Below are 72,089 nucleotides of genomic sequence, written 5' to 3'. Positions count from 1 at the left end.
GAGAGAAATTTATTCTACTAGTGCAGACAATTTTGTAATGAATACTGACCTTGATAAAATCTCTAACTCAGAAAAACAAATTTCGGAATTAATTGTTCACAGACTGTCTAGAATTAAATATCGATACTCTAGTTTTAATCGAAGCAAGAGCCATTCAAGGAAAAAATATAATCCCAATAGATACTACTGCTACTATCACTTTAAATTGGTGATATCCTAAAAAATTTAAAAGCCCATGTAGCTGGAAGGCGTCGGAAAATTCCGATCATCAGTAGATTCGATGGCAGGTTCTGATGCACATGAATTAAAAGATTGCCGTAAATATCCATTATTCGGTCGGTTTATGCTTTCTTATGGACACTGGTGCAGATTTATCCATCACTCCGACAACATCAAACCATAAAATACGTAATTCTTTCAAATTGTATGCTGCAAATGGAACAATAAGACCCATTTTCGGTTTAAAAATTTTAACTCTAGGTTTAGGCCTGCATCCTGTCATTCCAATTTCCTTTAGTAATCGCTAAAGTGGATCGAGCTATTTTAAGCGCAGATCCTTTTAATCAAATTGAAATTAGCCGATGCTCCATTTAATTTTTAATATTGTTCCATGTACTGATAGTGCGTAGCGATAATCATAACGCTCTCAAGTGTTCTACCGCAGTTATATTTCCTGCGCGCGGTTTGTACCTCCTTCATTTTTGATAGCCGAATACAAACCGTCGTCTTTATCCGAATTTAGATGTTGTGTTTCTAGCCTTAGTTTTCCTACCTCTTATACTACAACCCAAACATCGTGATTCAAGATAGTGAAAATCCATGATTTATGGTTGCTGCAATAGAAACATTAATATACAGAAAAAATATAAATTTTTGCTTCTACTGCTATTTTTACGTCATTCGATATGGCGGCGTTTCGGGAACTTCACTTCCAAAGACCACGTGATGGCAGAACTTTTGATTCCGAGATGTCATTTGAATTGGAAGATGTAAAAAGGGACTATATGGCAAAAGTCTCATTTTGCAGAAAAAAAAAAAAAAAAAAAAAAAAAAAAAAAAAAAAAAAAAAACTATCTCGTTTTTTACAAGAATATCAGAAGACGTTTGAAAAATGGTGATTAGATTACATGGACCCTAGTTACATCGATCTCATAATTTCGTGTTGTTGACTTCTGACATTGTTGTGAAGCATTTTTGCTGCTCCTGTAGAATTTAAAGTTTGTCAAATAGCCCCTTTTTACATCTTCCAATTAATTTCCATGTGGATTATTTTTCCATGTGGATTATTATTATTAGTCTTATTTTTGCTACATAAATCTATGGATGCCTAATAATTAATTTTTAAATTTTTTCAGGGATGATAAATGCATACCTATTGGAGGCGAATGCGCATTTTGGTCAGGACCCAACTGCTGTGGATTGAGGACTCGATGCCATGTCATGGGCAAAAAAGTGAGCCCGATGTCTAAACATAAACCCGCCGTATATCGAAATATATGCGACGAATACAGGTTGGGTGTGTGGCTTGACGATGCAGGCAAATGGTTTAAAAACACTTTCGGCTAAGCACATGATAAAAGCAGGCAGTTGATGAGTTTGTTTTGCATTAAATAAAAACTTTAAAATTGTTATAAGTGCTTATTTTCTTTATTGTTGCTTCTAATTCAATCTCAAATGATGCTGTTTAGATTATGTGTAAAATAAAACATATGTAGATTGTGTGACATCTTGTTTAAAAGAATTTTTAAAATGCAAGATACAATTCAGATGCTGCTTTTAATTGATATTACTATAATAGTTAGGCTTTGATTTATTCCAAATAATAAGCAAAAAGGATGAAAATTTCATATCATATTCTGCTAGAATTTCAAAAGTATCATACATTATTTCATTTTTATCACTATTTCATTTCATCATACGAATGTTCAAAGTCTAAATGGATGGGAGCCCACCAGCGGCCGAGCGGTAAAGTCGCTGAACACTGGTAGTTCGGTCCGAGGTTCGAATCCCGCGAACGGGCTGGTTGCATGGGTGTTTTCGTGGTTTTCCCCATGTGTAACGTGTGTACGAGCCAGTTTCCCTTAGAAAGCCCTCCACGAAGGCATCCCTCCTCTTAGGCAGATAGCTTTAGTGTGCTTTGCCATAATTAAATACACTACACTACACCACTAAATGGATGGTGACGCTAAAGAGCCTAATTTTCCCCCATAAAGTCTGTCGAGACATTAGGTTATTTCTTTGAAAGCAGGCAAGAGGGAAAATGAGCAAAGCCTTCGCCGGGAATCGAACCGCGGACCTCTGGAATACACGCCCAGCGTGCAGAACACCACACAACGAAGGCATGCTAAGAAGACGGGAGATGTACCTTATACTCCCCCTTTTAAAGGGCGACTGGTGTTCTCAGGGAACCCAATCGCCAAATCCTGGGTGTGGAGAATCATCATCCACCAACCTTTTAGTTCGGGCGACACTTATTGAGACATTAAAGTATTTTTTTGGAAGCAGGCAAGATGAAAAATGAACTGGCTTACTCAATAACTGGTTCACTCTTCCGGGTAGTAATGATACTACTTAATTTTTTGTTAAAGCAGAGTTTGATGTTAGAGTCATTAACTTGGAAATCGTTGGGAAACATCCTCCTGTATTGTTTTGAGTACTTTGTTAAACTTCGTAGACTTAGGATGTATAAAATTGTTTTTACACTTTTTAATACTATTAGATTTTGTTTAGGGATTCTGTATTTAATAAGACCTTTAACTAGGTCAGTGAAATTTTATAGACAATGGAGTTGTTATTTAAAAAAATATCTAGTGCTGCAAGTGCTTAATGCGAAGGTAATTTTTTTATTTCTTTAACTAAGTTATTCCTTTTGAATTTATTAGCAATTGCACTGTAACAGTCAAAAGACGAAACAAAAGCTTTTGTAAAGTTGCCTCGAGAAATTCTGTTGGTTTTTGATAAGCGTTTTGATAGCAAATTTCTATTAGCATTCCGATTTCTTCCCGTAAGCAAGTAACATTGTTGGTAGCCACCAGTTGGCTATGTATGCTTTCGCCAGGAATCGAACCACGGACTTCTGGAATATGCGCATAGCATGCAGACCACCACATCACGAAGGCATGCAAAGAAGGCGGAAGAAATACCTTATCAGTCACTAATTATATTTCCGTAGTTAATTGAAAACATATTTTTTATGCTTCCTTTATGTTATCCAAATTTAATTTTTTAGACTAAAACTTCAAACATTAATAAAGTTAAGTAAGAAAAATTAGATTTTATGCTAGCGCAGTGAAGTGACTTGTTTTAACATCCTTGTAAAAGTATATGTTAGTAAAGTGTTGTTAATCAAAATTTATGGTGTTGATGAAATGTTATAAGCTTAGTTTAATATACATAACTTTAAGCCAATAAATAAAGCATCAACCCTTCATCAACATCATAAATTTGATATAAGCAAAATATTGAATAAATATCGAATTATATTTGCTTCATAAATATGCTTGTTAATTATAAATATTTACTTTTCCAAGGGCAAAATTTTACTTCAACAGTATCGAGGGCCTGATTTCAGCCATTTCTACAAGGAGAAACGGGCACGTGCCCGAACCTCCATTTTCTGGCGGAACTCTACCATACAGTCAAAGTGTATGTATTTTTTAAAATTCTAAGTGTTAATATTATTAAATCAGAAGCAGACATATAATGCTACATTTGATAGATATTTTGATTTTAACGCAATGCGGCTTCATCTCACATTCTTGCTGGCTAACGCTATTATTAAATAAAGTTTCAGCTCGAAAATATATTATGCTGAATTTTACAGGCAGTCAGACAGTGATATTTTATGCAAGGCGTTCTCAACCATGGTTATTATTATTATTATTACTCTCTGTTTTCAGAGGGGAAAAAATCCTGGTTTAAAAATGTGTAAGTTTATATTTTACGCAATATATATTGAACTGAAACCATGAGAGTGAAACGAACGTGAATTACAAATTTTAATTTAAATAACTTTGAATTACCCCCGAAAAAAAAACATTAATTAAAATTTTGTTACACGAAATTCTTTAAGATGAATTGCACTTTGGGAAATTTATTTTAAGTCAACTTTTTCTATTTTTTCCATTAATAGTTCGCAATCATCCACTCTGTTTAATTAGCTTTTCAGCAAAAGCCCAATTTTCAGAGCAAACTTTATAAGTATGTGCTCAACGTATGTCTCCTAGGCGGTGTTAGTCGAAAACGTCATGGTACGAAACATCGCGAGAGAAAAAAAGCAAAGAGAAAGCATCGCAGTTCTAATACATAGTGGTACAAAATATCGTCGTCGAATATAAAGCGGTTCAAAAACTTCGTAGTTTAAAAACATCGTCGTCGAAAATACCGTGGTAAAAAATAAAGTATCTAGAAATCATCGCATGACGACAACATCGCACACATGCGTTTTTTCAGGTTTTAAAAACTGTAAATTAATTCTCGCACAATGATTTGGGAACACAAGAAGGAAAGAGGGATATTTTTACTTTTATATTTCATATTTTTGAATGAACTAATAAATTTTTGATGCAAAAGTAAGAAGGAAACTTAAGCATTTAAAAATTGAAAATTAATAGAAAATTAATGCAATTTATAGCACTTAATAGAATTTAAAATTTACATAGTTAATTAACGAAGGTCATTAGTCCTTGGGGACAAAGTGAATACATGAATTATAGTATTTAAGATGACCAGCAGTTACTTTGATTTTTTTCCCTTCATCCCTCTTTTCGTAATGTATTCGCTCAATATAGAGAGTTATGCAGAAGAATAATAGCCGGTATAATGCTATATAGCCAACTAGCGGCTACTGATAATGTTACTTGCTTACGGAAAAAAATGGAAATCCCAATAGGGATTTGCTATCAAAACTCTTATAAAAAACCAACGAAATTTCTCGAGGGAACTTTACAAAAGCTTTTGTTTCGTCTTCTGACTTTTACAGTAAAACTGCTAATAAATTCAAAAGCAATAACTTAGTTAAAGAAATCAAAACATTACCTTCGCATTAAAGCACTTGCAGCACTAGATAATATTTAAAATAAAAACTCCATTGTCTATAAAATTTCACTGACCTGGTTAAAGGTCTTATTAAATACAGAATCCCTAAACAAAATCTAATAGTATTTAACAGTGTGAAACCGATTTTATACGTCCTAACTCTATGCAGTTTAACAAAATACTCAAAACAATACAAAAAATGTTTCCCAATGATTTCCAAGTTAATGACTCTAACATCAAAATCTGCTTTATATACAACAAAAAATTAAGTAGTATCATTACTATCCGCAAGAGTAAACCAGTTATATTAATAGCTAACAACTTAAGGAATTCGTGAATTTAGACATTAATTTCACAGTTAACTGCGATCCTAGTAAGAATATTTTATTTAAAAGTTTAAACACAACCTTGACCAATTTATAAATACCACCATCTACAAATACAGATATTCACTCAATTCGTTTAAAGAATGGAAACATCATGTTTACAATAGTATTGTGGCTTTCTACGGGTTCGTGGATTTGGAGTAATTGATGACAACACTTGACGAAAAATCAAAACACAATTCATTCGTCAGTATTGCACAGGACAGTTCTAAAGACACTTTTAGAGTCGTCGAAAAACTACGAGAAATACGCTGAAACAATCAGCAGCATAGCCTTCAGACTGTGATGAAGACAGCTTCATGGCAAATCACTCAAGTACAGAATCCAAGTCGGTCGATCGCTCTTAAGCTAATCTCCGAATTCTGCTTCAGAGATTAGCTTTAGCTTAGGAACATTTCATGCCTTATTTAGAAATCTTGCCTTTCCTTGCCACTTCTAAGCCCGCTCTGCGGGGTATCTTACCGCAAATGGGCATTTCGTAATAGTATTAAAAATAATAATAATAAACCGCAATTCAATAATATGAATGACATCAATTTTTAACTCCAAGGTGTTTTAAGAAAAGTACAGAACTTAAAATCCAATTTATTATTGCTACTATTGAAAAAGCTAACAACAATTTTAGTACTATTTCTGAAAGATTCTCTCAAGAAATTGTTAGCAATGAACTCAATAATAAAATTAAAAATTACAATTAACAAATTAAAATCTCTAAAGTTCAAGAAAGTCACTTATTAATAAATTAAAATTATCAGTAAACAACATTATTATAAATTTTCCGGTGTGTATGCATTTCCGAAATTTCATAAAAATCCAATCCAATTCAGATTTATAGCTAACAGAGTACATCATTACAGAAAGGAAATCGAAAATAATTTTACGGAAATTCTCAAAAATGCTTGTATTATGGCCCAGAATCAAACTAATATTAAATTACACAACAACACGATTATCAACAATAATTAGAAAGTTATTAAAACTATTAACAAACGAAAAAAGTACAGTATCAGTTACTACGATTTTGTGAATTTATACACCACCTCGCCACTTAATAAAATTTACGATAGTTTAATTGAGGTGTATCACCTATTTCCCAGCCATTAGAACAATTAAATGATTTTGACAAATGTGACTCTTATCTTGAATGTCTACTTTTCCGAAATTTTATTAAACAGCAAATTGAAATTTTTCTACTAATTAGCGGTGTTCCTATGAAAAGTAGCTATTCAATTGTAACCTGTTCTTCTTCGTAAAGGAATATAATATTGTTAACAATTACCAACAACCAGAACTTTTTCAGTTTAGCTACTGGTAAACATATGTATAGGCTACATTGATGAGACCAATGCCATTAAAAATTACAATGAAATTAAAAAATCTGGTGTGACACATGATTTCCTTTCGTCCAATCTATTATATACAATTTTTTGCTGCATTTCATTTATACTTACTTACTAGAATATCATTACAGATATATTTCCCATTCAATTCAGTTCTGACTTCTCAGCAAGGCAAAACTGCGTAAAAACTCAAGACATCTTCATTAAAAATTGTAAAATTTCGAAAAACATAAAAAAACCAAATACAGTTAAAAAGTTACAATTAAAATTAGAGTTTCGATGCAAAAGCAAGCAATTCAGCCAGCCTGCAAATGACATCATATGAATGATTTGGAACTTGGTGGTGGCGTAACAGATGCTTAGCCAAGAAACTTGACAAAACAGGCATAGTCGGATTCAGGATCATTTTGTTATTGAGTAAAGGTATTCTGCATTTGCAATATTTGGTTCACATAGGGATGGGTGTCAAATGCGATGATAGAAGTGTGTGGTCTAAAAGAAAATGTGGAATTAAGAGTAACTTACCCCCAAAGGATGACACTTCAAATAATGTGAATTACGAGAAATTTATTATATCTTGACATCGTCAAATTTTAAATTAATACTAGTATAAATCAAGAAAACATATCCAGACAGAAGACAATAGACGGCAAACTACTGAAGACAATCGACGGCAGTAAGAATTAGTCCTACCATTTTGAGACCTAGGCTTTCGTACACAAAATGCGTAAAGTTCCAATCTAAAAAATCTCAGTTCATCTTCGTTACACAAAGTTACATGATAACAAAATTCCATTTTTATAGCGAAGAACTTTGACTTGAGTTATTATTCCAGTATATTTTTGTGGAAACAGAAGGCCAATTCTAGCATCAAGACGCAACACGTGCACGGGAATTCCTTTCGAGAACGTCTCAAGTGGTAAAACATCATTCATTTATCGCAGAAGTCAGCATCTAGATCAATTTTAGTTGAATCTTCATATCACTTACTATTATTTTTTTTGACAAAATGCATTCTCTTGAAACTATATGGAGATATTCACAAGGGCGTAGCTAGAGGGGGGCATCTGTCCCCGGGCGCAGAATCCAAGGGGCGCCAAACTGATGTTACGACATTTTAGAATTAAATGTTTTCCATCCTTGGCAAACAGTAGGGGGCGCGAAATCTTCAGTTGTCCCTGTGCGCTGAAAACCCTAGCTACGACTCTGGATGTTCGTCAGAAAGGCACGAAAAAGAACAAATTGCAGACACGCATCATCCGCGGTGAGGACGGACAGAAGCCCGCCTTACATCTTCGGAGTCTAGCAGCAGAAGAGAGAGAGAGAACCGGTTGTAGTGGTCAATCTCGCTCTGTCATTGAGCGGTCGCAGTGAACAAACTTGATGTTGAATAAATGTGGAGGCTTGCCTGCACACAAGCATCTTATGCACCCTACATTTTTATTAGCTCAGCAGATATTCCTTGAAGAAAGAAGGTAGCCTCAAACCGTCTGGCCAGGAGGAAAGCTTAAATGAATTCTAGATGCATAATAGGATGATGAAACTTGAAATTATTGCTGGATAAAAATACCTCTTTTATTTCTTGTTAGTGAATTTTTTATTGTTACCGTTACATTATTAAAATATTATTTAGATTAGAGCAGAAGCTGCAGGCTCGTTAGCTGGAGGAACATAAGGAAAGCAGGAGGAACAAGAGGAAAAAAGGGGCATATATCAGGTCTAGTTCAATAGGAGCAAGGTTTTGGTTTGCAATCTTCTCACTGGCTTTTAAGAATTTCGATGAAATTAGTATTTCAATTTACACGTAAAATTTTTTTAAATTAGTATTTTACATATTTTTTTTAAAAAATCTTATATATCCCCTCTTTAAAGAGAAAAGGGATTAGCGATAGAAAATACTTTTTAGAGTAAAAGCATTGCACCATTATAAAGTAATGCAAATATAATTTGAAAAATATGATTCATGAAAATTTTGAATTGTAGCAATTTTTAAATAAGCACATTGTAAAGCTCAAATTTTGAGTTTTCTACTGAAGATTAAGCCCTGTTAAATTTTAACTATTTCAGCTATTTTAACTTTGAAAACCTGCTTATTATTTAGAGTCCATATTATCTTAATTCATCAGGTAAGGTTTTTCAAACTTTTCACAGAACATCACAAATATAAAGAAATTATGTAACCCATTATTTATTTGATTAACTATATTAAACAATAAAAATTTATATCACTAATTTTCATATTTATGAATTACATTTAAACGTTACGAATTACATAAATACTGTTAATACCTTACTGAAATTTGTATGTATTCGTTGTTATTTTTCATTTCTAATGTCCTTAATTTACATAATTTTGGAAGCCTTGGCAGTATTTCAAAGCAACATTTCCATCAACTGGACATATCCCACTTAACTGACTGATATGTTTTTTCATCAGTGTTTAAAGAGATGCTTGGCGGTTACTTGTAAAGACCTGTGTACTTTACATAACATAACTGGCTTTTGAGAACTGCACTGATGCATTCTAAAATAAATAAATAAATAAATAAAATAATATAAAGTAAAATGATAATTATGTAAAAAAGTTACACTTAATCATTAAATGTGGGCTTCCAACTTTTTCTTGTATGAGGAGGGTAAAAAGAACAATTATACAGAGGTGAAAACAGGGCTCTGTTTCTGAACCAGTACTTTCTCAAAATGCTCCACATACAATGACTAATAAACATAATATTTACCATAATTTCAAATAACTTTTCCCTGCTTATTTGACTTATACTATTTGCTTATTTGACTGCTTACTGCTTATTTGACTTTGAATTATATTGCTCATAAATATTTTTATTGCAATTATTCAATTTCTAAAATTATTATTAATTTCTATAGTCATTATAACAATATGCACAATTATAACAATTAACACTTTCAATATTTAACTCAAAACACAGTTTCATGAAATTTTCTGGAGTAATATTCAAAATTATTTCATTCATTTTTATTATTTACCTCATCCCTACATATAATAAAAGAAAGAGTCTCTGTGTGTGTGTGTGTGTGTGTGTGTGTCTTTCGTTTGCACTGCGCGTAAGCTAATAGACCCACGGTTGCGAAATTTGATACACAGGTGCATCTAGACAAGAGCTAGTGCATCTCGAAGCGAGTTTTTCGAAATTCGAATTAGAATGTTTTTTATTTTGTGTTTTGTGACGAAATCGCGTCATTTTGAGACATAATGGGCTATAGGAAAGCCAGATTTTACTCTACGCACTCCATTTTCACATCGTCATGAAATGTAGGCACTTAGCTATTTTACGAACTTAAAATAAATTTCGTGTTTCAATAAATCGATTAAATACAAATTTATTTAAAAAAGCGAGTTTAACACCTTTTCGACGGGACTTTTTCTAAAAAAGTTTATGTTTAAAAATGTACAGTTTATTTTTCTTTGATTTTTGGACAAGTTAAACTTTCATCCTTGCGACTGCTTATACAAAAAGAATTTTGGAAAAATGATAATATTTGTATTTTAAAAAAAAATTTAAATGAAGCTTCCGACTACACTTCTCACATCTCACATCTTTACAAATGCGATTTTGGCAACAATTTTCCTGTCTTATTGTTGTTGATAGATTTTTGATGAAATCGCATCATTTTGAATAGTTTCATTCTTTTAGAAATATGGGCTTGGCAACAATTTTTCATCGTATTTCTTATGTAACTGTTTTTAAGAGATTGGCATATTTCATTTTCATTTTTTATATATATAATACATTTTTGATTTTTTTGATAAAGTTGTTCTGCAGAGTAAAATTCTGCACGGAATTTTTTGTTTTTTGAGTTTCTTTCATGTTATTTTTTGCTTATTTCACTATTTGTAAGATATTGAAAAGCTCTGCATGATTTTTCTTTCTTCAACGGAAAGTTGGTTAATTTTTTTATTAAGATAATTAATATTTGTGTTAAGGGACAGAGCTTATTTTAATGTAATTTTGTTCTTTTGAAAATATAAGATAAAATATCATTAATTATACTTTGCTTTTCAGAACTTTTTTTTTTTTTTTTTTTTTTTTTGTATTCTTTTATGTTATTTATTGCTTATTTCTATTGTTTTTAAGATATTGAAAAGTTTTGAGTGATTTTTTTAAGAAACAAAGTTCTTAACCTCCTTTATACCATTTGAGGTCTTAAGATTTTGCAAAGGAAATTTGGTTAATTTATTTATTAGGATAATTAATATTTATATTAAGGGATATTGCTTATTTCATTGTATTTTTGTTATACGTAATAACTTTTTTTATGAAGTTGTTCTGCAGAGTAAAATTCTACGCAGTTTTTAAATTTAACGTTTGGTGTTCCCTTCAGCCATTTTTCCGGTACATTTAAAAGCCAGACGAAGGCTGACAGCGAAGCTGCTAGCTTTCAAAATAATTCCTAAATTCTTAATATTCATTCAAAAATTTTAACAATCATTCAGATATATTTAATCATATTAAGATTTAATAACTTTCCTAAAATGTAAGTAAAAGTCTTAATTCTCGTTTCTTAATTTATTGAACATAATCGTACGGATTTTGTATTTACTTAGCTATTTTTAGTAGAATTGTAATTAAAATTGTTTTATTTCCCCGTGCAATGCAGCGTGTGACGAGTTTTAAGAGAAAGCTAGGCCAGAAAGTAAAAATGCAGGAGCACGCGCATTTAATATATAGATAGCTCGTAATTGACATTTAATCTGAATAAATGTAATTGACTACTATGTTAGCTGTGACCGTAATTCTACTCTTTTGCTTTCGAGAAATCTCGAGGGAACGGAAACTACCAGAACATTCTCGAGCAGCACGATTGAAAAGCTTAAAAAAGCCTTAAACAAACATCTCAGTTCAGTTATTTACTTAGGTGTTGTTATTTATTGTAGCGAATTCGTGGTGAGATCGGATTAGCTTTCTCTGCGCTTTGGATTGCATTCTACTTAACGTTTTAGTAGTTTACTACTATGTGATATTGAGATATTTTTCGAACATCTTTGAGAAAAAAAACCTAGTGTTTTGTGACATTTTTTGTGATAAGAATAAATTTTATTAACTTCTTATTGGACTTTCGCATTCAATCTATAACGAAGCCGTACACACGCAACAAGGTTTGGTGTCAGAAGTGGGATTTGAATGCCAGTAACAAGAGCGATGGAGGAGCAGTTCAGATACCTCATGGCAGCCTTTGCTGCCTTTAAAGAAGAGATGAAAAAATCCGTTAAAGAAGACATGAATGGTAGCCGAGATTCCATTAAAGAGGAGATGAAATTCGCCAAGAATCTGTTAGAGAAGATATGAAATCCGTTCAAGAAAAGATGGAAGAAACAGTTAAAGAAAAAATAAAATGAGTTCAAGAAAAGATTGAAGCAGGTCACGAGAAAATGAAAAATGAAATTACCTGCATAATAGTACCCAAATTTGAGGCTATGGAAGGCAGAATAGATGCTGCTGAGAACAGAGTTGGACTCATTGAAAAAAGAGTTTTTTCTGTGAAAGAACAAATAGAAGGAAGAGTTTCTGTCGTCCAACAACAATTCGAACAACAAATTAATGGCAGGGTTTTCTGCAGTTGCCAAAGAAGTTGACGTCAGAAGTGCACAGCGACAGCAGGAAACAATTCTGAAGGTTTAAAATTTCTATCCATGCCTGCTCGCCGCAGTCTGAAGCCATGCACATATGATGGGAAGACCTCCTGGCAAGTGTATATAAGACGCAATTTTCAATAGTGGCGAATGCGAATGGATGGGATTCCCAAGCTAAGGCCTGTCATCTCGCCGCTTCTCTGAGAACAAACGCAGCGGGTATCCATCAGAGAAAAGGATAGATTTCGAAGCTCTGTCTGGCGCGTTGATGTTGCGCTTTGGGGAGAAGTGTTTAAAAGACTACAGCAGGCTTCAGTTAAAATCGCGTCAAACAGAAGCCCACGGAAATATTCCAGGAACTCGCCACGGATGTAGAAGGGCTATCTCATCTCACGTTTTCGGAATGCCCGACAGAAACAAGAGAAATTCTGTGCTTGCGATATTTTATCAACGGCATCCCCGATCCTGAACTGCAGAAAGCTCTACGAATGGCAGATGTCAAGGATTTAAAAAGCGCTCTAGTGTACGCCATGATATTCGAACAGTCCAGCTATACCAGGAAGACCACGAACGCAGCGACATGGTGCTTACAATACATGAGAGAATATTCTTGTAGAAAGAGCACTATCACGAAGCAACTGCATTAGATATCTAATTGTACTACACAGCCAAAAGGAAGGTCTACAAATTTAGTAATGCAGTTATAGATTCATTAAGTTTATTTTGGAACAGGCAACAGGAAAAATGAGAATTTAGGTCCCAGCTGGGATTCGAACTCCAGACCTTCCAGTGCTAGCAGTGATAGCCGAACGTGTTTCCAATCACACCATGAAGGCATGCTGAAAGAAGGTGAGAAAACACCTTATACAGTAAGATAAAAACGTTTTGTTTATTCAAAGGGTTACTAAAAACTATTTCAGTTTCTTTGTTAGCGCACTTCATGTGAGCAAAATGGAAAATGCGAAAATTGTAATGTATTCATATTATTTATGTCATTAGAAGCTTGTCGGTGTTTTCTTTGTTTTCTTTTTTTTCAAATTTAAACATAATCCTGTAAAATTCTGTAACAATTTTTTTTTTTTTTTTTTACATAATGCAATCAATTATCTTACCTTGTATGGTATTATAGTGAAATACTCTTTTTGTAAATGAAATTTCATGAAAGTTACTCATAAAACATTATTGCGCGTCTAATTCTTGACTACATTTATATCTAAAGAATATATTTTGTTAAAGAATAGTTTATTTTCCTCACATGAAAAATTAAAATGCCCTTAAAGAAGGTAGAACATACAGAATTATATTTTTATCATACTTTCATTTTCACCAATTTCATGAAAGCTTTTTCAACTATATGCATGAATGAGTACGTTTCAAAAACACAAAATTATCGGGCAGAAATAAATAAATAAGATAAATTAAAAAAGTTTTTAATAAATGAACTTTTATTTAAAATGGATGTCATAATTAAAGTTCTAAAAGGAAAAAAAATTATGGAAATGATAGCTTTAATATTTCTATTTATAGAATTCGTCTACAATTTTAATTCTTGAATAATAAAGGCATGGGGAGGGCATGGTAAATTAAAAAAAATAATGTCTTATACCTTTGAGAATGAAATTAAATTAATAAAAATTAAAAAACAGATTAGACAATGGAATTGAATTAATAAATTTCGTTGCTTAGGCATCCCATGCTTCTATTATTCGTGACATAAAATTTTAGATACAGTCTGAAAATAGACTTATATAATTTACTACTCTCATTAAACTATAAGATAAATTATTTTAGAGGTTCAGGTTCGCCTCCCAACGTGGTCATTGCTCATCTTTCGTGTACCCCTGCTTCAAAATAAAAAAAAATGACTCTACAGTGGCTCCTAAACTAAAAAATGGGTGAGAAGGAACAATAATTCCTCATCATCAGGATTTGGCGATTGGGTATCCTAATCACGAGTCGCCCTTTAAAAGGTGGAATATATAAAGTATTTTCTCCCTCCTTCCCTTCATTAGACAGCATTCCACACATGGAATTCTAGAATGTTGCGGAGTGTTTGCGAATAATCTGGAACGTTCGGGAACATTCCAGATCATTGTGGAACATTCCAGAACATTCTCGAATGTTGTGGAATGTTCTGGAACATCGTGGACCATTCGAAGCCTTTTTTGTATGGATAGGGCTACCCATTGGTAAGAGCATATAAAGCAAGATCCGTCGGGGTTTCAAATTTAAGTTTCTTATCAGTGAAGTGAAGTGACTGAATAAAAACAAACAGTGAAGTATGATAATCAAAGTGATACAGTGACTGTATATAAATCGAAAATAAAATGCGAAAATTATGTAAAGTGTACTTAGGGTATTTGTTAATAAAACGTTGATTTGATATATATTTTGCAGAATGCCCAAGCGTAAAAGAGGACGAGATCTTTCCAGTTTTGAAGCAATATGGCCAAAACAAATAGAACAGCGAAAAAAAAGGCGAAACAGTCGAGGAGCGCAAAGCACGTTTATGTTCCCAACGAAGGAGAATGAGCACCGTGAGAAGCACAGCAATCGAAAGACAATGAAATGAACGAATTAAAGAAGTAAAAATTGCGACACAATCTTATAATAAAAGACTGCGAACGCAAGCCACCCGTGAGAAGCGCGGACGAGGACAAGTAAACAGTACATTGTGGACTTCATTGTACTAACAAATGAAGCATTCCACTAGGACCCGACTGAAGAATATAACAAACAAACACGTCGTAATCGGAAAAAATGGATAAAATCTGCCAATTTTACAAAGCGAAAAAATTCAGGAGAGAAATTCGCCAGGAATCTGTTGCATGAATGAAAAAATTCGATTACCACCACTATAAGCACCTCAGCAGGAATTTCTACGTTACATTATCGGAGAAACTTGAGAAAAAAACTTGAGAATGGCTATCCTAAATACAGAAGACGATTACCATAGAACTGTGGCTTCACAGCAAAAGTACAAGGGTGAGAATACAAGGCTGAGATGAACAGGAAATATTTAATCAATAGGTAGTACCATATAACCCACTACTTTCCAAAATGTTCCAAGCACACATTAACATAGAATGCCGCATTTCAGTGAAATCCATTAAATATGTCTGTAAGTATATGAACAAAGGGAGTGATATGTCAGTATTTCAAATAGCCAAATAACCAAAGTATGTCAGTATTTCAAACAACAAAACAGAAACAACGAGATATTCTTGCGCCAGATGGGAAGATACATCAGCAGTAACGAAGCAGCGTGGAGGATTTTCGATTTTCCCATACACGAACACGAGCCAATTGTGCAACATCTAGCAGTATATTTGGAGAATGGACAGAGTTTACTTCGCAAAAGAGCCCTCCCGAAAAATCGCAGGCGAACCACCTAAGAACACAACATTAACAGATTTTTTTCCAATTGTGCGAAACGGATGCATTCGCGAAAACATTATTATATGTCTACGGCCCTAGCTATTATACACGGAACACATCAAGAAAAATCTTTTAACAACGAAAAACAAGGAATTCCAACAAAGGATCATCCAGGAATCATGAAAATTAATGCACTAATCCGAGTATACACCGTACATCCGAAACAACGTCGAATGTTTGCATCTCCGGATGTTACTACACAAAATATGGGGACTAACAATTTTCACAGATCTCAAGGCTGCTGACTGTTACCAATGCCAGACGTACAGAAGAGCATGCCAATGCTTAGGACTACTGGAAAACGACAACCGCTGGGGATTAACACTACAAAAGGCCTTACTCACAGCCTCAGCTGAACAAATCAGAGACTTATTCGCCATAATTGTAACAACATGCACCCCATCGAATCCAAAACAGCTATGGGACTTCTTCAAAGAGAGTATGAGTGATGTCACGCACTGTACCAAATCCGACAAGCTCATCCGATACTGGCCATCGAATTCACCGATAAAATGAAATGAAACACTCATTTACCTAGAAGATAAGTGCTTAGCAATAAGAAACCAGACTTTAGTAAAACTTGGGATGCCAGCACCACGATAAAAGGCTTTCAGGATGCTAAACTTCGAAATTACAAACAAAAAAGCTACAACATCAGCGAACTACTTCAATACATTGCTCTTAATAAACCGCTCATTAATGACAATAAAAAACATTTACAACGTTATCATGGACCGGATCAACAAGAATACACTGGTGGAATTATTTACTTGTACGCATTAGGCAGCACCGGGAAAACGTTTCTAATAAACCTTTTGCTGGCAGAAATACGTGCTAAACAAAAACCCCCTTGCACTGGCATCATCCGGCATTGCAGCCATACTTATGGAAGGAGGACGAACTGCCCATTGCTTTCTACAACTAACGTTGAATATAGCCGAAGAACAATTCCCGGTATGTAAAATTTCAAGACCAGCTGGACGGGGTCAACTTCTAGAGCAAGCTAATATTATCTTCTGGGACGAATGCACAACGGCTCATAAAAATCATTCAAAGCCATGGATAGAACATTAAAGACTTGCGAGGAAACTCTGAAGTGATGGTAGGAGCTCTGCTTATAGTATTGGAGATTTTCGACAAACGTTTCAGTTATCCCCAAGCCAACACCAATAGATGAAATCAATGCATGCTTAAAAAATCACATCTCTGGTCACACATATAACTACTGCGACTAACAAAAAGCATGGGAAATGAACTATCGAAAGAAGTTTGCTCAAACATTGTTAAAAATAGGAGAAAGCACATATCCTACGACCAAATGATCAGCCTCATTAAACTCACCAGTAATTTCCGCAATATAGCCACTACTGAAAACAAACTCCTCGACCAAATTTATCCAAACGTTGTTCACAACTATACGAATCCGGAGTGGCTATTTCAAAGAGCAATTTTAGCAACTAAAAATAATATTGCCGACGATTTAAACTTTAATTTTCAAAAGAAAATTCCCTGTGAAGAAAAATATACAAATCGATTGACACGATGGTAAACGTTGAAGAAAGTGTCAACTTCCTTACAGAATTTTTAAACTCTTTGCAAGTATCAGGAATGCCATTACACTGCTTTCGACAGAAAATTTGATCTCTGATGATACTACTCAGAAATCTCAACTCACTAAAACTATGTAATGGAACAAGGATCGTCGTCAAACTTTTATTGAATAACATTATTGAAGTCGTACTTTTGACTGGAAAGGACAAAGGACACATAGTATTTATTCCCAGAATACCACTGATATCTACAGTACTGCCATTCCAATTTAAAGGACTTCAAATTACAATTAAATTAGCCTATAGGTTTACAGTTAACAAAGCGCAAAGACAAACTTTAAAACATTGTGGCATCAGCCTCAAAGACCCCTGCTTTTTTCTCGGTCAGCTATACATAGCTTACTCTCGAGTAGGAAATTCGAAAATTTTGTGCACATATATATCCCGGATGACAAGATGAAAAATGTTTATAAACAAGTATTGCAATTAGTTAGAATGTGTTTTCAATAAAAGAAATTTACCTGTTATATTTTAGAATTCATCCTTTTATTCCAACTGCCACACAATCTGATATCAACTCCCCAAACGAAGCCGTGTACCCAGCTAGTTAGATATAGAAATGTGCTTGCTTATCATTTTTTTAAATACTTTAAGTACATTTGCCTAAATTCTGATAAAAATAGCATTGAGAGAAACTTTCAAAAGAAGTAGTAATAATTTTTGAAATAACAAAAATTTCATTTCATATTATGCTGATATTAACATAAAGAAGTGGAACTTGATCAGAACATTCAGATTTAACATTATTTGCTGCAAGGATACAATACAAAAATGTCACATTATATTGCAAACACGTATACACCTCATCCATTCAGGCCCACCAGCGGCCGAGCGGTAAAGTCGCTAAACGCGGGTAGTTCGGTCTGAGGTTCGAATCCCGCGAACGGGCTGGCTGCATGGGCGTTTTCGTGGTTTTCCCCATGTGTAACGTGTATACGAGCCAGTTTCCCTTAGAAAGTCCTCCACGAAGGCATCCCTCCCCTTAGGCAGATAGCCCTCGTGTGCTTTGCCATAACTCAACACACCACCTCATCCATTCATCCACCTGCTGATATGCTGGTGCCTTTTCATCACTGTCCTTTTTAAAATATTTTTTGAATTTCACTATAACAGTGTTATTTCCTTTTCCCCTTTAATTATAATAACTACGATTTTTCTTTTCCCCTTCTTTATAAACATCTCTGAGGGTAGCTCCTGAGAAGAAGCTCGTTTCTATGGTATGTATTGAATGCAACCAAGTATCCGCTTATTCAAAAGAAGGCTCTCGGCAATTGACACGTTTTATTTAGGTACGACCATCTCTTGAAATTTTGTAACTAACTTGTTATATACTGATTATATCTTATTCAGTTTCGGGTTGGGATATTTTCTTTCATCGAAGTCATCATTATTCAAAAAATGAATGCTGTGTTGTAAGGCTTCAAACCTATTTTGGCTCATTGAACTTAAAAAAAAGGAGTCACCAGTAGAGGATTTGTCGACCAATATTGATGTAGTTCCGGCTTTTCACAATACTTTGTAAAATAGTCAAGCGTGAAAAACCCTAATTTCTTCGTTGGTTACAGGATACCGTGTTTTCCCCCATTTTTTTTATCCGCATAGCTGTTTGTTCCCGTTAGGATGTGGTTAACTAAATCTTCGTCCATATACCACTCAAAGAAATCCACTGCCGTCCATTTAGGGATAATCGCACAATATACAGATAGTACAACTTCAAACGGAAACGATAGTGGCGCTGGAGCACTAGGCTGAAACTCATGCCAGTTACATATAAGATGTATATCGATTGATCTATTTGAGTTTGAGCGACTACTCGTAAGATTTTCGTAAGTTGTATCTGCACCGCTTTCGTCCAATTGGTCTTCCATTTCTGACTCATCTGACAGTCTATCGTAACCATCATCCATCATAATACACAATTACTAATAATATAAAACGAAACAAAAAACAATCTAGCGTATCTCAATGTTTTTAGGATAAAATGCAACAGCGTGATAATCTAGTAATCTGCATCGTCTAACAAAACAAACTGAAATTACAGTTTATTTATAATGCGGCCACGTCGCTGACTACAGCTCAGGTCATACAGGAACTAATCACAAAAGTCTCTTGGACCCCACAGCTAAGAAAACATTTGCATGGCAGAGGGACGATCGCCACGCGATATTACGGGCGATAGCATTAAATATCCGTAATATTTTGAGCGCCCGAGTTAACTCATTCATAGGAAAGTCGAAACAAAACTCATTCCAGAGATATTTCGGACGCAGTCTTTAAGCGGTTAATGAAATTCGTTCATGAACATACGTTTATATCAGAGAAATGCATATTTCAGTCAAAAGTCCTTTTATGTACACATGATTATTAGTAAAGCTCATAGTGGAGACATGTCCCAAATCCACGTTGTGATATCGAGCTGAAAATGAATCTAATATGGGGTATGGGTATATGCCCCCCTAACAGCAATAACACAAGTTACCCAGTGTGACTGCTTACTGGACAGGAACAGTTGAGGCGTCCCTGTGTCAATCAATCCCTCTCCTATAGAAATACAATTTTCAACTCAGGGATTGTTCTTGGAGAGAGAAGGGGGAGACGAAATAGCCCTCCCAAGAATGTTCCAAATATGCTCTATAGGGTGAAGAGCAGAAGATCTGGCTGCCCAATTCATGCTGCGAATATCTCACTTCCAAGATCAGTATCTACCAGCTGAGCCCTATGTGGGCAAATGTTGGCGTCCATTAATAGAAACTCAGGACGAAATGCATCTCTGAAAATTCGAGCATACGGCTCTAATATTTACTCTTCTAGCAGTCACTAAGTCTTTATTAAACACATGCAGAGGTGCCTGTAGTCTAACATAATGCCTGCCCGAGTTGTGAGAATTACATCTAACAACTAAGCATTACACCTCCACCACCATAAGGCTTCTTTTCCCTTATGAGGGAGGAATGGTATCGTGTTCTGTGCTCTCTCCAGATGCAGGTACACCAAAAATCAGTCTACAGGCTTGATCTTGATTCCAGTACTTCACTAAAGTTGACTAAGGCGCATTTTGTCTGCACCGTCCTAAACGCACTCGTTGGTATAATGTAATGAACGGGACGCAAACAGCAGGTCGTCTGACAAACAGCCCTTCTAGCAAGCCCTTCCAACCTTCCAGCAACTATAGACCTAAAACTCGATTCTAGTGGCAGCAGACAATTTATAAGGGAGCTGTGAAACTGTAGGAGTCTTTTGTCAGCCTGCCGAAAATGCCCAATAACGTCCTCATTCGTCGTTGTAGATCTTGGTCGACCTTGTACAGGTCTTCTCGTTATAAATCCAGTGTCCTGAAACTATTTCTACAAATTGTTGACAACACTAGGCGTTACATTGAGCTCTGTAGCCATCTGCGCTTGTTTTTGGCCTGCCTCCAATCTACTGATGACTCTACTGATCATAGCATTCCATTATCGATGCATTTGTGGATAGTCGTTTTACCTGATATGTTATAAAATTTATCGAATGTTTGCAAGAAACACGGCGAATGTCATGAAGAATTGTGAGCACAAGAAACGTCGAAACTCTTGCGCTTACATCCTTCCACATTTATAGCTCTGCAGACATCCACGAGTACGCTTACGTATTCGATTCTAAATATTTGCATAATTCTTCGGCGCTATAATTAGTACCTTTCGTAAAAATTAACATAATTTTAAAATTTTCGTAATTTTGCCCACGAGTGTAGTTTCAATCAGAGAAGTTTTTTAAATTCTTGGTGGGTTTTTTTTCAGTGTTTTAGCTTGTAGTATTATTTGTGTTTCGCTGCGAATAAAATTTTTACTCCCTTGTAAGAAGTACAGGAAGTATTGTAATCGCGAAAACTTTCAGATTTCAGTTTTCGGGAAATATTCATTTTGACCATTCAAGAATCCATTTGGACTATTGTTTTTTAAGTGATGCCTATAAGCACAGATAGACTACAGAATAAATCCAAAACAGATTATAAAGTTTATTCAAATTGAATTTTTTATGACATCTGTACGTACGTATGTACGCATGCATCTTGCACAACTCAAAAACGATTAGCCGTAGACTATTGAAATTTGTATGCGGGATTGTTATATAATCTTGTCATGCACCTCTCTTTTTATTGCATTATTGCAATCAGCAATACCAAAAGTAAATATAAATATATAGATGTATATCCAGCCTTCTTCTCCGGTTTAAAAGTCCCTACCCGGCCTTTTTATTCGCAATCGTCGGTCGTAGACATATACTGAAACTACAGAAGTGTTTGAAATAAAGAAAATATTCATATTTTGGCAATTTCAAATAAAAAAATTAGTTTTGGACAAATAACGATATCTAACTTTTAATGTAGTCTCCCGGTTTCTATGCTTACATTTGGGAATTTTTTTTTCTCGTTATGAAAAGTAATACACAAGTAGCTTGATACCCGTCCGAAAAAAATTGACCGGGATATTTAATTTTAAAATCTTGAATTTTTTATGTCATTTTCAACTTGCCTCGAGGAATCGGTTAATTAAGTTAGAATAATTCGAAGAAATAAGTACAGGAAAAAATTCTGTATAATTTCAATAGGCATACTAGATAATCATGTGGTGTGCACATCAGATTTTTTTTAGTTAATCAAAGGAGTAATACTTTTGATCTACGTAAAAGATGTAAAAATCATTATCGACTGACAATAAATATTTGAAACGGTAAGGTGTTCTTAGCGACAATTTGAAGAAAATCTCGTACATAGCAACAGTATATAGTGAAAAAAGAAGAAGTCCATTACTGAAATCTGTTCGACATTTTTCAGCGGATAAAAGATCTCTGGCTTCCGGTTTCATCAAGCAATAAAGGAAAGGAATGCTTCGAAAGGACAAATTTTACTCAACAGATGTCACTAAAACAAAAGCTGAATATAAATTCAATTATAAATATATTATTGTAATATATTTTAATTCTTGGTCTTTTTGATAATTTTAATGTAGAAAGTACATGAATTTGCTGAACAAAAACACTAAATTGAACAAAATCATGAACTATACATCTAGCATGTCTGCTCATGATATCAATATTGCAGCTGTATCAAATGTCAAGCAGACTTATTGAAATGTTCTCCAGAAAACAAAGTTACACAAATGTACGTAATATAGATGCACCTAATATTTTAATGTTATAACATTCTTATCCAATTGTAATTCATAATAAAACAAGACAGCGTCTTCACTTTTACATTACAGAAATCACATATTTCGACATTCTGAAGCAGTTATCAAGTTTTGTTTTTGTAATTTTTGATAGTTATAAAATTTATCTGTCAGTCAAAGAAATGGCACAGCTTATTTCAGTCTGTTTGTTATATTGTAAGCCAAAGAAAAATATCTCCTACAGATGGAATACTGCTACCTTCTGGAATTTAATTGGTTACGGAAAGTAACTTCGACTGAAATTTCTGCATATAAATTTCGTTTCACAGAAAAGCTTTACTAGTTTATCGGTACTCAGCTTCGCTTCAAAAGTAAGTATTCGACTTTTCTGCATTCCTCGTTCAACATTTATCCAGGTAAGCAAATATCAGAGTGCTTCTTGCATAGTATTTTTAAGATTATTTTTTTTAAGTTTATGCATTGGAAATAATAACTACTGTTTTGTTAGTTCAATAATTGTTCATCCATCGGAAATAACAAGAACAATTTTCTTAGTTCAAGTAAAGAAAATTTAATAATTTAGCTCTGATTAATTTCTGTGAAATGAAATTAATCTTCGAAAATAATTATGACTAGGAATTAAGTAAATTACAAATGTGCATCAAGAAGAAATATGATCTGTTTTGTTTTTCAAACCATACATAAGATATAAATATCATTATTAAATGAAGTCTTTATCTCTTTATAACTCTTTTAATTTTGATTTTTACGATTATCTTAGATTCACCATCAAAATCTTAAACGGTTTCACAGCTGTGAATTTAATGAAATTAGTTCTTATCGTATTTGTTTTCCTCGCGTAAGGTTAAATTTCAATTGTATTATTTCATGATCAGGTATACAGCATACTTAATAACAACCTCTTTATATTTAAAAATGCAACTCAAATACTTACGGCTTTTTTGTACCGACGGTAAATTAACTTGGACCCATAATACATGAAACAACATAAATAATATTACTTAGTAGCTCAAAGTTTAGCAATAATTCTCTCAGTTAAACAAATATCAATATTAGTACAGAATATAGGTGCATTCAGTTTGAACAATTTTTAACATAAACAATGAATACACATTATATTGAATTTATAGATAAAGAATAATCTCGTCTTCTTTTAGATGAACAAGTTTTGGGTATTAGCTGTAGTAAGCGCTTCAAAATACATTTCTTCTCTTGAGTGCATACTTATATTTAGTCAGAATAAAAGAAAAATGATTTGAAACAATTACTATATTACAATTTCGTCATCTGAACTTATTAAACACACAAGGGACAACTGTCAGTCAAAGAAATGACGTAGTATATTTCAATTCATTACTTAGACATTAATCAAAGAAAATTTGTTACAGATCATCATTTCTCAAATTTTATTCATGGCAAAGGGATAGTTTTTGCATCTAAATCTCGATTCATAGAAAACGTTTAATTTACATGTCAAATTTGTTTCCAATTGATGTACTGGAGGCATTTTTATTCATATATATTTTTAATACCTATACTTAGTAATAAAACTTACACAGTTGCATGTAAAAAAGTACTTTTTAGATTTTTATAAGTTTATGCATCGGAAATAAGAGCAACAGTTTTGTTAATTCAATAAAAGAAATGAAATAATTTAAATTTGATTTACGTGCATGAAAAAGAAATTTATGTTCTAAATTAATTAAAGAAAACAATGAAATAAATTATAAATCTGCAACATGAACATATATGATCCAGTATTTTGGATGAAAAAATAGAAGTAAAATTCAATTACTGATGTCAATTACTGATGTTTCACCTCCTTATAACTGATTTAAAGTTTTTACTTATTAATCCCTTAAATTAACCCGCAAAGTTTTGGAATATTTGAAGAAATTTAATTAAATGCAAATAATTCTTATCGTATTTGCCAGCGACAGCCAAACTTCATGTCAGTAACAGCCGCATGTTGGAATTCAGGTTAGTTCGAGTGACGCAACTAGGTTTTTCAAAAGCCACAAGCCTATATTTACACCATTTTAAAATTAATGAAACAGGTTTAAAATTGAAAGAAACGTCTAATAATTTTTATAAGAAAATAAATAAATTAATAAGTTTCTTTTGTATAATGATTAATTTCAGTTTACCATACTTTAATATATATTTTATTTGCATAAGAGCCGCCCCACTGGTCTGCGAGAGCCGCGCGATGGCCACCGCTAGTATATATTTTTCTGAAGGAGAGTTTAAGTTAATTTACAATCTTTCAGGATCATATGATACACGATGATAATCTCTTTATAATCGAAAAATGCATCTAAAAATATTTAAGGTTTTCGAATGCTGACAGTGAATTATGTAGGACACATGCTCCATAATTATACACAAATAAAGTTATTTAGTTGGTAAACATTTATTAATAATTTTCTCAATTAAACTAATATAAGAAGGATTCGAAAATATGCGAGCATTTGAAAACATTTAACATGAATGACAAATGCACAACAGCATTCCGAATTTACAGATGATGAATAACTTCGTTTTCTTTCAGATGAATATAGTTTGGGTGTTAGTTGTGGCAGGTGCTGTTGCTTTGGTCTCTTGTGATGATGCTCCTAAGGACCCAGAACTAGAAGGTAATTTAGCATGATATGCAGCTTTTTAATAATACTGGATGATATTTTAATATTTTTTTAAATATTTGCGCTTTAATCTAAAGCACATTCAAATGCAGAATGTTTGGAGATTTTCAGAATTTCCCAGAACTGGGGCAAATCAGATGTCGTTCAGACTTTCAACTGGTAAACTTAACGGAACGTGCGTAAAATAAATCTTGTTGAGAGTCTTTAACAATTCAATAACTTCTCTGATACTTCTCAGATTATCTTTATAATTTTCCCATTCATTTGATCAAAGCAAAGTATACCAGGATAATCTGCATACGGAGAGCGATCAGTATATCAAAAGCTTAATTATTGTAATTATGTTGTACATTTACGTTGTCGCATTGTATTTACATTATACAACACAAGTGAACAAACACGGAAACGTCATGTAACCTGTCGGTCAGGCCTTCTTTTTACCTCTACCAAGAACATATTACATGTATAAGTTTTTAAACTTATTTTCTCAGTCTTTTTGATGGTACAGCTTAGCAAATGCAGCGAAATTTACTCCTGTTGAGAATTATTATGAAATATCTTTTGTGACATATTCCACATGATTTTGAGTCAATTATAGAGCTTACAGTTATTACAAGAAATTTATTACTGCAATGCAGTGCACTAATTTGGAATGGATAAAGCAAAATAGTAGACTTAATAGAAAATTTAAAAAAAAAAAAAAAAAAAAAAAAAAAAAAAAAGAATATTTTAGTGAATTTGATATCCTAATTAATTAAGAGATCTTGCTTGATAGTCTAGCAATGTAAATTGCAATTTTCGTTCAATAAGTTCATTTGAACTATTCGCGCATACATTTTACCTTGTTAACCTAAATAAGAAGTTTCCAAATCATATGTTGGGGAAAAAAAAAAAAAAAAAAAAAAAAAAAAAAAAAAAACTGGCGGAGGAATCACTCTAAAATTAGAAATATGAGAGTAAATCCGATATAAGTCTGAACACAGAAATACAAAGTTCAATAATTAATATTAAACTTGTATAGATCGGGAAAACTGTTATAAGATCTTCTCTTGTGTACCGATCCGAAGAAGCTTCTTGTTTCTTCTAAAAGGAAAAGAAGTGCTACTTAACCTTACTTGAGAAAAATGATTTAATCAATGAAACCAAATTTTATCCTCCTGAGTATCTCAATGCTTTTGATCTGCTCATGCAAAAATGCATTTAAATAGCATTCCTTAGCTAAATTTGCATAATTACTTATTCCAGTCAAATTAAAATTGGTTGTTCTAGAGAAAAATCAATACATTTTAAAGGTAATTAAATGAAATTCTAAAGCAAACAAAAGAAAATCTATCTTTTATGTAATACTCTATGCGATGTTCATAGAATCAGTCTTTTTTCTTGATAAATATGTAAAATATATATTGAAGCTAAATACAAATGTACTGTATATGACCAGTTATTCTGGACTTCATTCTCCGTAAAATCATCTAGGCAACTTATTTATTTTCACTCACTATAATTCAAAACATTTCCATTTTCTAATGATAACAAAGAAGTATAACTTTCTTAAATGCACTATCAAATTAGTATTATTTATTAATTTAGAAATATTAATTTATATTCACTATATTTATATAGATACATAAATAAAGATATTATTTACGTACAAAAGAAGTTATCGGATGTCAGTTGAATGGATGATATCTATAACCTATTACAACCATGAGAATCGTTAAAACACAAGCAGATAAATTTCAAATCTCATAAAATAATATACGTATAAATAAATAAAATTGGGTATATATATATAAGCATAAAGTATCTAAAGTTAAAAGTAAATTGGAGTCAAAGCAAGGTAATTCCTCAATATTAATAATTGCATCCTTGTATAAGAGGTTTAACACAATATCTAAATAATTCAAAATTAAAAAAAGTATTAGTAGTACAAACTCGAAAACTAAAAATGCAAAAGGGAAAAAATATACAAGATAATAAAATACAAAAATTAATCTCCTTTGCTGAAACTCTAATTCAGAACTCATCAGAGGAAAATGAATTAAAGCTTCACAAAAGTTGATTAATATGCAGCTAGAGTGCAGGACCTGCGCATATCCTGCAGCTATAGGGCAGAACGTGGAGGACTTATAATATAATCCTGCAGTTATAGCACAGTACTGGTATAAAAATTTTTCTTTTAATTTTTGCCTCTTATTAAGTTTTTTATGTAAATTACTGTAATATAGCAATTCTAATGTTTTATGCATTAAGTCACTGTTCTATTTTAAGACTAACCAGGTGCATCGGCAACACTCTGACATTAATAGTTTGACTTGCATTTATTTACTGAAGAAGGGGCTGGCTGCATGGGTGTTTTCGTGTTTTGTTTCTATGTTTAAACATGAATATAGGCTAGTTCTCTTAGTAGGTCCTTCACGATGGCATTCCATCTCTTAAGCTGCGTTCAAACGGTGGCATAAAGTGCATAGAAGCTTAGTCATAAGGGCATAAAATACGGGAGTTCCGTTCACACCTGCGAGACGGGTTTAAGTTGTGGGCAATGAGAGAAGCTGAATTTGCGCATGCGTGGATGTGTCTATACCTTTCGCGCGCTGTTTTCATGCTCGACTAATTTCCCGCGTCCGCTCTGCTTGTTTTCGTTATTTTGTGTCATGGCCTTTTTCAGCTCAACACAGCGTTTTACTGGCTCAACATAATGCTTTTTATCTACCCTTCTTATTAGCCAAGAGGCAACGGAAGAAGGTAAAAAAAAAAAGAAAAAGAACGAAATGGTCTAGACATATGTTTCTGGAAAGACCAATACTGTTTGGCACATATTTCTGTGCAAAGCAGTATGGAATATTTCTGCATTGCAGTGTAGTACTCTCCATACTATAAGCATGCACATGCATATTTATATATATAAAATCTTTTTCAACTTCTATATGTAATTTCTCTTAGGAGTCTTTCTCTCTCTCTCTAATATTCTAAATATACCTAATTAAAAAATTATTGAGGATAAGCGACAGATAGCTTGTATATAATATTTTTCTATTTTGCAGGTGTGAAAGCATTTAAGAGAAAAACAGTACTTACCATACATTCATATTCTTTTTTTAAATTTTCAATCAAAAGGAACATGTTTCTGTGCTTAACACTCCTTACTGACTGTCACTGTCGATCACTACAGTAGTTAGCTGCACTATCAGTATCAATTATTACTAATACAAGTATCCCACAACCGGTCAACATAACCAGCAACCACAACGAAACCTGTACAACACTATCAAACGTTCACCCAACAATGTATTTTATGTTCAATCATTAAATACATTTTGCTGTGTTGCCACCTGTTTGTATGCATCTATTTCTAATCATTTGCATGTATAAGCCGCACCCCTGAATTTCATATGCTTTTTCTGAAAAAAAAAAAAAAGGAGGGGGTTACACGCGAGAGAATACAGTACAAAGTAAATACTAACTTTCAGGAATTTTTGTGAATAATTCTGCAAACTGGTATGTTTATATCACATGAGTGATTCAAATTAAACTCTGCTCTGCTTTGAAATGTCATAGATGTAAGTTTCCTCCACGTCTATTGTCAGAAGTAATTGCTTTTAATGATTTTTCATTTGCTGACAGATTATGACAATTCTTCGCTCACTGGTAGACATGCATATTAAAGCACCAAAAAGAGTTTAATTTCAACATATGGTGTTATTTCTATTTACGACCAGTATCTCAAATTAATTTCACATTGACAAATTTTAGGTACCCAAGTCTTCAAATACGACAAAATTATAAACATTCATACCTTATTCAGTAATTTCTACCAGAGAAATAGCATGAATTTAATGATAAAATTTCCATTCAAATGGTATTAATAAAGACTGGATAATAATAACTAATACTATTCATTAAATTATAGTCTATGTTATGAATTATGTGAGCTATTCAGTTTCATTAAAAGTCAATTCCTTTCATGGAGAACGTAATTAAAAAATAGAGATCAACAGGAGAGAAAACTGTCTAGACTGTTGACTGTTGTTTTAAGGATATTTCACTGCATTTTTTCCTTCTTGGACTTCATAAGAGCATTTTCTCAAAAGATTATTTTTTTATTACTTATACAAAGTTTACACCGTTCAATTGATTATTGTGACTATTCTTAAATAAGTGAAAATTATTTTAAGTAATATTTTTATTGTCCCCCCAAAACACAGCAAATTCTTGATATTGATTTGATGTTTTAATACAATGAATTCATGAAGCTTGTTTAGAAAGAAAATCAGCATTTGAAGCAAATAGCAATACAATATTTCTAGCTTTTTCAATAAAGTTATTCTTAAATGCAAAAATAATTAACGGGAAGAAAATGATAGTAATAATTTATAAAAATACAATAAACAGAAAGAAATTAATAATAATAATTTACACAGAAAAATATGATTTTTTGCAAGAATGCCTTTTTTAAAGAATTTTCATAATAAAATAAAAAATAATGGATGGGATGAATCATCTACAGGATCATATACAGCGGGAATGATCCTGAGCTTAACTTTTGCTTTACGAGTTTCATCCATATTTTTTAATTTATTGTGCAAATTCATTAAAAAATGCATGTCATCATCGTAGATTTCTTGTGAGATCAACTCATTATTTCATTCGGATACGATTACAACTTATTCGGATACAATGTGTTCCATATTAAAGAAAAAAAAAAAAAATCGCCTTCGATGTGACAGCGAAATCGTCCACAGAAAGCCGCTTCGTTTTAGCTTCGCTGCGATTGCTCAACGCTTATCCCAAACTCGACGTAAAGTTAAAAACTTGAAACCTTATGCCGCGAGCCCTAAACCGTCATCATCGAGATAGATAAGGCCTGCGCTCTGAATCGAAACTGGCTTGTGGTGCGTAGACTTGGGGGTAAAGCGCATAGAGGCATAGTCATAAGGGCATAAAATACGGGAGACCCGTTCACACCTGCGAGAACGAGATGTAAGCTATGGCCAATGAGAGAAGCTAAATTTGAGGATGCGTGGAATGTCTACAACTTTCCCGCGCTGTTCTCCCGCTCGATTGATTTCCCGCGTTCGCTCTGCTTTTTTTCGTTGTGCCATGGCTTTTTCAGCTCGCCACAAAGTTTTACTGGCTCAACAGAATGATCTTTTATCTACCCTTCTCATTAGCCAAGAGGCAACGGAAGAAGGTAAAAAAACAAAAATAACGAAATAGTCTAGAGATATTTTTTTTGAAAGACCAATACTTGGTTGGCACATATATTTCTGTACAAAGCAGTATGGAATATTTCTGCATTGTACTGTAGTACTCTCTATAAACATGTCCATGCATATTTATATACTATATTAAACCTTCTTCAATTTTTATACATAATTTTCTTAGGAGAAATACGATATTCTAAAGGTGCCTAATTAAAAAAATCTTGAGGATAACTAACAGATAGCCTGTATATAATATTTTTCCATTTTGCAGGTATGAAAGCAGTTAAGCTAAAAACAGTACTCACAATACATTATTATTATTATTATTTTTAATTTTCAATCAAAAGAAACATGTTTCTGTGTGACAGTGAAACATGTGTGCTTAGCACTCCTTATTCACTGTCCCTGTCGATCACTATAGTAGTTTGCTGCACTACCAGTATCAATTATCACTAGTACCAGTATCCCACAACTGATCACAATGACCAGCAAACGCAACTAGTACAATACTAGGAAACGATCACCCAAAAATGTATTTTATGCTCAATCATTAAATACATTTTGCTGTCTTTCCAGCTGTTTGTATACATCTATTTTTTAATAATTTGCATGTATAAACCGAACCCATGAATTTAATTTCAAGATATGCTGTCATTTCTATCAGAGGTGTAGCTAGGGTTTTCGGTCCCCGGGGACAACTGAAGATTTTGCGCCCCTTTCTCTGTGCCAAGAACTGAAAACATTTCATTCTAAAATTTCGTAAAATCAATTTCGTGCCCCCTGAATGCTGCGCCCGGGGAGAGATGTCCCCCCTTGCCCACCCTAGCTACGTCACTGATTTCTATTTACGACCAAATCTCAAAAGTAATTTCACATTGACAAATTTTAGGTACCCAAGTCTTCAAATACATGAAAATTATAAATATTCATACCTTATCCAGGAATTTCTACCAGAGAAATAGCATGAATTTAATGATCAAAACGCCATTCAAATGATAGTAATAAAGAGTGGATAATAATAACAAATACTATTCGTTAAATTATAGTCCATGTTATGAATTATGTGTGCTATTTAGTTTCATTAAAAGTAAATTCCTTTCGTGGAGAACGTAATTACAAAACAGAACAGAACTTAAACAGGAGACAAAACTGTCTAAACTGTTGACTGTTGTTTTAAGGATATTTCACTACATTTTTTCTTTCTTGGAATTCATAAGAGCATTTTCTCAAAAGATTAATCTTTTATTACTTATACAAATATATGTTAATATATGTTGACTGTTGTTTTAAGGATATTTCACTACATTTTTTCTTTCTTGGAATTCATAAGAGCATTTTCTCAAAAGATTAATCTTTTATTACTTATACAAAGCTTACACCATTGAATTGACTATTGTGACTATTCTTAAATAAGTGAAAATAATTTTTCTTTTTTTTTAAAGTTATATTTTTACTGTTAAAAAAGGACAGCAGATTCTTGATATTGATTTGATGTTTTAGTAAAATTTATTCATGAAGTTTGTTTGGAAAGAAAATTAGCATTTGAAGCAAATAGCAATACAATATTTCCAGCTTTTTTAATAAATTTATTCTTAAATACAAAAATAATTAAATAGGAAAAAAATATAGCAATAATTTAAAAAAAATATAGACAGAAAGAAAGTAATAATAATAATTTACACAGAAAAAATAAAATTTTTGCAAGCATGCATTTTTTAAAGAATTTTCATAATAGAATGAAAAATATCGGATGGGATCAGTCATCTACAGGATCATACACAGCGTGCATAATCATGAGCGTAACTTTCGCTTTACGAGTTTCATCCATATTTTTCAATATAAATTGAAAAACTCATTAAAAATGCATTGAAAACTCATTAAAAAATGCATGTCATCATCGTAGATTTCTTGCGAGATCAACTCTTTATTTCGTTCGGATACGATTACAACTCATTCGGATACGATGTGTTCCATATTAAAAGAAACATCGCCTTCGATGTGACAGCGAAATCGTCTAAAGAAAGCCGCTTCGTTTTAGCTTCGCTCTGATTGGTCGACGCTTATCCCAAACTCGGCGTAAAGTTGAAAACTTGGAACCCTATGCCACGAGCCCTAAACCAGATTCTGTGACGTCGCACTGACTGGTTGCCTTGGCAACGGAGCTCGGCTTTAACCACTTATGCCCTTTACGCCCTCGTCTGACCATGGACCTTATAAGAAATAGACCAACCCAAATGGGTTTTCTCCCTCGTCTGACGCGTTCCCAGCTGTCACCTTGATCACATCTGGAGGAGTAGGGACGACTTGCAGAAATTTAACAGTGGTTGCCTATTGCAGCGTGTATAATTGTCAAGAAAAAGCTGGTTGTAGCGCCCCATTTCACAAATTAGAATTTCTCCATATTTTTATTTTTGAAACTGAGATTAATTTTTAAAAATTTAGCATATTTATCAAGCATAATCAGCGTTCCAAATAATTATAAAGCTTTCAGGGCTGGCTATTTTTTTAGCTTTTCCTATGCTTTAAGGAAATTTGTAACTACTACTTTTAGAAAATAATATTTTAAATCTGAACTAATAGAAAATTTCAAGCAAGCAATTTTTTCTTGCAATTTTTATGCTTTTTATTGGTGTAAATAAGTAAAAAAACTAAAACATTTAAAAACGAATTTTTGAAAGTTTTGTTTAAAATTCTAAATTGTGCTGCTTTTTTAAAATTATAGATGAGTATTATAGCACTATTTTCATAAAGGAATTTTATTTCAATTATATTTCATAATACATCATAGTGATAAATACTTTTGACGCCTTAATTTTTATACATTTAATTCTAATATTAAAATTGTATTTAACCGTAATAATAAATTTTGCTTGTATTTTATAGTGATTATTTTTTAAATTTATTTTAGTTCTGCATAAGATTTTTTTATTTACTGTGAATTTAATTTATTAGCTCGAAGCGGCATTTTGCGCTGTTTCACTATAAATGTCCGTGTCTCCTTGCAAATTGTTGTTACCAAATACTATCGCCCTGCATTATATTTAAAGAAATTAAATAATGAAGAATCTGCATGAATACATGTATGTGTCTCGCACCGTGACAAAAACGACGATATATCTAGAGCCATCAAATTTTGAATAATGTAATCCTCCACCCGAACATGGGCATCTGGACGGCCGAATTTCGAATTTGTTTTAATCTATTTCATATTTTGTAAAACTTAACAAATTTTTGATTAACAAACTGAACGAGTTCAAAGCGAGCAATGGTAACACTGTATGGAAAATAACATTTTTATCTCCAGTGCGGAAATTATAAAAATATGCTGTTTTCAAATGTATGCGGTTTACGGGCGAAGAATATGATATTCAATAAATATAGGTAACACACATAACGTTAAAAAAAGGTTCCTTTTGGGCGTAATATAAAATCTGAGGGCTTTTAGATTTTATTTCATCTTTTTTTCCCCTTTATTACACTCAGAAAATTTTATGATCCGAATTTTATAAATTACTAAAATAAATATTCCACTTTAATGTTAATAATTTAATGATGATATAATCAAATAAATAATCGTTTTGTAATGTTATTATACTTTTGAAAATCACTGCCTGAAAATGTTCATTAAATTTTTTAAAACAAATTATCAGATCTTGTTTAATTTTACCTTATTTATTTCAAAGCATCACGTACTATCAATCTTATTTAATTTTACTTTATTTTTACGCAAAATTAAGTTTATAAATTCTGTGCTTAGAGTTTTTATCGTTTTATCAAAGTAAAGAAGAATTACGCGTAAAAAAATAAATGCACTAAAAAGTTCTTTATTGAGATGTATTAAATCCTATTAGAAAAAAGAACTGTGAATTTCATAATCTCGTTTCTATACAACGTATCAGTTTTAATAATTAAAAACAGTTATATGATACAAGCGCTATAGGTTTCAATGTTAAAGTAAACCAGATCGTCCCTACTCTTCCTTGCGGACATGTCGGTGACGCGCACCCCGCCCACTGAGTTAGTCTGACCCTCAGCAATAACTCACACAATGACACTTCATTTCAAAGATGAAGATATTGAGATGGAGACAAGTGCATATAATCCATCCTCTGGAAAAAAAATAAGTGCACCTCTTTCACGTTCTCGATTAACGAAAGAAGCAATACCATCTTTATTTCCGGGTTGCCCTGCATATTTTCCTATCAGAAACAGAATCGAGAATCTCCGTATGATAAAAAATACGATTACAAAATCAGCAACTGCATTTGGCTCTACAGGAAAGCCTGAAAACGAAATCAGAAGAAGAAGCAAAATCCATGTTTTCAACATATGCAAACATTTTAAAGTGCTTAGAGACTCAGCAAATCCCGTTATTTTGGTCTATAATCAGAAAGGAAGATGAGGCGTTATTTATTCACATTAATACTCAAGCAGCACCAGTTATTGAAGCCTTTATTGTTCTTAAATATTATTTATGTGTCTCAGCATTTATTGGTAATGCTGCAATAAAATCATGCAAAGAACGTAACTTTCCTGTGAAAGTTAGAGATATCAGAAACCTCCAAGAAATACTAGATGGTGTACAGTCTCTGTTAATACCTGTAGCTCAAAATGATTTTCAATTTTTATGCTTTCAACTCAAAATGAAGTCAATTTTGGATACAATTTTGGAATTATTGGGCTTTCTTAAACTGAATGATGACGTCTAAGAAACTGTTATTAATTTTTTGGCCGAACAAGTTTCACTTTTCTCGGTCAATAAAGTTAAACGGAGATACTCACCAGAAATGCTAATATTTTCAACTCTATTGCATTCCATATCTCCACATGCTTATAAGTTTTTACGACATTCGGGAAATGTAATTTATCCCCATCCAGCAACAGTTAGAAAAATCTGTACTCAATTTAATGCAAATCCCTTTAAAGAGCAATTTGAAGTAAACTTCCTTCATTATGCGAGAGAGAAATTTGTGGAACTTCAACCTCATGAAAGAATTGTTTCTGTAATGATGGATGAAATTCATATTAAACCATATTTAGATTTCAGAGGAAGTAATATTGTTGGCTCTTCTTTTAACACTGAGGATGCAGCAACAAGTGCTTATGTTTTTATGATCCAGAGCTTAGTCTCCCAGTATAAAGATGTTGTGCAAATTTTACCTGTGAAAACCATAACAGTGGATATATTGCACTTTATACTTAAGATTGTAATAGGATTAGAGAATATAGGATTTTTCGTGGTTTGTGAAGTAAGTGACAATAATTCACTCAATCGTAAAGCTATGTGTTATTTCTCAAATCCACCAAAACTGAGTATCGTTTATCCTCATCCAGTGAAAACAGACAGACCCTTATTTTATGTAATTGATGCAGTACATATATTAAAATGTATACGAAATAACTAGTTGAATCAGAAAAACTTAAATCAGTGTTTTCAATACCCACATTTTGAGACATTTGAAAATAATGTTATTATGAAAACTGCATCTTTTTATACTCTCAAAAAACTATATGAAGCTGAAAAGAATAATTTAGTTACATTTAATCGCTCTTTGACTTTTAAATCTCTTAACCCATCGAATTTAGAGAGGCAGAATGTCAAACTGGCACTGCAAGTTTTTAATTAACATGTAGGGAATGCTCTAGTAGAACTAGAAGAAAAAAAGAGAATCTGCAATTTGCCAAAGAAATTGAAAATTTTATTAAAATAATTCATGTTTGGTGGTGCATTATAAATGTAAAAAGTCCCCATAAAGGAATACGACTAAGAAATGAAAATATGGAACCCATTAACTAATTTGCCTGACGATGAAAACGTGAAGTTCTTAAGTAAATTTTTGAATTGGCTGGATGTTTGGAAAAGCATGGGATGCACTACAGGGAATTTCACGAAAGAAACTCATGCTCTTACTCACACAACTCATGCTTTGTTGGAAATGAAGGAGTGTTGTATCGAAGAGCTGAAAATGAAATATATTCTCTGTGGAAAAATACAAACTGATTCTTTAGAAGAGAAATTCGGAAAGTATAGATTTTTAGCCGGATCGCAATATCATGTCTCAGTGAGGCAAATATTTGAATGTGAGTCCAAACTCAGATTACAAAACTCTTTTTTCATTGAGATCTGCAACTTTTGGTCAAATTACTATTGATGAATTTAATTCTGTGTCTTCATGTGAAAAGGAAGATGAAGTAATTAATTACTTGAATATTGATGTAACTAATGAAGATATTTTAGGCATCGAAAGTGTAATACCAGTTTTGACATACCTTGCAGGATATTGTGTTTATGCCATATGCAAAAAACGGAAGTGTTCATCATGTATGTCACAGTTTTCAATTGATAAAGAACTGATATGCGAAGATTCATTTCGCTTAATTTCAAGTATGGATAGAGGAGGTTTAAAGTATCCTCACCCAGACATTGTGAATATTATTGTGCATTGCTATACAGTAGTTCAAAAACTTCTTAATAGTTAAAAAATAAAGAAAGAAATACTGAGAAATACGAAAATGAATTTTTAAAAGTTCAAAATCAACGAAATTTTGCAGTGACTCTTGCATTTTCTGTTATAAATAGGCTAGAATTATTTAATTCAATTGATATATGTGAGTTAGGTCATACTGCTGAGTATTGTGTGAAACAAATTTTGTGGGTGTGCATAAACATTTTACTTAAGAATTACTATTGTAAAAAAAAATGATAACTATAGAAAACCCTGTTTAAAAAGAAAACTACAAACACTACAGAAAGCTAATATCTAAAATAAGGTATTTATATTTTAGAAAACATTTCATTGCATTTAAAAAATATCAGTTATTTTATTGCATATTTATTTGTAAAGTTTTTGTTGGCTTTTATAAGTTGTAATTTTTTATTCATTATGATTTAAGGGATGAGTTTATGTTTACTTTTGACATCTGAAGCATCATCCCTTGTAATAATTACTAAGACTAGTAATATAAAAATTGTCAGAAAAATTTACGATTATTTATTTTAATTGGAAACTAATTTAATATGAAATAACTGTCCTAAGGGGTTAAAAGCATAACACTTATTTCATTACATAATATGTAGAATATCAAATGCTGAGTAAATTTGATTCTTGACAGAGTACTGTGCTCTTAAATTTAAATATCAATGCTTTTTGCAAATCATTAAATATCATTTTATCATGATGAAACTTAAATGCATATGTTTAGTTAATATAGCTTCTGTTCACTTTTATATATGTTATTATCATGCAATCAGTTTGTTTAAAATTTGTTATGCAATATAAATCTTTCTGAGAATGATAGAAAAGTTTCTAAAGTAATGTATGTAAGATAAGGTAATTAAATTGCGAAACTGCAAACTGAAATTTTAAAAATGTACAGTTATTAAAGAAGCAGTAGTAATTGAATTCATATGTAGACATACTTGTTTTCATTGTATTTCAATTCAGTGCAATTTTAAAAACAATTTTTTCTAATTATCTTCTGAATTACAATCTTTAAGTTGAGTACAAGGCATCACCAAAAAGATATGTAAGGTAAGTTAAAAAAAATTGCTTACATTATACAAAAAATTTTGAACATGATGTTAGGATTTATATTTCTTTTCATGTGGATATTAATAGAACAGATATTTTCAGAACAGAGGTAACGCTTATAGTTAAATAGGTATAATGTAAATATTTGCAAGAAATTTCAGTTTCTAAAAATTTTTTAAGTATTTCATATATTTAAAAAATATTTTCAAAAAATTGTGTATAAGTTTATTTAAAAAACTTTTTTCCTGTCTTATTTGGAATTTTAATATTGATAGTCTTCAGAGCTATGTAATAAACATTATCTCAATTAAACTGCAGATTTTGTTGAATAATTATATAGCATTAAAAGGAAAACATTAACTGTAATACAGATTAACATACAATATGTAAGTAAGAAATAATTTTAAAGATAGACTATTTAGTAATTTATTACATTGAGAAAAATTTTCTGACTGATATAAGGCATTTAAATGTTAGTCTAAATATTAAGTAGTCTCTTGCATTCGTTTGATGTTTTATAATCCTGCTACATTAATATGATAGATATAAATAAAAATATGCAATAATTATAGATTGAGAGATAATATGTGTTCCCACTGGCAAGCATTTTGTTAAAGTAGTGGGTGAAACAAAAAATTTGATGTGGTGGTGGGAATCAACGAGAGACACGACAGTACAGAAAAATCAAAATAAAAATTTTTGCTACTTGAATTTTAAAACTGATTTTTCCTTCAAAGAAATGATTTGCTTTTAAAAGCACCACACCATTCTCAAATAATTTTGTTTTGAAAATAAATACCAACAAAAGAAAATGAAAATATTTCATATTCGTATAAGCTTTGTAAAACAATATACTGCCAATTTTGTTTTAGACTGATTTTATAGTAAGAGATACCAATTTCATAGAATAGGTTTTGAAAAACGGGTGTTTAGCAAGGAAGGTAAACTGCACGAAGACCGGTCCCTTACATGGATCTTAAGGTCCATGGTCCCCTAGCAGTGACGTAGTAACTCAGCGCGCAGGCCTTATCTGTCTCGATGGCGACTCCTAAACCAGATTTTGTGACGTAGCACAGACCGGTTGCCTTGCCAACGGAGTTCGGCTTTAACCATTTATTCCTTTTATGCTCCCGTCTGATCGCGGCATTAGGCGCATAGAACTTACATGCTTGGCCATAATCAAAATAAACAAGTTTCGTATTTTTATTAACGGCTCATTTATTTAATATTCTTCTAGAAATTCTACTATATTTCCTATTTTATTTCATTGGTCGTATTTTTAATAGTATTGCTATTAACTATATTTCTAATCCATAATTTTGAAAATGATCATTTTCTCCTTTTCCTTAATTAGTCTATTATCAACTATCAATATTTTACCTAATTTCTATTTAGTTTCTGAATAGCAGTTTACATAGTCAAAACGCTTTAATGGTTCTTACAGTTCTTTGCTAAGTTTATTGCTTTATTCATTTACAACATCGTTCTTTTGTTTCAAGAGTATCATTTGTAAATTATTCTCATTTAAAATGCCAAAAATACTTTTGCCTTCAACATTTATTTGTGTGAAAACACTAGCCACAAAATTAACAGTCTGATGTATTTTCAGCCAATTTAATAACAACATTGTCATTTTAGTTTTCGTTTGAGCTTCATCAACTTTATTAACATCCATACAGAAAGAAAACGAAACCCAAAATTTAAGAAGGAACATTAATATAGAAAAGATCTCTCGAAGTTTTAATCGAATAAAGAAGATATCCATTCATAGAACTTTAAAATAGATAATTTATAATTTTCTTTCTAGATAATTTCATTCAGTATCAACCAACTAATCCTGCATCAAACCACCGTTAACATTAATATAGCTTTCGGAAAAAATGTAGATATCTCCTTGTTTCGTAAGTCAAGGTTGTTTGCAAAATACGGAATGCAACTAAAGCGTTAAAACATTTATTCCATATAGCTGAAATAGTGGCAGATTCTTCATCTCGAAGTGCGAAACGAAGGAAAGCAGACACCAAAAGAATTTAAACTAATGAGTATATAAACTCAAACAGTAGTTCCATGAAACAATGACAGGAATATAGAAAGAGAATATTTTACATCTGCAAATGAAATCTTTGGAAATGAAAATCAAATAAACCAATGCGAACCAGGCATATAAAATCAATAGAACGATGCATTTCTAGAAACTAGAGATCTTAATTCTGTTTAATAATCCAAAATATTCAAGGGAGAAATATGATGCGAACGTTGTCTGCTATGTATCTTTCCAAACCATTTGTTAATATACATAAATTACTCTTTTCTTCCTGAAGTCCATTTTATAATAATCAGCACAGATTCCATACGAAAAAGGTCATACAGCTCGGGATCGATCTCTTTATGTACATTACAAGTGGTTTTAAAATGATTGATATATATACGGAGATTGAATACGACAAAATAAATAAACATACGTTAGAAAATTATGTATAAATTTATCAACTTCTTCATTTCTGATCGAATTACAGTAGTAATATTTTCCTCTGGGCTGCCAAATTTCTGAATTAATATCTAAATGCATTTTACTTTTCTTCCAGAATGCAGTGTTTCAGACACCAACCTGGCATTGTTTCTAAGATACTTTTATATTTGTGCATTGAAAAGATGCATTCAAAATGTAGTGATCATCTTTTGTAAGCAAAGGGCATGCTTTATTTGCATCAACGCGAGAACTCGCACTGAGCTTCTTTAAAATGAAGGAAAAAATCTTTAATGCATTCTTTTTAAAAGAATACTGATTAAAATGTATAACAATAATATTTAAGTTAGTGAAAACTCAAGTGCATATCAGACATCTATGAAAATAATCTTAGAAACAATTTTCTACTCTCGCCATGAAAGATTTGACGCTATTGTAAGTAACCAGCATAACTTTATTGTCATCGCATTTTATCCTGTTACGAAATACCAGATTGTTCGAATTCTTCCCTAATTCAGCATTCATGTCCTTTTCTCACTTATAAATAAAATTAGTTATCCGTTTCTAAAAGATTTCGTCACTGATTTCCATTCTTGGAGAAATGCAGAAGAATATCTTGTCAATATGTTATGACATACTATATCGTTTAAATCAAAAATGAAATGAAAGTTTATATAAAAGAATACAAATCTTATCCTTGAAAAGGAGAAGTAAAACAAATCTTTGGTTGCTAATCATAGCTGATTATTTAGCCATAGTTTTGATCTCGATTCTGAAAAAGAAGTATCCACAAATCCTTTTCATTTGGTGAAGTGGATTCTTTCACATTCATACATTTTAACTATCTTTATTAAAAGAAATTAAACACTACCTAAATCTTCCTAAAGCTTTTAAATACCTTATAAGGTATTTCTCTCGCCTTCCTAGCGTGCCTTCGTGGTGTAGTGGTTCTGTACACTGGGCCGGCATTCCAGAGGTCCGCGGTTCGATTCCCGGCGAAGGCGTTGCTAATTTTTCAATCGCTCTTGCTTCTAAAAAATACTAATGACTCTACAGTGGTGCCCGAACTAAAAAAAAGAGTGTTGGGTGATGATTCTCCTCACCCAGAATTTGGCGATTGGGTCCTCTAAAAACTCCAGTCGCCCTTTAAAAGGGGGAGTATATAAGGTATTTCTCCCGTCTTCCTAGCATGCCTTCGTGGTGAAGTGGTTCTGCATGATCGGCGCGTATTCTAGAGGTCCGCGGTTCAAATCCCGGCGAAATCGTTGCTAATTTTTTAATCGCACTTGCTTCCAAAAAATCCTAATGTCTCTACAACCTAACATTAAAATTTCTCGCTTTTTTTACAATTTTTCTCGACAGATGAATCTACGTTCATTTTTTCAATGCTTCGCTCATTGATTTCATTATAAATGCAGAGCTTCTATTCCTACCTTTACAAATTTTTGTTTTTGTTTCTGAAGTAGACGGTTCTATGAATAATGGTCCTGGAAACTAATAGAGCTTTATTCAAGCTCTACGCTACCTACAGCTAACATTTTTGCCAAATTTTTAAAGAATATCAGCCATTTTAGCACATCATGTAAAATGAATAATAAAAGAAAAATTCTTATAAAATTTGTCCCCCAAAAGCGTCGGATTTAATATGCCTTGTAAAATAATTCATTTTTAGAAAATAAGAAAATATCATACTTACAACAAATTAATGTTCTGATTTAAGAATGGAATCTAATACCTTGCATATGTCTTTCACGGCTTGCTCTGAAGCACTGCACTGTAACGATGAAATTCGTAATCACTTTTCTATATGTTTAATGAGATGGATAATGACACATTCAAATTCCTTAGGTATTTGTTGTTCAAGTTATTATTTTTGGGGGGGAATTTGCAATAACACCATTACATGCACTAGCTATAGTTAGAACAAACCGGTTTAATGAAAATGTCAGTTATTTAATATCTGCTGTCGAACCTGTGTCCTCAGACTTTTATCAGCTTACGAACTGTTAATAGGTGCACCTGCCCGCCCAAAGTTAAGTTTATATGAAGCTTCGTAATATTCTGTGCATAACACTCGTCATTCTTGTAATGAATTTTCATAATAAAAACTCGCTATTCTGTTCCGTAGCGATCCTAAGCTCCAACGAACTGACAGCGATAAAATGCTACTGTTGCCAAATCAACTCCGACATGACATTGTTAAATTGAAACATTTACCTGTAGTAAGTACTTAAATATATTTTTAATTTTCTAAAAATAACGTATTTAGGGGGCTTATTAAATAATGTACTTTTGTAGGCAAATCTTATACATCAGTCAAATCTGCCTAACCAAGCCAAGCATAGTACATAAATGCATTTCTGCGAATCAGTGCTGCGTGAAAAATAAGATTAGCAATCTTAGTCATGAATCTGAAAGAAAATGCATAGGTGCCTCCGTAATAAAGTGACCGCTTCCGGCCTTAGTATTGGCCAACGCCTATAATGGCTAGTGTACGGTACTGATAAAACGTGTATATGTATTGTTTGGAGAATATAAATCCTCATTCAACTTAATGACTCAAAAGAAACAGAATTATGTAATTCTTGTTTGAATGTGATTCTGTTGCGGTCAGAACTCAAAAAGAAGGAAACAATTTTCCTTATACGGAACATATACGAAAACTGTTGAGGTTTCTAAATATAAAATCGAATTTTTAAGAAGAAAATATCTATAATCACTAGTTGCATTGTGAGTAATTTTAAGAATTTTAAGAATTATGTTTGATTACTATTACTTCTTATTAACCAGGTATTTATAATTTCTGCGTTTACTATCGCTTTTTCTGTTCTGTTTCCGCACCAGAAATGTGAATGAGTTGGAGAGACTTTGAGGGCTTTTGATTGTAAGACAGATCATGTTTTTGCCTCTCGAGGCCGCCCTACTAGATTTCGTTAGTTCTGATAAGGTTGTAATTCTTCGGCTTTGCGTTATTGTTACCGATATTTAATTCTTACGTCAATGAGCAGTTCTGAGGCAACTTAGTTTAAATTAATTTGTGTTGTCTCTGACTAACAGGCTTCGTTTAACTTTTGAATTTGAATTCTACATTAAGTTATATCGCCACCAGCGCGGTGGCTGTTTATGTAAACATGAGACGTATATTTTTTGTACAGTTTCTGATTTAATCAGAATTTAAATAAAATTTAAGTTCTGATTTAATGAAAGGGTTATTTCAACCTTCTCGTCTTTGTAGTTAACTTCAGACCAAGTGATAATTCTCTCAAAGTCTGTTAGGAGTTTGGATACCAAAGAAAATTAGTAGTTATTTAGTTTATACTACCAAAGCAAGTCTAACTCTAAAAATTTTACTTTCATTTTTTAGTATTTCAATACATATACTGCTGTCTTCAGTTCGCGTAATTTATTCATTAGAGCAAATGCTCGCGCCTGACTTTATAAAAATAAAATTTTTAAAATTGAATTTAGAATTTTCTATTTAGAATTTTCATTCAAATTTTAAAACATCAGTTTTGAAAAAAGGGTATTTTAGACACATCTAATCATAATTTAGGAAAAAAATCAAAACTCAAATTATTTATATACAAATTATAATAGATATGTAGTAAAGCCCATAAGCCTAAATAAAAAAACCTGGGTAGAAAATTAACGTTAATATAGTAAAGCTGCCTGATTAATTCAAAATATTTGAGAAAATAATTTTGAATCTGGGAGTCCTAAATACAGCCCTCTTGCTTTCTTTAAATAAATATTCTTTAATTTTTCATTCTACCTACGTTCATTTGTCAAAATTGCAAAAATTTGTTTAAAAAAGAAGTACAAAAATAAATAATCAAATAAATCAATAAAAATATTTTGTACACAGTTTTTGCAATCCTGCGATTTTGCATCAGGAATTTATACAGCTTTATCAATGAAATGTTGATTTGATAATTTAGGATACAGCAATTAAAAAATATAAAAATTTGAAACTTACTTATAAATTACATATTTAAAGCTATTTTTTAAACTGGCCAAAAGGAAAATAAATTGCTTAGAAGGAATCTTTCACAATGTAATTTATGGGTAATATTTTCAAAATAATGTTAATTTCAAAAGTGACATATTCTAAAATATTCTATTTAAACCTTTCTGTGCAATGATACCTAACAGGGGTTTCAAAAACAGCTCCGGTGCAATTATTTTTCTATATTTACAAAGCTTATATATAAAACTGCTAATTCTTATTACTAGTTAATGCCAATTTAATTATTAATGCCAATTAAATTTAACAATTTTATAATTAAAGCCAGTTATATTTAATAATTTAAGTTAGCAATTTTATTTAATAATTGAAGCTACAGTAATTATATAAAAATTACTAATTCTTATTAGTAGTAAACTGCTAATTCTTCTTATTAAGTAATAATTACTACTTTAATTATTAATGCCAATAATATAGAAAATATAGACTTAATGTGGTCTTAGAGTAGAAAAAAAAATGCAGACTTAATATAGAAAAATATACTTAATGTATAATTTGTAAAAAATATACTTAATACAGTTTGCGAAAAAATATTCAATGTATAATATGTAAAAATACACTTAATAAAATTTGTGAAAAATATACTTAATGTGTAAATATGATAAATATGATTCTTAATGTAATTTTAATTGCGAAAGAGATATACTCCAAATTGCGCCATTGACACTTTTTTATGAAAAGAAACTTGATGACAAGTTATCTTTAATTGCAAGAACATTAATTAGTGTGAACTCTATTGTGATTATAAAGGCTATATAAATGATACTTGAAACCTGAAGGCTCATAAGCATTTAATGTCACTTTTAAGGTTTCCATAATATGATTATTTACGAAATAATAAATTTAGCCAAACATTAAATGATCTTAATAATTAACATCACTATTTTCTTAATGCATATTCTTCTACTGTTTTACAGCTGTTCAACAGAAATTACGAAAATTAGAATTAATAGAAAAGTTCATAGATGCGATTCCTTCGAATAGGAAAACGGCTGAACAAAGGTAAGAAATGCTATTTGTAAAACATGATAATAATGATACAGAATAATGCATTTGGTTTTTTTAATATTATCAAAAAGTAAAATTTTCTCTGAAGGCATTTAAGTGCAACATGAGAATAAAATGCAGCATTGTTTTGTTTCCAAAATACTTTATGGAATTAAAATTTGACACCGCAAGCAACCTGGCTTGTGAATACACATCTGATCTGTATATTAAACATGAGCTTAATGCAAAAGATTTTCGCATATTTCAGTAAATTTGCCTTTTGATTATTAAAACCAAAGGAGTAGATACAAATCGAGGGGGCCCACCAGCGGCCGAGCGGTAACGTCGCTGAACACTGGTAGTTCGGTCCGAGGTTCGAATCCCGCGAACGGGCTGGCTGCATGGGTATTTTCGTGTTTTCCCCATGTGTAACGTGTATACGAGCCAGTTTCCCTTAGAAAGTCCTCCACGAAGACATCCCTCCCCCTTAGGCAGATAGCCCTAGTAAGCTTTGCCATAATTAAATACACACACACACACACACAAATCGAGAGGAGTTCGTCTTTGCAAGTGAAGTTATTATCTGATTAAAATGTAACTTACTTTAGGGGATGTAAATAAATGACAATAAAAATAATAATGAAAGGATTTGAGCACTTTACTTTTATGCAAAGCGTAAACTACTGAGGTGTAATATCTGCTCTGGTGGCATTACATGCTGAATGTTGATACACGACATCACTTGAAGGCAAACAGCTTCCTTACATTTCAGTTTGAAGCTACTGCTTCAAACTGATGATATTTCATGTGTGACACATTTGATAACCTATCTTACCTAACACAATCCATCAAGCGACGGAGAACGGAGGCAGAGTCTACCAGAGCCCACCTACCATCTACCAGAGGTAAGCAGGTGCATACCCCTCGTCCTCCATTATGCAGCGCTTATTGAATAATTTAAGGATTTAGGTGAGTAACATGGCTTTACAGCGAGTAGGTAGCTGTATAATGGCTACAGTTTTGGGAACAGCGGGTGCGAGAAACACACTGCAATGTCAGAACAATAAAATAATTATAAAAGTAATACAATAAATAAGCAGAGCAATATAATAGTATACAATTAGTAAAGACGTAATAAAATAAATGAGTAATTCAACGAAAAAGTAGTATTCTATTAAATAAGTTGTGCAATGAAAACGTAATACAGCATAAAGGTACATTTAGTAGACAGGTTTTAGTATCTTTCTTTTCTTAGCTATCATGCAAAGACAAGATCTTAGTACTAAGAGGCGTGAAGAAATAGCACACGGGGAAAGGGTTTAAATTGCTCTTTTATTTGATTAAACTCGTTAACAAAAATGCAAGCACTTTGCGCTCACAATAACACCGATTACGTACGGTGGGAACTTAAGAATAATTTAACTATGACTTTAAATATGGCAAAGATTAGTGCTGGATTACTTGAGACTAATAGGCTGACTCAACAACCTACCCGGGCGATAGACTTTAATAAGCGGCCGAAAGGCGTAGCGGCAACAAAAATTTTACAACAGAAAGGACAAAATAGCAATGTGCTATACTAGCAAAATTGCGCTCTATCTAACTTTCCCCCTTTTCGCCCGGTTAAATACTCTTTTCCATTTTAACCTTATTTGCACCCTGGCAAGAAAATATGAGGGGAATTAAGGAGTACAGAAAAGATAACAAAAATTAGACTATAAGAAAAACAAAAATTAACTAGCAAAAAATAGACTAACAAAAATTAGAACTTAGTTTGAAAATCGTTACAAAAATTGGACCTTAGTTTGAATTTGGTTATTCAAACTAAGGGTAACCCTACAATGTAATGGAGGGATATAACAGAGGAAAGCAGGTATACATCCCACATCCTCCTACGGTTGGAAGCAAAAACTTCCTGGACTATGGGAGCACCATTCGAGCAAATACGAATGTAATGAGTATGTTTAAGTTTAGGCTTCGTCGTAAAATGCGATTCGCATGATTATACTATATTTCGCTAAGTGTTCAGACTGCGCACGGAATTTGCTGCAGTTCCGAATTGCAGAAAATATGCTGTTTTGTTGAGTACGGGCAGCTTAGCGAATAAATGTCTTATATGAGCTAGCAGATATCCAATTCCAGGGCTGTAGCCATTTCAGGAGCTCAGTAGCGAAACAAGGGAGGGTATCGAAGCAACAGAAGGAACCCTAAGAGACCAGAATGGTATCTGGTTGACTGAGGTGCCGTAAGAATTCAAATCCCTATGTGGGAGAGTGTAGCCTAATATGAGTATCTGCAAAGAATTGTAATTTTTACAGGAACAACAACAAGTAAGTTATAGGATATCTCTGAGCTATCAGATTACTTAACATCACTACTAGAGGAGTCTAGGTCACATACAAGTGTCCTGTGGTGAAACCGTCATCCAGCTACGCGCACGAAGTGTAATTAAAACTAGACATAAGTTTTAAATAAAGAAATTCTTAAAGAAAACTTGATAAGTAATTCTTCATCTTAAATATAGGGAAAACTGCCTGCCTAGCTAGAATGCCTAAGTTGAAGGCATTTTCATGAAAACTAATGTTGATGCCAATTTTCGTGTTGTGTTAAATAAGACGAAACCGTGAAATTTCATATAATCAGTTACTTTATGATGAACTGAGTTCGGGACAAAATAATATGTTAATTTGATCTGACGAGACTGCAAAATTCGCAGTTATGTGTCACTCACAACTTCATCCCGTCTGGTGTATATATTAAAGCTACATTTAGCCCTGAACTCTCTAAACAATAGCAGAACTATTGGAACATGGCAATTACAGGCAAAAGATTGCACAAGATGTTTCTAATGGTGGATCAGAACTTAATAGAGGTTCACCACAATTTACACAATACCTGACAGGACTTGAGCCATATATTTCCTGCTCGCATCGTTTTGGAATCAGAAATAATGAGCTTTGCATCTGCGGTAGTGTCAGTGATGCTTATCACTGTTTGTTCGATTGCACCTAAACCAAAAATATATCATTTGAAAAGATCCTTCCGTGACCCAGGGATGAGCATAGGTCAGAAGCACTAGGAAAAATAAATGTCCTCCTCACTCGCATAAGACATTGTACGACCATTGCTAACAGTATAGCTGACAGCCTGGAATAATTCTTTGTTATTTGCTTCTATGTACATTTCTATTTTATTACGTATGTTTGCTACCCAATAATGTATAGCTTTGTTGTATGATTTATCTAAATATGCTTCTCATGCTAATGTTATAATACATTGTTCTGTTACAATAATACTTTAATTTATAGCTAATTTAATGCCTTGTTTCTAAATGCATTCATATGAAAATGTTTATATAAATGTTATCATGTCCACATTTCAACACTGTGTATTCTACTATAATTTGTATCTTTAAACAGTTTATACAATTTTCATTTTTATAATAGTTTTACTCCCTTTAAAATAGCGTATTTGTGTGTGGATTAAACATGTTTTCTTTTCGTGCATGCAAATAATGTAATGCATTAATTGACAGGAAAGTTTCCATCTTTAGATTCACATATTCGGTTTGCATCCGAAGGAAATACTTAGCGGTTATAACACATGCATATAGTTATTAAACAGTTCGGATAATGAGGCTTTTGTAAGAAAATCTAACTAAACCCTGTGAATAGCTACTCCATTATCAGTGGAAAAGAAAAAGTGCGTTGAAATACAAATTTTTATCATTATTAATCATGAGTAGGGATAATTTTATGTCTTCCATAGAATAACTGAAATTTTTACCAGTTGAAGAATTTCGTACCAATACAGTAAAAAAAAGAAACACTCAAGCACAATTTTATCCTATTGAACAGGTCAGACTGTATTCCCGTCGGTGGTCAGTGTACGCTAATTGCCGGACTGAATTGCTGTGGCTTTAGAAACTGGTGCAATTACAATGATGAATACGTGCCAGCTGACGAGTACAACCCTCCAAGATACATAAACAGGTGTCGGGAAGGCAGTATGACAGCATATGCTGAAGATATGTGGAATGAATATATCGGCTGAAGTTCTTGACTTAAAAAGAGTTTTCAAATTGCTTTTATTTGTGATTAAAATAATTTAATTTAGCGAGATAGCTTATTTTTTAATTTCTGATCTCAGCTTTTGATAATGTTTTGTCTTTAACAAACAGTATTTATTGAAACGAACATATGAAATGTTAATACTTAGACTGCAGATTTTCATTACAAGATTTTACAACCCAGTTAAAACATTAAAATAAAACAAAGTTAAAATAAGCATTAAATTAGTAAAATTGATAAGATGATTGATAAAGATAATTGAAAATATTTATATATCTTTTCATTTGCATTTATATATTTCCTAATATATTCATTCAAAGCGTTATTAAACCTTTCGACTATGTAAATTTTATTTCTGCATTTTCTGTAGTAAATCAATAAATATAAAGCACGACAATTGTTGAGTATTTTCATTGTTTAGTACCTTTAAAAAATAATGAGTATTTTTATTGTTAAACTTAGAGAGTTTGCCTTGTTTCGGGAGGATAAACTAGTTCAAAACCCCTAACCGATGCAAAGCGAATTATCGCTGGGTCTGAAGTAACTACAGAGATTAAAAAAGTTTAAATACCCATTTTATTAAAACAGAGCTATGAACGTAAACACACTTCTTGTGTAACAGAATCAATCACCATTTGCGGTGGTGTAACTGTAACAGTCACTTTCAAATTTAAAACGTATATTAGCAGTCAAAGACTACACAATTAAATTTAAATCTAACCTGTCTCAAAAACTCAGCAATAACGCTAAAAACGAATATTACAAACATATCACAGCTCGTAGCATTAACGTAACATGGAAACGAGAGGCAGAAACACGCTCTGTCTTACAATTCAAAAATCTCAGCTTAATACATTCTAACTCATTTATATTCTGGTGAGAAAACGGAAAGGAGAATTTAGGACAAAGGTTGGAATTATAAATAACTGGTTAATTTACATAATAAATCGTATATTTTTCCTCACCAGAATTTAAATAATTGCAACGAAGTTCTTTAACGACCTTGTTCTAAGATTTTAAATACTAAACCTACACATAAGCCAGCTTTTACAAGCATAAACTTACAAATGTAAAGATAATTTTTTTAACAGAGGATTTGATTTTAAAGGAAAACATGTCATCAGAACATTCATTAGTTTCTCATCCTCTTCCAGACATATGGAAAGAAGAAGAATGTATTAGAAAACATAAATTTAACATTTGATATATTTCTCTTGACATTTTCTCTTCAATAAAAATCTTTTGCTTTTTTTCAATGCTTAATTTCTTATCCCTATTCTCCAGTACTGTATTATATGCCAGTGTGCGTGAAACTATACAATGTATTCCACACCACTTCCTAACCGATAATCACTTAGACACACTAGACCTCAAAGAACACCTTATTTCAGAATTGTACCTAATATGCTAAGCTTAAATTTTTCTAAACCTTAGTGTAGGCTGGAGTTCCACATAACTTTTATTCACTTACATTCGGAAACCTAACTTTTACTTATTATCAATTATTAGCCTATAAGGTATTTTTCCCACTTCCCTAGCGTGCCTTCATGGTGTAACGGTAGCACGCTGGGCCGGTATTCCAGAGGTCCGTCGTTCGATTCCCGGCGAAGGCGCTGTTAATTTTTCAACTCTCCAGCCTAAAAAAAAAAAAAAAAAAAAAAAAAAAAAAAAAAAAAAATCCTAATAACTCTAAAAGCCTTTGCTTAAATATCTCAGACACACATATTTATTAAACATCATGTTCTTAGAACTGAAATCACCTAAAATTCAATTCAACAGCAATATCACAAAATATTTAAAAACAGCATATCTTTAGAATTTCTGATAGACAGTCTCGCGCGGAGATAATTTTTTTTTTCTCTGTAAAGTATTGGCGTTGCTCGCTTTTAGATCGTTGAGTTTATTAATGAAAACTTCATGAAAATTTTACAAAATGTGAAATAGATAATAAAATTCCAAATTCGGGCTTCCAGGTGCCTACGTTCGGGTGCAGGATTATTCAAATTTGATGTTATTCAAAATTTGATGGGTTTAAGTATCGTCATTTTTCCACAATACTAAACATACTTACTTTCATGCACATTCTCCTTTATTTATTTTTTTAAATAATAAAGGCGATAATAGTACTCTTAATTTCGTCCCGACGCGAATGTGTCAAATTCTAGTTTTGTGACAGTTGCATTTATCCTTCTTATGTATTAACTTTCGGTAGTTTTGATAGCATTATATTTATTAGCCTTCATTGAATAGCTATGAATTTATCCCCATTTAAATTAAATACTTAAAATTTACTATGAAAGTAGCTTTCAGAATCTATCTCTTTTATGTATTTCTCATCACACTATCGGAAAATAAAATACCATATTTTACATTTGCATAATATAATGCCACTTTTGACTTAATCTTCCACCATACAAATGACTTCTGGTGTTAAAAGTTCTCATAGGAATTATTTTTCAGTTTTAACCCTTTGACTACTAACGTGGCATATAGTATTTCTCAATAAAGTTTAAGAAGGAAGAGGAGAGAATCAAAATTCATTCAAGAAAAAAATACATTCAGGGGAAGGAGAGAGAGGAGAATATTTTGAATGTTGGGGATCATTTTCCAATAGTTGGCAAATCTAGACGCCGCTATGCTCGTTGTACACAAATGAACATAAAAAAAGCAACATTACTTTTACGAAATCGCTTACAGAACAATTTTACCTTTATTACAAAGCATTTCAAACATACTTCATGAAGCATTTACAATTCATTTATATTCAAAAGATTTCTCAGATTGATCATTACATCCCAAGGTACAGAATTTGATTAAATTTGCCATACAAATATACCGACACTTTCTTAAAACAGTCTCTTGGACTAAAGTCAGAGTATCACGCATGTACGAAAAACTCAAAATGTTATTTTCCTTTCCTTACAAAAAATTTATCATTTTTCTTTTCAACTTCGTTACAGAGTTTCTCCATAGGTTGCTACTGGAAAATTCTCGAAAATTCCTCAAATTCTATTTCGACCTGGAATATTTCTCTTTCGTTTAGTTACAGCTGAAAAAGGCTGATCGTTAAGTCTCTGTCTAAACTAAAAGTCTACTTCAAGCAACACTTACACTTAATTTTACTTGATTATCTTGAATTCCAGATTTTAGTTTGAGTTAGTATAGATAAAGGCTAGTTTAAACTAGTTTCAATCAGAGATTTTTATCTAAATATTTCTTGCATTTTTCATTTCAGTATTATATTTTGTAGTATGACTTGTGTTACCCTCGGCTTTGGTTTATCAAGATAAACGACATCGTACATATTAAGATTTGTGAGATTTTAAATGAATGAATGAGAAATAAAGAATTACATGTTTCAGTTAACTAAAGGTGTAATACTGTTGAGCTATATAAAATGTTTGTATATCTTTATCAATTAACTGCAGACTTTGAAGCGGTAAGATATTCTTAATAACATTGCCAAGAAAAACTCGTATATAGCATCAATATAAGGAGAAATTCGTTACTGAAATTTCATCCATATTAATCAGTGAATTAGAGATCTTAGACTTCCGGTTTCGCCAAACGCCAAAAGAAATGAATGTTTTGAAAGCACTCAATAGATCTCATCAAAACGAAAGCTGAATTGAAATTCAATTACAAAATTTACAGTGAGTTTTTATTTTTGGTCTTCTTGATAAAGTTAATCTGCTACGTGATATCAGTATCGCAGCTGCATTAAATGTCAGGCAAACTAAAATTTTTTTTCAGAAAGCATTTTTATACATGTCTAACACAATGCAACATGTATAAGCACAGATGTACTTTATAAATGTATTTAACATTTAAATGTAAGAGATTTTTATCCCATCGTAATTCAAATTAAAGCAAGAACCGTAATTTCATCTTCACATCATGGAGAATGCATATTTCCTCATTCTGAAGGATTTACAAAGTTTTATTTTTGTTATTTTTTAATGCCTGACACTTAAAAAACTTGATTGTCAATCAACGAAATGACACAGGATATTTCAATCCGTTTTTTATACTACAAATCAAAAAAGAAAATATTTTCCGCAGATGATCGTTTCTCGAATTTGATTGGTTGCGGAATGTATTTATGTGCATAATTTTGGCATATAAATTTCGTTTAATAGACGATTTTTAGTGTATTTATCCTCAAGTTTGCTTTCAAGGTAGGTATTCGAAGTTTCTGCATTCTCATGCATTTTAATAATTATATTTATTGACAAAACTCACAAGTTGCCTGTAAAGAATTTTTGAGAATTTTATAATTTTATGCGTTAGAAATATGAACAAGAGGTATGTAAGTTCAGTGAAAGAAATTAAATAATTTCGGTCTCATTTACATGTATGAAATTGGAATTGATCTTCTAAAATAATTAAAGAAAAGAATTAAGTAAATTACAAGTCTTCATCCTGAACAAATATGATCTGGTATCTCGGATCGAAAAATTAATTACTAGAATCAAACGAAGGTTTCATCTCCGTTTAACTGTTTTAAGGTTTTCATTTATTAATGCTTTAAATTTTCTTGCAAAATGTTAAAATATTTAACAAAATTAACTTTAATAATTCTTACCGTATATGAGAGAGGTGGCCAAAACTTCATGTCAGCAAGAGCAACATGTTGAAATTCAGGAAAGTTAGAGAGCCGCATTATTTCCAAAAGCAAGTCCATATTTATATCCTCTTAAAAGTAGTCAAACAGATTTTAAATTTGAAAAATGTCTGCTTAATGTCGATAAAAATGAAATAAATTAATTGCTTTCTTTTGGACACTGAGTGGTTTTGGTTTATGAGTCAACTACTGAATGGTTCATACATATATTTTATTTGCATAGGAACCGCACTCACCCGCGAGAGCCACGCGATGGTCACAGTTAGCATTTATTTTTCTGAAGGGCATTTCAATTTAATTTTCATTTTTACAAGATCATATGATACATGATGAGAATCTCTTTATAATCGAAAGATGCTTCTAAAATTATTTAAAGGTTTTGAGTGCTGATAGGATATTTATGTAAGACGCATACTCTATAAAGTTAATAAAGTTATTTTGCTACTAAAATTTTAGTCCAGAGAGGCAATTTGCCCAGAAGGACTATTAATTTCATTTTGGCATTTTGCGTCGATTAAATTTCTGCGATGTTTCTCTTTTCAAATTATTGCCACCAAATATTATCGCCCTGTAATATAATTAAAGAAATTACGTAATAAAGAATCTGCATAAATGTATGTATGTTTCTCGCACTGTGATAAAACAAAGGTACCTATACAGCCATCCAATTTTGAATAATGTACTCTTTCACCGAATATGGACATCTGGTAGCCCGAATTTGGAATTTGTTTTATAATCGATTTCATATTTCGTAAAACTTGGCGAATGTTTGATTAACATATTCAATGATTTCAAAGCGAACAATGGCAACGTTGTAGAGAAAAAACATTTTTATCTTCAGCGCGCGAGACTGTGTATCCGAAATTCCGAAGATATGCTCATTTCAAAATTATTTTGCGATATTGCCGTTAAACTGAATTTTATGGTTTAAGTGGAAGAACATGATATTTAATAAATAAAGGTAACACGCGAAACGTTAAAAAAACGCCCCTTTGTCCGCAATTTAAAATCTGAAACATTATAAGGTATTTCTCCCGCTTTCTTGGCATGCCTTCATTATGTGGTGGTCTGTACGCTGAGCGCGTATTCCAGAGGTCCGCGGTTCGATTCACGGCGAAGGCGTTGCTAATTTTTCTATCGCCCTTGCTTCCAAAAAAACCCTAATGTCTCTACAGTGGCGCCCGAACTAAAAGGGTGTTGGATAATGATTCTCCTCAACCAGGGTTTGGCGATTGTGTTCCCTAAAAAACCTCAGTCGCCACTTAAAAGGGGGAGTATATCAAGTATTTCTCACGCCTTCTTAGCATGCCTTCGTGGTGTGGTTGTCTGCACGTTGGGCGCGTATTCAAGAGTTCCGTGGTTCGATTCCCGGTGAAGTCGTTGCTAATTTTTCATTTTTACTGCTTCCAAAAGAATATCTAATGTCTCTACAACCTTTCAGATTTTTTTTATCTAATAATCTTCTCAATTAATGTAATATAGGAATGATTAGAAAATATAGACGCATTTGAAAAATATTTAACGTGCATTTCAAATAGACAGTAGTAAATCGAATTTATACATGATGAATAACTTCCCTTCCTTTCAGATGAATAAATTTTGGGTGTTCGTTGTAGCAAGTGCTCTTGTAGTGGTCTCTTGTGATGATGCTGCTAATGACCCGGAACTAGAAGGTAAAGTACCATAAGATGTAGGTTTCTAATAATACTCGAACGATATTTTAATGTTTTTAATATTTGTGATTTAAACTGAAAGCATGTTTGGAGGATTCTAAATTTTCCAGACACATGACAATTCTTCTATGCTTTAGGTCTACAACTGGTTCATATTAGTAAGTATACTTAAGAAAGCCCGCGAAGTTTAATTTTAAAGAGGGTCTTTATTAATTAACTTCTTTAAAATTTTTCAGATTATGATCTTTATAGCTTAACCGTCAACTTGGTCAGAGAAAAGTATACTAGCATAAACTGCATACGAGAAGTGATAAATATGTCAAAATTTAAATATCTGGCTTGCATTTACGCTGCCCAAGACGGCAAAAACCTCATGCCACCAGACCGCTCAGAGTCGTTTTCAAGTCTATCAAGAACGTATCATATCTACACTTTTGCAGACTTATCACATCAAGATCTTTAGGTGTTACATTTTACCAAAATGCAGTGAAATTTACTCCTGGTGGGAATTCATTGTTGTAAGATACCTTTTGAGGCTTATTCTGCGTGTTTAAATTCCTTCCGATTTGGAGTGAATTTTAGTGTTCTGGAATTTTACAGTTATTCCAAAACGGGTTTATTTGTAAAATGGAGTGCATTACTTTAGAAGAGATATTCAGGCATATATGTATGCCTGAAAGAATATTTTTTAGTGAAAATGTTATTGATTTTATTATAGGAAAGTTTCTTTGAAATCCTCAAATTATGAAATTTGAATAATTATTATTCAAGTAAAAAACATTCAGAATAAAAAAATAAAAATAAGTTTAATTAATTACATCTGTAAAATGTATTTATTTTATTTGAAATATGTTCTGAAATATAATATTCAGAAACTTACAAAAAGTCTATATGATGTCAATTATTAATCTTTCCAATTTAATGTAATTTACTTATATTTCTTAGCTACTCAAGGAATTTGCTAGTGCTCGTTTACAGCTCGTTATACAGCCTAAGGTCATTTGTCAGCCTAAGGTCATAATAACTTTTAGACTAACCTTGAGATAAAAAAGCTTCATGTCCCAACTAAGCAGGAATTCTTACTTGATATTCTATACTGAAATTTCATATTCATTTTTCTAATTTTCTTTATTCGAATCATCACTCATAGAAGCAGTAAAGCTATACTAAAATTACTCAGTTCTAGGTATCATCAAACCACACATTTTATCGAATATGATTTCTAGTTGTATACAACACAGTCTAATTTTTTCGTATAATTGAAATACATACTGTATTTACTCGCAAATTTCTCGCCTTTTCTACAAATTTAACTTCTTGGAGACATGAAGGGGGACATAGAACATATACATAGTATACTATTTTCAAAGAGACGACATTAAATGGTAGCACATTAAAAATCTTATATAAAGGAATACTGTATTATGTATTTCAAAGGCCTTATCAATTTTAATTACATTCTTTGTACTTGCACAAAAATCTTTATTTACATGCTTCCTATTTGTTTATACACTTTACAATAAATCAGATGTTTCTAAATTCAATGCTGGAAAAACTAAAAGCTCGCGAGAGGAGGAATATGAGGAGTAAATTCGGTTTATGTTGTTTATGTTCTACATATCACTTTTAACTACTTTACAGAAATGCAGAATTCATTACTTGAGTTATGAATACAGGCAGCGTAACTTTGTACAGATTCGAAAAATTGTTCTATGATTTTCTTTTGTGTCCCGATTCGAAGAAGCTTCCAGCTTTTTTATAAAAGGAAAAGATGTGTTTCTTGACCTTATTTGCAAAAATTATTTAATCAAAAAAAGCCCGTCAGCGGCCCAGCGGTAAAGACGACGCTGAACACTGGTACTTCAGTCTGGGGTTTTGAATTTCTGCGAACAAACTGACTGCAAGAGCCTTTTCAAGTTTCTTCATGTGTAACATGGGCACAAGCCAGTTTCCTTTAGAAAGTCCTCCACGAAATCATCCCTTCACTAGCCTAGTGTTTGCCGTATTTAAATAAATCAGCTAAATCAAAGAAAAGATATTTAAACCTCTGAGTGGTTCGATTTTTTTTTAAATCTGGTCATGTGGCACTGCATTAAAACAGTATTTATTAGCTAAATTTATAATATTACTCATTCTATCCAAGTTAAAACGAGTTGTTTTGGCGAAAGATTAAGACCGGAGACAACTGATTGAAGGAAATCAGCTTTCTCCAGTCCAATGACGTCCTATGATTTCGTAGTAACGGTCCAATTGTTTCTTCTATAATTATAAAGTATGTACATGAAACATGAATCTTTAGGAGTATTTAATACCACTTTGAAGGCTTTCTAGTATTGCCATCTACTAAATAATAAGACTAGTCAGACAATAAATAGCATAAATAAAAACAATACTAATAAAAGAAATAACAAAATGCATAGCTAAACGAATTTTAAGTGATATTTTCTTGTATTGTGCATAATATATACTCCTTTATTTTTTTATAGTTGTTCAAAAGAAGTTAGAAAAGTTGGATTTCATAGAAAAGATGGTTGCTGCGATTCTTGCGAGTACTAAAAAGACAGAACAAAGGTAAGAATGGCTGTTTGTAAAACTGATAAACCATTGAATCAGTGAGTAAATTTTTTTAACTTAATTAGAAAATCAGCTTTCCTCTGAAAGATTTAAGGCGAACATAACAACAATATGTAGTTCTATTTTGTTTCCACGTAATTTTTTAAACTAAAATTTGGCACCAGAAGTATAACCTAAACTTATACACCTCATTTTCTCTGTAAATACATATCACTTATCGGCTGTATGAAAAAATTCTCTATATATTTCAATAAATTTGCTTTTTGTAAATTAAATCCAAAGAGTATATATGCATTGTGTAAAAATGATGAAATGCGTCTAAGCAACTAATCTCATAAAAAAGGAGCAGCATCCTTGCATTTTATTTTGCGATTTCTGTTTCATATTCGTAACAGATTTGATAATCTAGCATGTCTTAGAAAATTTAAGCCTGAGAGAGATTTAAAAAACTTACCATCCAAATGACAGAGAATTTCGGCACACCGAAGAGAACAGAGCTGTATGTGGCTGGGTGTAGCCTAGTATGAATATCTTCAGACTCGTCATTTAAACAGAAGTTTCAATGCAATAGGTTGTAGGATGTATGACAGCTACCCTATTACAGGTACCAGATTAACTAGTCGTCCGATTCTCGTGTGAAAGGGGTAAATATGACTAAATATAAAACAAATCTAAAGCAAAAAGAAAATTTCAAAGCAAAAGTTAACAATTAATTCTTTATCACAAAACAAGTGAAGCTGTCTGTTTACGTGGAATAGCTATATGGAAGGCATTTTCAAGAAAACTGACTCGTGTTTAATTAGACAACGTGAGACCCTATACAGTCATTTCTTTTACTCTTAGCTGATTTTGATGCGAACTACTATAGTCATTGCTCTTATCTATTCAGCGTCTAAGGAGCAAGGATATTTAAAAAACCTTCTGTAACAGGTGAACAAAGCAAGCGCTGGAAAGATTAGCTTGATTAATTGATAATGCATTAAAAAAAAGCTTTTTTCTTCATTAACCATGAGTAGTAATAAATTTAGGTCTTTCAATAAAATGACTGAACTTTTTACCATTTGTAGAATTCCATACCAGTACAATAAAAAGATTATTTTTGCTTCAAAACACTTGTACATAATTTTATTTCATTGAACAGGTCAGACTGCATCCCCTTCGGTGGCGAATGTTCACTAATTGCGGGACTAAACTGCTGTGGTTTTAGAAATTGGTGCAATTACCATGACGAATATGTTCCAGCCGATAAGTACAATCCTGCAAGATACATAAACAGGTGTCGGGAAGGTAGTTTGACAGCATGGGCTGCGGATAAATGGGATGACCTTTTCGGCTGAAATTATTCAATTACAAAGCGCTTTCAAATTGTTTTCACTTTTTTGTGATTAAAATGATTAAATTGAACAAGAGTGCGGCATTTTTTAATTCCTGCTCTTAGCTTTTGATAATGTTTTGTTATATATTTAACAAATATTATTTATTATAAAAAGTGCATGAAATGTTAATGTTTAGACTCCAGATTTTCATTACCAGAGTTATTACTTCCTTGTTACAATATAAAAAAATGAAATGGAATGTTCAATAAAAAGGCTTTTGATTTGAAAGAATAAAAGCTTAATGATTTAAAACGTGTTTAATAGCATATATACAATGATTTACAGAACAGAACAGATTTACGAAGCAAATATTTCAAAAATTTCGGGAATAGATCAGATTTACAAAACACAAGATTAAAATGCCAATAAAATAGTTGTAGTAAAACATAATGACGTTAAGAAAAATTAATTTATTTTATCTTTATAGAACAAAATAAAATAACATCTGACCTGAAAGCTTTAGATTATAATCTGATGTCTCGAAACATTAAAAATTTTAAACTGTAATATTTTTTATAAATTTTGAAATACAAAATATGTAAAACAGTTAAAATCTCAAATTTCATGCATTAAATTTTAGAGATTAAATAATTTTGAATAATTCAATTAAGCAGAAAAGAAATATTTTTCCTTTCTGCTTAATTGAAAATAATATCTACGTATTTTTTCAAACCTCAATAACTAAATCTTTACAAAAACTTTAAAACTTATGAATTTCAGCATCGACTTTCGTTTCTTCTTTCATTTTTGAATATGAAATAATATAAATAAAAACACTAGAAAATGATGCTACTGTCTAACTGAAATATGTTACGAAAATATAAATATGAAATTTTAGTCTGTAGCTTACTACAATAGTTCATTATCGAAATTCTTTCTTATTTTGAATAAAGATGATAATGTAAGAAGTGAACGATAATATAAGAAGAGTCAGAAATGGCGCAATCGGTATATTATAAGTTTTCAGAATTTTATTTAATGAACAAGATTTCATTCAAGTATTATTAATTTTTTATCCAATAAGCGACGCACTTTTACAGAGTGATGAGAAATAAAAATATTTCTTATCATAGACTGGCAATAACATGATCTTATGTTTCTGAACTTTGTAATAAATAGCATTTTATGGTTAACTGAAAAAAAAAACGCCTCTCGAAGACATTATAACATTATTTTAGTGTCGATCGAACCAACAACAGTACAGCTAACATGAATTGAAAATCCTAATAACATATATATCTAATTAATACAAACATATTTTTGAAAAAAGAAAAAAAAATAGGTGACTTTTTTCATTTAAATTGTTAAAAAATTGTATGATCTAGTACGCTTAGTTATAAGAAAATGTGACTAGATTTACCTAAGCGTGATTCTTGCGAATTCTCGCACAGATTTGAAGATGAGTGCAACCTGGGAAATGTGTAAAAAACCCTTTTGTTGAACATAAAATGTTTAACAGATGGCAATGAATTACATGCTTATAAAACACCGTCCACTTGTGGTGAGAATTTAAAATATGATGCAATACTAAATTTAAAGGTAAAAGCAGAGTGAGACTACACAGTTCAATTTAAGCTAACAGGTTGACTCAGAAAACTTACATTGGCAGGATAATAACTTTGTGGCAAGAATACGCCACCAACATTTAAGTTAACACCTAGAAGAAACAAACAACATGCGCTCACACTTAAAACATACTCTGTCTGTCTTTCCACTCCAACAGTTGAAAACTCTCATTCACCTTAACTCATTTGCATCTCGGCAAGGAAACGCGAGGGGAAAAGAAAATTCAAGAAAGGTTCACAAAATAAAATAACTATGAGTAAAGATAAATAGAGCTCTAGATCTTTTCCCGCCAGAATTTAGCTACGGTCAAAAAGGCTTTAAATGGCCTTGATGATGATATTTAAATATTAAACCTAATCCTGAGACAACCTTCACAAATTTTTTAAGATTAATTTATTTTACAGAAGAATTTCCTCTTTCTATTACAGGCAAATCCTTCTTCTTACAATTGTGTCCTCTAGTCTCCTTCCAGACCTCTGAAAGAAAAATAGTTTACAAAAAGATCGACTACATTTAATATAATCACATTTAAAAGGCTTTACACACTCAGATAAATTTTCATTTAGTATCACATGGGGATATTTCTGCTCGTCGTATTCTTTCCATATTTTAAATCTCCCCTCTACTCTCCAGCAACGTATACTGATATTAGAACGTGTTCTAATGTAAAACGTGTTCTACACTTCCATCTAACCGACATCCTACATGTCAGACACTAGACATACGAGACCTAAGAATTACACCCTATATTCAATTATTAGCATTGAAATATTAATTCTAGTGACAAAATTAACTTAGTATTGGCTGGAGAGCCAATACTAGTTAACTTAGTATTGGCTGGGGAGCCAATACTAAGCTTAATTTTCATGCATTCTTTAGTTTTTATTCTTAACGTAAATTATCCAATTTTCTTGACTTTCATCCACTCATATTTATTTCTGTTTACCAGCATGCAAAAATTATTTTAGCTTTAATATATATTTCACAAAAACTTTTATATCTGCAATTTATTTATATCTGTTGATTATATGACTAAATGAGGAGTGACTTCAGTAAGTGGCAGGTACCTATACCTCAGTATTTTTTCTTGAATGAAAGTTAATGCATTTATATTATTTCTGATTTATTTGGGAATTTTCCAATTTTCCCTACTAAGCCATCTCTTCGATTTAATTTGGTGTTATATTTCAAGAAAAAGATGGCTTTCAGCTGATTGTTATCAAGAGCTAGCTGGGATGTCCTGCAAAGTAGAATTAAAAATGTTTAAGTTCCGTTAAAACGGCAGCCTTTCTAGAAGCAATATGCAAATTCCTTGAAATTAATTATTAAAATATACCTATATATGTTATAATATTGACTTAGACGTAATATTGAAAAATTTGATGGTGTAGGTATTTAGATGTTGATTCATAATGAACAGAAAACTTGGTAGCCAAGGCAAATTAAATATTAATTTTTATTTCAATTCGACATTGACTTGGCACTCACATGATTTTAGTTCAGCATTATATGATTAATACTGCAATAATAAATCTATTCAGAGTATTCGTAGAAAAATGATTTGGTACGTTTTGCTTCCCAGAAAATTATGCAAAATTGATTCAGTGTATATTCTGATATATTGACGCAATTTTTGATATGCCGAGAAGTGGTGTACTAATCCTGATATATTGATATTTGATGCCCTGATAACGATTCAGTAAAAAACAGATAACTGGTTAAAAAAATTCTTTTTTTAGAAATATAGTCGAAAGAAATACGGGACAGCATGGTTGAAAATATGCTAAGGAAATTCTAAGAAAGGGAATATTAATTCTCCTTTGACTGAAGATGAAACAGAATAAGAATATAAAACTAATATGTAAATAGAAATAATAATAAATAAATATTGAAAACATAAAATTAGAAAATTGTAACCCGGAGAGAAAGTGAAATTTAGAATTAGGTCCATAGTCGTATAACAGCATCGGTATGATTTTCGAAGCAAATGAAGGGTTTAGAGTTGAAAGAAGAAAGAGTTTTTAAAATATTTAAGAGTTTTTAGAAATTTTTATGTTCTTCTATCAGTAATGAAATCAGAAAAAGTTAAAATAGTTAGATCAAAATATTCTAAATAGAATATATGAGCACTTCGTTATAGGCGTATTCTAGTTTAAGTCAATTAGAATATTGGTAGTCTGCAATATTTTTAAAAAATAAGTTAATAAAATAGGTATGAAAACAATAATAAATGAAGTTCTAAAGATTTAAAGTTTCTGGGAACATACATCAATTATACACTGTACTGACAGGATTCCAGTTCCTCAGTTAACGTTTCCTTAATAACGGTCGCCGTCGTAACTAGATCATACCAAGTTTTGGTATCTAGTGTGAATATGACAACGTGAACATCATGCGAGATGATAAGTTTTCTTCATGAATTTCAAAATTGTTTTACAAAAGAAATGAATCGTCAAAAAACAAAGAATAACGAAATATACTTCTGGAGAAGAACATTTTATCCAGGATAAGCGTGTCTATGTTTGTAGATTACTTTTACTATCTTAAGTTGTTTTGGCTTTTACTTGGCCCTGATAGTCTGTTTTCCAGATTTTCTTCCTTTGCAGTAATTTAAAAATTAACATATATATATATTCCCCTAAAATGCTGTCTGTGTTCCACATTATTTCTTAATTTATTTAACTTTCGAATTCCGAATATCATTATTTTATAACATTAATAAACTGATAAACTATAGTATAAAGTTGCGTAAATTTTCTTAAGAAAGACAAAGTCTTATTATGCTTGATGTGACTAAGTCCGTAGAAAACCAAGAGTATTTAGAAATGCGGACAGACGGTATCAATGAAATATTTGTGCAATTTGGAACAGCTTCTTTCCCTTTTTGTTCAAGAATTACCCTGTTTTAAAATGATTTCTGTAGAATATACCTTATACATAAGGTACAGGACTGCAATAATGGGATTAGGCATTACAAGTTTCCTATATCTAATACAGGTATAGCTAGTGCACTGTGTAATCATATTACAAAGTATAATGGTTATCCAAAGAGGAATGCGTAGAACATATAGCCTATACTACTAGTAATCGGAACCTAGTCCTACCATAATAAACTGATAAACTATAGTATAATATCTTAAAGGGAGAGGCAAATGCATACTTATATGTATTTCAGGGTGCATTATAAGAATACATTACAGCACATAAAAATAAAGGTACATTCTTACAAGAGGTTTTGACGTGTACTGGTGTTCAGGTTTGTCACTCATTAGAATCTAATGATTACGCAATTGAGATAACATCAGATACAAAATTAATTCTTAGACAATGAAAGTTCTTGTCTCATCTGGCCACATTATAGAATTTCACAAAAGATGTTGTAAGGCATATCTCTATTATTCCACATAAACCAAATTACATCCTACAATGAACCTGGCGAACTCTCTCTCAGGTGTGAATTAATTACCAGCACAAAAGAAAGGTGAAAAATAACCCTTTGTTAATTCTAACTAATTTAACAGAAACGTACGGACTTCGTGCGTTACAAAAACACAGTCCACTTGCGGTGGAAACTAAAACGTAGATTATAATACAAGTCAAACCTGAAATAAATAGGAAGAGCGCACTTAAATTGACGCCTGGGAGGTGGACTAACAGAAATCTAACCGGCATGATACTAATATTACAACGCCAAGAGGCTTACTAGCGTGATCGCGAAATAACAACGAAACGTGCGCTTGGTTAGCGAAACACGCTCTGAAGAAACTTAGATATTCACACGTTTAAATAGAACTTCACTTAACTTTAAATTTACATCCTGGCGAGAGAATGTGAGGGGAAGTTGAGAAGTTTAGAACAGGAAACCAAACTTAAAATAAATTTGTTATGCAAAATAAGGAAAACCCTACAATGTGTATATTGATGTATGACCTAGTTATCCCTATTTTTAAAGTGGTGAATATGAGCCAAATGTCTTTAGAAAGTCCTCTATGCAGGCCTCATTTCTCTTAGGTGTAAAGCCCTTGTATGTGTACTGTATTAAAATAATCTAGTGTATGACCTGTTTTTTTTTAAATCTCATTTTGGTAAAATATCCATTGAAACTGATCCATCATCTGCCTGAAGCATTTTCCGGTATTTTTAATTTATCATAATGAAAACCCCTTCAACGTGAAGATCACTCATTAATCTCCTAATTATGGATCAATAAAAATGTTTCAGATAATTTTTTCGGGGATGTTCTTTTCATTTAGAAAAGAAAAACTGTCTGCTCTTCTATCCTTTGCTTTTATTAAGTTGTTTTTAAAACCAGATTTGGTGTAAAGAGATGATAAATATATCTTTTACGTTCTTTGTGTTTACTCTTTTATGCTTGCAATTGATGACTAATTTTTAGGCCATAGCTTTTTAACATAATAAATTCTTTCATATTAAAAAGCTGTGGTTATTAAAGATAACCAATCTACTCCTACAATAAAGCACAGAGAATAATAAACTTTTGTACATTAAAGTTGTATTAAAATGAGAAAACATGGTACTTTCAGATCTCTTGAGCCGTTTCGAGTATTTATTTTAGTTTGTAAAAAGACTATTAATGAAAGCATTTATATTTTCCTATGACTGTTGTCGTTTTCATAGTATTGTAGAGGGATTGAGTATTTACAGGAGCAGAAAATTGAGACAATCAACTTTTCCGTTGCCGATATGCGAACTTCAAACCTTTCGACTGCTAGCCAGACACCACAAAGACATGCTTTAAGGCAGGAGGAACTCCCTTGCAGTGTAAGCATTTGGCACTGACAAGTATTCATTTCCAGTATGCACAGAAGTGTTTTTAAAATTGTTTCTAAAAATTCTAAGAACAGCTTCAATTACCCTCGGTTTTAATTGTCATAAAATAATAACTCCTTATCAATCCAATACGAAAAATTACCCTATTTAAATGCTTTTAATATTGATTACAGATTTTCATTTTGACGTTGTCCCAAGTTAAAGACTGGAACAAGTTAATTTAAACTAGATAGGCAGGAGAAAATACATGTCGCAGTTTAAAAACTAACACAAACAGGCCAATAGATTTATTGGAAAATCGTAATATCACGGTTTAAATAACTGAATTCAAAGAGTGGAGGAAATTTATGCATCGAAATTAAGTAAATAATTATTTTTTTTTTAAATCGGAGTTTGAAGCGAGATCAATGCTGATAATTCTCCAGTTTTGATTGGCAAAAGTAATGAAGTATTTGGAATGTCATATGCAGTTTCCTTAGTATATAGAATAATATTATTGCAGATGTCAAGAATTTCCAAGGACAAAATGTGTTTCATGATTCAGCAAGCAAGACTTTAAAAGGTTTAAATGACGAGCATGAAATATCACAATTTGAATCCTAACACCTGTAATTACGTATACGAAGCATTATGTAAGGCACATCTGCGGGCTGGATTTGCTGATGTAATTCTCAGTGAAGAGATGTGTTTTGATGTACGTTACAGCTGGCAATCTGCATGATATCACTCAGAAAGGTTAATAAAAGAATAATATTTAATAAATATTCTTCTGACTATGTATGAATGCTTCTGACTAGATTTTAAATCTGCACTTTTTAAAAAAATTGCTTAGGAATATCTAAATTTATATTTTCCACTAATTTTGGATATTTCTGTGTGATTCTCTCTTTATATTTTTTGAATTAATTGTCAGTTTCATGAGCTATAAAAAATCTGATGTGTACACCACATGACTTCCTTGTACGGAATATTAAATTATACGCATTTTTTTCTTGTATTTTATTTAAACTTATTAGATTGAATTAAACTTACTTCGCCGACAGCGCATAAAGCACAATAGAATAAATGCATTCTTTAAAATTCCCTTTGTTTACCATAGCGACACTCTGGCGCTAGGTTTACTTAACAGTATTATATTTCATTCATATTATAACTCTGAATGCACAAAATTTATATCATTTGAAGAATTATCTAATCGTTGCCACATGTTCTATTCAAATACAATAATAAAGCTAGAACTATGTATAAAAGAAATTAAGCAAACAAAACAACAAAGAAACAGTTTTTCACAGACGATTGAATATTTCTCATTCATTTAATTCAGTTCTCACTTCGCGACAAGGCAAAAATACATAAAAACTCAAAATATCTATATTAAAAATTACGAAGTAAATCTTAAACGCTTATTTCCTCGAAAAAAAATCAAGAAAGGATTAAGCATGATTTAATTGGCAATAATAAATGAATGCGTTATCTTTGTTGTTGCGAAGCTAGGTTTCTCTAGATTGGCAACAAATACACTAGTGTCCTTTTTCAAATGTAAAAATCAATGGCCGCCATCAAATTAGGCTTAGCGGCACTTAAACAATTTTAAAATTGTTGATAATTCTAAACATATTGCATACAGATTTACTAATGGCATAAAACCCTTAACCGAAAGATAAAAACAACATAATACAATCATTTTTAAAGCAAAAACTGTACAATTTACAAACATATAAGAGTAAAGAAACTGAGATCACTGAGCCGGGTAACAGAGTGGATATATTTATAAATATATTTATACAGTGTCTCACAAAAGTGATGGGACACTTGTATTTTACAAAAGAAAACTGTAATAAAATAAATTTAAAAAAATGTAAAATTTTTTGTGGGTGTGTTTCAAACTTAAATTTAGTAACAATTATTACATAACATACATTTTCTCAAAATATTAAAATATTAATTTAATAAAAATACAATTGTTTAGAACGGAGCAAAAAATGGCTCACATGATGGGACACCATTAGATACTACTACGTACTACAATAAAAATATTTTTTGGAGTTTTTATTTTTACTCAAAAGCAATTGGCAATAATTTATAAAATCGTCTGCAGTATTTCTCTCCAGTTTGTTTTGGAATTATTGTGTTTTTTAGCTCTGTGGTGCCATGAATGCTAAACGAAAAGAAACTTTGCCTGAAATTCGAAAATTAGTTATTAATTTGTATATTGAACGTGGAAAATCTATTAGAGAAATTGCTGAAACAGTTAACTTGAGTCATTCAACAGTTTCTAATATCATTTAACGATATAAAAAGAATCATATGATTCAGGATAAAAGAAGGCCTGGCCGACCATCAAAGCTTATCCAATGGAATAGAATTACTGCTCGAAATATTTAAAAAAATCCAAGAATGAGTGCTTCTAAAGTTGCTGCTGATTTACAAGCATTATATGGAGTAATTGTTAATCCTGAGACTATTAGAAGAGTAATTCGATCTGCTGGATATCACGGTAGAGCAGCCAGGAAAAAATTCTTCGTAAGTGAAAAGAATAGAAAACTCAGACTGGCTTTCGCAAAATCCAACATAAATAAGAATTCTGATTACTGGAATGAAGTTATATTTGCTGATGAGAGTAAATTTAACATATTTGGTTCTGACGGTAGAATCTTGGTGTGGAGAAAACCCAGGGAAGAATTTCGCAAACAGAACTTGGTGCCAACAGTAAAACATGGTGGAAGAGGAGTTATGGTATGGGGGTGTATGTCGTCCGCTGGAGTTAGTAATTTTGTTTTTATTGACAGTATAATGGATCAGTACAAGTATATTGACATTTTAAATCAAAATTTGAAATCTTCAGCACGAAAATTGAACCTTCATAACGATTTTAAATTTTACCAGGACTATGACCCCAAGCACACTGCTTTGAACGTTAGACTCTGGCTGCTGTATAACTGTCCTGAAATAATAAAAACACCACCACAATCTCCAGACTTAAATCCCATAGAGAATATTTGGCAAGAATAGGAATCAAGAATTCGCAAACACACCATTTCTTCAAAACAACAATTAAAATCGGTGCTTCAAGAAGAATGGGGTAAAATCACTCCAGAAATCACAAAAAAATTAGTCGAATCCATCCCAAGAAGATTAAATCATGTTTTAAGAGTAAAAGGGAAATCCAACAAAATATTAAAACCTTTTAAAAAGTAAAATTTTTGGATAAATATTTGATGGAAAAGTAAGTGTCCCATCACTTATGTGAGCCATTTTTTGCTCCGTTCTAAACAATTGTATTTTTATTAAATTAATATTTTATATATTTTGAGAAAATGTATGTTATGTAATAATTGTTACTAAATTTAGGTATGAAACACACCCACAAAAAAATTTTTACATGTTTTTTTAAATTTATTTTACTACAGTTTCTTTTTGTAAAGCACAAGTATCCCATCACTTTTGTGAGACACTGTATACGTTTGGCGGAGCCGATTGAAACCAAAATACGAGGTGCACATCTACATGTTATAGTAGTCTTATATACAAAATTTCAACGTTCTGAGGCTACTCGTTTTTGATTTATGCGAGATACGTACGTACGCACATACGTTCGAACAGACGCCACGAAAAATTCTCTTCAGAATTCATTTTAAAGCAGTTTTTTAGTTTTTTTTTTTTGGAGTAAAAGAGTCTTTTTATTCTGTCCTTACGTACAGATATCACGCAAAAACATCGTTAAATTGCATTCGAAAGCGGTCAAAGTGGATATTTTCGTTGAAATATGCTGCCTGTAGCTTTTCGTGATTATAATACTTCCTTTTTACTTCGTACAAGGAAGTAAAAAAAAAGTCAAAGCCTTCAAAAAGCGAGACTGCATTTTGCAAGAGATTCAGGATTTTCTCAATAGCTTTGAGTCAGAAGCTTTTTTCATCTTCCACTCTGCCCTCAATTGTTTCCTCTATAACCTTATGCCTGCGCTGCTGTTCATACAAAACACAAGCATAAGCATGACTTCTAGAAACTACATGACTTCTTAGGTTTTCTGAAATAAGCTTCCAGTCCTTAACTCCAGTAGTAGAAAACTTTTGAGTTCCTTGGTCATGCTTTACTTTTTCTTAAAAAAATGTAACAAACGTAGTAGACAGTGTACATAATCAAACTCCTTTGAGTAGTATAAAAAATTTCTGCAGAGGATGTTTGCATTTTGAACTAAAGAATTAAAACGAATTAAACGTTTTTGAATAATCATTACTGGCAACAGCAATTAATTTGAATTTAGAAATATCGTTTGCCACTGTTAAACTTATTCTTCTTTGAAAATTCCGCCTGTAAACAAGCTGCCCTTTCCGAAGAGAAGTGTTCTTACTCCATATTTTAAAAAAATTATAAAATGCATGCTATTAAAATTTTTAAGTGAAAATTAAGCACACTATTAATCTTTAGTTTGGTAGCACATTTGGAGTTAACCTGCTAAATTTGGCACATTAATTGATAATACTTCCTTCTTCGAGCTACATTTTCGTCATTTTGTCTTAAACAAAATCGCTCGACAATGGTCATTATTATGAGTTATTATTATAAATTTAATTATTATTATAAGCTATAATCCATATGGGTTTGGTTATGCTTAAAGTAAATTATAATTTAAAATTAAAATGAAGAAGAATCTTTAGTTTTACTATACTGTTTCAAGCACGAAATCATTCATAAATCATGATATAAAATTCCTATATAATATGAGATTGATTAAAAGATTGTTTAAAAATAAATTTGAGATTTATTAAAAATAAATTATAGTTTAAACTTAAATTGAAGACAAGTATCATTCACATAGATTCTCTTAAAACTAAGATACAAGAATACTTTGCATAGACTGGCTAATAGGTTTTCCCAGACTGTTTGAAATTGGACTAATTGAAAAACTAAATGCATGCAAAAAATGATAATAAGTTACAAAAAAGACCTTTTTCCACAGGTTTTCTTCAAATGTCTTTAACATAAATCATTTTTCAAATGCATATTTATAGCAATTCGTGTCTGATTGTTTAAAATTTCCAATATCGATGCCTTTAGATATTTCTTTGGCCTTTCCTCTTCGGTCACTTCTCTGTCGAAGCGAACTGTATCGTTTGTCATTTGTCGAATGTAAAGCTACGTTCAGCTTTGGAATCCATTTCCATAACATATTCTGACTACGTTTCTTACCACTCCAATAATTTTTATTGTTGTTCAGCTCTTAATATTTATAATAATGAGAGTTGTTCAACTGATGTCCAGCAATGTCAAAATTCAAAAACAAAAACCTAAAGTACAGGCACAAACAGCGAGAAGAAAAACTGAAATATGCATCTTATCCCAGAACTTTAAAAACACACAAAAAGAGATTTGATTGAAAAATAAAAAATAATTTATGCATTAAAAATAATTTTGTGCACTATTTTTTTATAATTTACTTTTATTTTGGTCAAATAAAGTATAATTGTTGTTGAACAATTATATTTTATTTATTGCTGTTTTTAAAGCGATTTAGATTTGCCTCAAGTGCTTTGTGATGTGTGCGTGCAAGGATGCTAAACTTATTCTTCTTGAGTGCATTCATGATGTCCAGCAGAGGAAGATACTTCAGGCAACTTTGAAGCACCTGTCTGTATCTTGGCAACCAATTTTTTCCTGAACGTTTACAAACTAAAGAGACATTTTCTGATTTTCCACATTTAATTCTTAATTTAGATTGTTGAGTTATCATTATTTCATTATTTTTTTAATTTTATTTTTATTTCACTTATTTTCTTCATTTATTTATTATTTTAATTTATTCATTGTTTTTAACAATTTTTCCCTATTTGCAGTGCTATTGTATATTTGTTTATCTTGTTAGGGGTGTAACTTACTTGTATAAGCCTCGTGATATACTTTGTGCAATATGAGAAGTTAAAATTAGAGCTCACAAAAAATAAAATATGAATTGCTTTGAAATTTGTTTTCGA

General features: G+C 31.9%; 2 protein-coding genes across 2 annotated transcripts in view; both read left to right on the top strand.

Annotated features, from left to right (window-relative positions):
* Positions 1-1,724, top strand: part of LOC118194566 (uncharacterized) — a 20,366-nt gene extending 18,642 nt beyond the window's left edge. Inside the window, exon 4 of the mRNA XM_085815415.1 lies at positions 1,356-1,724. Within this exon, the coding sequence (XP_085671541.1) occupies positions 1,356-1,566 (211 nt within the window). The 3' untranslated portion in view covers positions 1,567-1,724. The remainder of the gene's footprint in view (positions 1-1,355) is intronic.
* Positions 1,725-22,916: 21,192 nt separating this feature from the next.
* LOC118189694 (uncharacterized) lies at positions 22,917-49,562 on the top strand. The gene is made up of 4 exons (XM_035360352.2): positions 22,917-22,985; positions 25,142-25,226; positions 45,374-45,458; positions 49,301-49,562. The coding sequence occupies exons 2-4, from the start codon at positions 25,142-25,144 to the stop codon at positions 49,494-49,496; spliced, it is 366 nt and encodes a 121-aa protein (XP_035216243.1). The 5' UTR covers positions 22,917-22,985; the 3' UTR covers positions 49,497-49,562.
* The last annotated feature ends 22,527 nt before the right edge of the window (positions 49,563-72,089 follow it).

Source organism: Stegodyphus dumicola, chromosome 4 (assembly GCF_044657685.1).
Source record: "Stegodyphus dumicola isolate Sdum_Otavi_A_Nest chromosome 4, ASM4465768v1".
NCBI lineage: Eukaryota > Metazoa > Arthropoda > Arachnida > Araneae > Eresidae > Stegodyphus > Stegodyphus dumicola.
This window is presented reverse-complemented; position numbering and strand designations above follow the sequence as displayed.

What these genes read in the sequence shown, in the direction of transcription:
- LOC118189694 (XM_035360352.2), top strand. Translation starts at nt 25,142, where the DNA reads ATGAATATAGTTTGGGTGTTAGTTGTGGCAGGTGCTGTTGCTTTGGTC. An exon ending in TAAGGACCCAGAACTAGAAG is followed by an intron (nt 25,227 to 45,373) that starts GTAATTTAGCAT and finishes ACTGTTTTACAG; the next exon opens with CTGTTCAACAGAAATTACGA. An exon ending in AGGAAAACGGCTGAACAAAG is followed by an intron (nt 45,459 to 49,300) that starts GTAAGAAATGCT and finishes CCTATTGAACAG; the next exon opens with GTCAGACTGTATTCCCGTCG.